This window comes from Sceloporus undulatus, chromosome 9 (genome assembly GCF_019175285.1).
Source record: "Sceloporus undulatus isolate JIND9_A2432 ecotype Alabama chromosome 9, SceUnd_v1.1, whole genome shotgun sequence".
In the NCBI taxonomy this organism is placed as follows: domain Eukaryota; kingdom Metazoa; phylum Chordata; class Lepidosauria; order Squamata; family Phrynosomatidae; genus Sceloporus; species Sceloporus undulatus.
The window spans coordinates 23,421,247-23,482,106 of NC_056530.1; the positions used below are offsets into that span (position 1 = coordinate 23,421,247).

At 45.4% G+C, this 60,860-nt stretch overlaps 2 protein-coding genes and 1 long non-coding RNA gene across 3 annotated transcripts; 1 reads left to right on the top strand and 2 right to left on the bottom strand.

Moving 5' to 3' along the window:
• Positions 1-2,183: 2,183 nt before the first annotated feature.
• On the bottom strand, positions 2,184-10,667 carry LOC121915442 (sushi domain-containing protein 4-like). Its single transcript, XM_042439738.1, has 5 exons — positions 8,493-10,667; positions 7,151-7,288; positions 6,482-6,694; positions 4,335-4,476; positions 2,184-3,443 (listed from the first exon to the last, which is right to left on the bottom strand). The coding sequence occupies exons 2-5, from the start codon at positions 7,248-7,250 to the stop codon at positions 3,083-3,085; spliced, it is 816 nt and encodes a 271-aa protein (XP_042295672.1). The 5' UTR covers positions 7,251-7,288; positions 8,493-10,667; the 3' UTR covers positions 2,184-3,082.
• A 144-nt stretch (positions 10,668-10,811) lies between these two features.
• Positions 10,812-36,223, bottom strand: PAK4 (p21 (RAC1) activated kinase 4). Its single transcript, XM_042439737.1, is given in 10 exon segments — positions 10,812-15,015; positions 15,340-15,474; positions 16,257-16,382; positions 17,113-17,239; positions 17,542-17,675; positions 18,144-18,578; positions 18,580-18,654; positions 20,278-20,964; positions 27,366-27,589; positions 36,125-36,223. Coding segments are annotated over 10 exon segments (2,127 nt in total). The 5' UTR covers positions 36,153-36,223; the 3' UTR covers positions 10,812-14,859.
• A 9,520-nt stretch (positions 36,224-45,743) lies between these two features.
• LOC121915443 lies at positions 45,744-47,500 on the top strand. Its single transcript, XR_006100716.1, has 3 exons — positions 45,744-45,960; positions 46,103-46,287; positions 47,404-47,500. It is a non-coding gene; the product is annotated as an uncharacterized LOC121915443 (long non-coding RNA).
• The last annotated feature ends 13,360 nt before the right edge of the window (positions 47,501-60,860 follow it).

The following is a 60,860-nucleotide window of genomic DNA, read 5'->3' on the forward strand; positions in this document are numbered from 1 at the left end:
TGGGCTTCAAGGTTTCCAGATTTGATTCATATGTTCTCTCTAGGAATCTCTAGGTCCTCCAGGGCAACTCTATGGTCAACTTTAACTAGAAGTTGCACTGAAAGACCTAGACATTCCTAGCGAGAATACTCTTTGTAGCTCCTCCAGGGCAGTTCTGTGGCCAGTGTCTGTTGGACGTTGGCCACAGAGTTGCCCTGGAGGACCTAGAGATTCTTAGAGAGGACACTCTACTAGGGCTTTGTAGCTCCTCCACTGCAGTTCTATGGTCAGTGTCTGGTTTTGACTGATGGTGACCCTCCTGATCAGACTGCCCTGGGCCTTTTCACATTAGCACTACTGTTGTTATGTGCCTTCAAGTCCTTTCCAACATATGGCAACCCTAAGACAGAGCTATCATGGGGTTTTCTTGGCATGATTTGTTCAGAGGGGGTTTGCCATTGCTTTCCCCTGAGGCTGAGAGAGTGTGACCTCCCCAAATTCACCCAGTGGTTTCCAGGGCTGAGCTGGGATTTGAACCCTGGTCTTCAGAGTTGTAGTTTAGATGCTCGAACCATGACACCACTAAGGTGGGTTTTCTTGGAAAGATGTGTTCAGAGGTGGTTTGCCATTGCTTTCCCCTGAGGCTGAGAGAGTGTGACTTGCCAAGGTCTCCCAGTGGGTTTCATGGCCCCCCAGCACCCCATTTCACATGCGTTAGCCTTCTTCCTATCAGTTTGCATCACTATTCAAACCCACTCTGAAGAAACTGGCCAAGAAAACCCTATGATAGGGCCGTCTTAGAGTTGCCATAAGTTGGAAATGACTTCAAAACACACAACCACCACCCAGTTTTAAGGACTGACCCAAGATACAGAAAACCTCAACAGTTTTGACATCTTCATCAGCCATGTTGAAACTATGTCGATCTTCAGCATCTCTCCGGCTTCTTCATTAGGATTCTGGTGCCTTTCAGCTGGTTCAATAGCGTAATTGGTTTACTTTGGGTTTTTAATGTGCATAATTTATTGTGTGCTTATGGAAATCTGTGAAATTATGCACGCCAGCAGTTGCATCTGAACCCTGGGAAAGAGGAGATGGGAGATAAAATAAATCAAGTCCTGCCCTCTTGAAATATCGGATCATGGATGCCGGAAAAGCATCCTTCTTTTGCATGTTGTCAAGACTCACCTTGCAAAGGGAGCATTCGTTGGAGGTTGCACTTGGCTTTGGAGGGGAAATGCTAAGGAAGAACATCCCAAAAGCTAATTATTTGGGAGGGGGGAGTTCAATATATTCAGAGGGAAGAGATACTCTACTAAATGCTTTCTACTTGTTATTTGCCATCAGGTCAACTTCGACTGAGGACAGATCTCCAAAAATCTCAGTTATTAGCTACTCAAGTCTTGCAATCTCATGGCAGCCGTGGCTTCCTCAGTTGCATTAAATCCACCTGTAATGCAATCTCATTTTCCTATTGCCTTCCGCTTTTCCGAATATCATAGCCTTTGCCAACAAGTCGCATCATCTCATGTGTCCAAAGTACAACAGCCTCCATTTAGTTATCGTAATTCATGCTCTTATAATGCTAATGCTAACTCCATTTCCTCCTCCTATTATTAGAAACCATGTATATGTGTGTGTGTGTATATATTTCTCACTTCTCCTTCTCAAAACTGGGGATCAAAGCAGCTTGTGACATTAATACAACTACAAACCTTATCTATAAATCACATTTCTCTTCCCCAAAACTGAAAATCAAGGCAGTTTGCAACATTAATACGAACGCAGGAGAGAGCAGAGCACACATAGACAATTATCACTCATAAGTTAATAAATTATCACCAACGTTTAAGCCAATTAAAGCATTTAAAAATATAAGCAGCTGAACGATAATAAATTAACACCTTAGACTGGTTTATTTTTAACAGCGCAAGTATCTTGCAACTCCTTGCAAAAATAAAAATGGTCCTTTTTCTACAAAAATACGTTGTTTTCATGGTAGTTTTAAAAAAATATTTGGGCATAAACCCCAGCATTCAAATATGCTGGAAAATCTGGTCATCGTGTTAAGAAGGACTCTAGAACCCATCAGCCTGGCTCTATACATCCCTGCCATTTGGCCGTAATGCTGGCCTACCTGGCAGGGCTGTTCGAAGGACGGGAACAATAAAGATGAATTAAAATACAGTACTCTCAATTGCTGTATAAAAACAATCCTTTTTATTATATTCATTATGACAACAGGATTTTGGGGTTGAGCTCTTAAAGAAGAATCTAAGGAACAAATAAATGGAGTCTGGGTGCATCTACATTGCAGAAATAATGCAGTTTGACACCACTTTAACTGCCCTGGCTCCATCCTACAGAAACCTAGGATTTGTAGTTTGGCGAGGCAATGTCAGTCTTTGGCAAAGAAGGCTATAAAGGGTTTGCAAAACTACAAGTCCCAGCATTCCTAAGGATGGAGCTACAGCACTTAAAAGTGCTGTCAAGCTGCATTATTTCTGCAGTGGAGACGCACCTTGTGTCACATGGTTGCAAGGATCCTGGGAAAGGTAAATCTAAATGCTTTCCTGCGCTGACATGTTCCCAACCCAGCAAAAGCAAAGGGAATCCATTCAACAGCAATTACACAAGGAAGCTGATAATAAGACAAGCAAATGACATTCTTTTAAAAAATAGAATAAAAACATGCTTTTTAAAGGGAAAAAAAGGACTAAAAAGAAATCCCACAAAATGGCTCAAGCCCTTGGGGGACATTTATTTAAATAGGGGGTTCTCACTCCTCATTGGTGGACGAACCACCCTGCCCTCCTGCCCTCCAATAGCAGCGTTCGGTCTGAAGAAGGAGAGAAGCTTCTAGCTGGACATGATGATGGATGTCCGATTAAGGAGCCTTGGATGCTTCCTTGCAGCAGTTCCAGCTGCTGCATCAGAATTGGAAAAACATCCCTTGGACTACAACTCCCAGAAACGCACCCTTATTTCAGGGGATTCTGGGGGCTGCAGTCCAAAGGTGGTCCCTTTCCCCATCTCTGTTGCACATAGTCCAGGGAACAAGTGGAAGACCAGAAAGCAACATCTTGAGTCCCACCAGAGATGCTTAGCAGATGTTCTCTATCCCTAGATCTGAGCATGAATGCTGTGTCCCAAGCCTTGCAGGTGGTTCGCCTTCTGGGACGGCTCTGCCTTCCGTAAGGGTTGTCTCCTCCAAGGCTTCTTGGTAAGAAGGGGGTGCTCTCAAACATGGGAGCCCTCCAAGGCTGGGGCCATAGGGTTCATGGCAAGACGCAATGTCCAGGGGGACTGAATGATGACCTGCAAGTAGCAAGGAGGTCTCCAGATGAGCACCAACTGCTTCTTCATATGAGGGAAGGGGCCCCTCGCCATTGTCTGGTTCCTCACCATCTATGTGCTCCATGTCCTCTGGGTCCTCCATGGCTTCATATGCCCCATTGGCAGGCCTACAAACAAGAGTCATTCATTTAATCCAATGACCATGGGACATATACAGAAAGGAAGATGTATACTAATTTGTAGGATACAATGGGCCAGGAATACTGGAAGGAATGCTGAATTTGTACAATACATTGGGCCATTGGTATCTGCCAGGGTTTGGTTCCAGGATCCCCATGTGGAACCAAATTCCAGGGATGCTCAAGTTCCATTATCCACAATTGCATAGTAGTAACATCAGCAACAATATCTTACTTGCCCCTTCCCCATGGATCAAGGCGGAGAACAACAAATCAACGCTGCACAACAATTAGTGCATGCAACACTTCAAAAGGACAAATAAGACATAGGCAATTTAATGGTCCACATTTAAAATTCAGCAACTCTATTCACAATTTAAATATAATCTCGCAAAGCCTGCCAGAAGAGACCGGTTTTCAATGCTCTTGTAAATCTGGAGTATATTCAGTTGTTGAATCTCCTCCGGCAGGTCATTCCAAAGTTTTAGGGGCGGCTCAAGAAAAAGTCCTCCGGCCGATAGTTGCCAACCTAATCCTGGCTAAATGTTCGCCAGAGGACCTGAGTACATGGGAAGAGGCGATAGTAAAATGGCATCCCTTCTAATAGTAAAACCAAGGCTTGCTTCATTTCACCTTCATCAGGGAACAGTCACTTTAGCTAAGATTCAACAAACTTAATTTCCAAATAGGAAATTATGTTTGCTCTTTCTCTCCCTTCCATGTGCTTGAATGACAAGCTGTGAGCAAATGTGGTCGGTACTTAATGTGTAGCACAATATGATGACAGAACATCCACAAGACCCCAAATTTCAGGGTCTAGGAAGGTCCCAAAACGGCAACCCCAGCCTTATTCTTGATATATAGGGTTCTCACACTTACTCGGTGCAACGACAGCTGGAACATGTTGGTGTCATCAACATCACACAAGCTGTAGCCACCACTGTCAAGGCGGCAAAGGTCAACACAACTGCAACAACGAAAGGGACGGAGGTAGCCACGATGAGGCTGGTAGGATGTGGAGCTACAGAGATGAAAAGGAGAGGCACTTCAGTTTAGTTGCTGCTCTTGTGAAGCCACTAGAAGCCAGAAACGCACACTCTTCTCCTACAAATCCATGGAGGATCACTGCTGTGCCGACTGGGGATTCTGGGTTGTGGATGTTGTTTGCCTTCAAGTCACTTCCAACTTTTGGCGACCCTAAGACGAACCTGTCATGGGGAAGGTACCTGCCATTTGAGAGAGCATTGGACTACATTCAACCTATGGGATCAGGATTCAGTTCTCCACTCAGCCATAGAAACTTCTTGGGTGACATTGGGAAAGTCACATACTCTCAGCCCCAGGAAACCCCATGATAGATTTGCCTTTGTTGCTGCTGTGCGCCTTGAAGTCCTCTCAGACATATGGCGACCCTAAGGCAAACCTATCATGGGGGTTTCTTGGCAAGTTTCTTCAGAGGGAGTTTGCCTCTAAGGTTGAGAGAGCGTGACTTGGCCAAGGTAATCCAGTGGGTTTACATGGCTGAGCCAGAATTTGAACTCCGGTCCCCAGGATCATAGCTCAATGCTCAAGCCTCAAACACCACCCTGGCTGTCATTAAAATGGACACTAGTCAGGATATCGGAAGAAGGCTATGACTTCGAAAAAATCCATGAAGGCACTAGACAAGATCCTCAAGTGGAAAGATACAGTATATATTAGTAGATATCCAAGCCAGAATCCTCTAGGTCACCCATTGGGTTTATGTGGCCAAGCTGGGAATCGAACCCTGGTCTCCAGGGTCATAGTCCAACACTCAAAGCATAACATTATGCTGCCTGTCTGGGGATTCTGGGAACTGGAGTTTAAAAAGTAACGTTTGCAGTTCTGCCCAATGTCTTTCCACTCTAAGAATTGGAAACATGACTAGAATCACATGCATTCACAAAACCAAAGGTGGAAAAGAACTAAAGACCTATCTCCTATTCTCCCTTCCTCCTCCAAAGAGGCCCAGATATGGCTTTTATACAGCAAGTGAGTTGCATTGCTCTTGCAAATGCTGTCCACCAGGCAACGCAAAATCGCAGCAGACCACGCAAAACATAATGGACTCAAAGCAGAGAGGAAAGCAGATCCGGCAGCCTAGATAGAGATAGCTGATCAGGATGTCCTAACCCCAAAACCTCTCTCTCGGCCTCAGAGGACAGCAAAGGCAAGACCCCTTTGAACAAATCTTGCTAAGGAAACCCTGTGATAGACTTGTTTTAGGGTCACCGTTGGAAATTTCTTGAAGACACGCAACAACAACCAGCTGCGCTGCACAATCCCAGCGCATCATTTGCAAGGCTAGAGATGGAGCAGACCATGTATGTAAGCTGCCTCGATCCACAGGGAGAGGCAGGGTACAAATATATTATTATCATCATCATCATCATCATTATTATTATTATTATTATTATTATTATTATTATTGAGGAGTGTAGCTCCAGGAATGCAGGGCAGCATCTCAGGTCATGCTCAGTTGGAAACATCCCAGCCTCCAGGGCTTTGCTAATGGCTCTATATCAAGCAAGTCAGACATGTAAATCAGGGCGAGGAAGGATTTTATTAGATCTGACAAAATTGACAAAACCTGGCTTTTGACACCACTAAGTATTTAGGGTGGGGGGTTGCACACAACAGCAACAACAACAACAATGCACCTAAATTCCCCAAAGGCACCAGAACCCATCTGATCTTAGAGGCTAAGCAGCATTGCCCCTAGTCAGTACTTGGATGGGAGACCATCACAAATACCAGGTACTGCGGGCAATATTTCAAAGGAAGGAACTGGCAAAACTACCTCTGAGGATTCTTTGCCTTAGCAAACTCTCAAAAGTCATGGGGTTGCCATAAATCTACAGGTGGCTTGAGAACGCATACACACACATGCACCAATGTTGTTCCTTTGGCATCCTTTACTCTGCCTTCAGCTGGCAGGAAGGAGGGCAAACAGGTGGGCACAACATTCAGTAGAAACATGGGTGGGCAAAGCACACGATACTCACTTCCATGAGCTTTGCACACCAGCTCTCTCACCGTGTGCCATTCCCCTCCTTGGCAAATGGTGAGGGAAGGCAAGCCAACCAGAGCGTAGCCAGGCTGGCAATAAAACTCCATCAAAGTGCCCGGTTTAAACACGCCGGTGTCCAGGGGCTCCTCGCACAATGGAGGCTGGCATTGGGAGAGACCGTGAAGAGGCGTCTCAGGTACGCTGCACCCTGTAAAACAGAAACACAGAGCCATTAAAAGGGGGCAACAGGTCTCCAAGAGACACAGGAAAGTTGAGCCAACGCACACACAGAATCACAACGTTTAGTGGTTTAGTGCATTGGACTATGACTCTGGTGACCAAGGTTCGAGTCTCGGCTCAGCCACGGAAACCCACTGGGTGACCTGGGCTAAGTCAGACTCTCTCGGTTTTAAAAGGCACCTAAAACATAATAAAAGAGAAATGCCTGGCAGCTGGAGACATACTGCTTTTCGCACTACAATGAAGAACCTCTTGCTCTCCGGGCAAAAGAGGAAGCGTGCTGCTTAACTCTAAAGCGCGCACATTCCTCTGTGCAAGGAAAAGGAAACCGCTCTTTCCCATTCCGATTCCAGGGAAAGAAAGTGCGCTCAGAAGATGTCACCCCCCAAATATTGGCACCTCAACCCACTGCCATCGGACCCACCTTTTCTATGGAGGAAAACCTTGGTGTCACACAAAGACGCAAGAGCCAGACCCGCAAAGAGACTGCGCAGGAACGGTTGCGATCCACAAAGAAACCTCATTATCTGGATTATCAGCTCCAGCAAAGGATCAAATAGACCTGGAGGGAAAAGGACCAAGGTTATGCTGAGAGATTGTGGCAGAGGAGACCCTTTGGATCCGCATTTGGAAACAAAAGCAAACCCCTGAAATCACAGCACATCCATCCATAGAGGATCTACTCTGTGGGAACACAACTCCCATGATCCACATGGCCACACCAGCTGTGGATTGTGGGAGCTGTAATCCTCCCAAGCGACTTTGATCATTGAAGGCCACTCTCTTGTGGCAGCTGTATCCAGATGATATCTTATTCGTACCTTCAAACTGATCTGCATTTCAACTGATGTTGTTTTGGTTTTGAAGCTTTTAAAGTTTTCCAAAATGTGTGTGTGTGTGTGTGATGAAATTTGTATAAATTATGCATATATTTGAATATATTTGAATTTGGTAAACGCTGAGCCTTTACCAGTTTGGGACCTTAAGTGTGGAAAAAGCGTGCAGTTTATCAGGACCAAAGAAGAAATGTGAATAGTAAAATATGTACGTCATGTGCCGTTTTTCTTTGTAAAAGGTGGAGACTACAAAACAATAAAAATTTGAATCTATGTTTTTAATTGTTTGTGAACTGCTTTGGGTCCCTTTCTGGGAGATAAATATGAAATTAAGAATTAAGATGGCGCTTCCAAAAGGTTTTGCAAAGAGGGTGCATTTCAAATGCAACTGCATCACTGCTTCCCTTGGAGGACTTGCAAACATCCTCTGAATTTGACTCCATGCTTATTTCTGCAGATTGAATCTAGATGTGGCTCCTTCCCAAATTAATTTAGTCCAGGCTTTTAAAACAAGGAAGGTTTTTACCCCACTCCTCATTTTAAAATTCAACCCATTGCATTAGCACAAGGATTTGAAACTCAAAAGTAGAATTTTCTGAGGTTTGCAATGAGAGGCATGGCTTCAACACTGGACTTGGGACTCCAGGAGGCAAGGGTTCAAATCCCTCCTCAGCCAGATAAATCCACTAGCCGAGCTTTGGGCAAGTCACACTCTCTCAGCCTCAGAGGAAAGCCATTGTGACCAAATCTCTCCAAGAGAAACTCATTTTAGGGTCCTCTTAAGTTGGAAACTACTTCCTGGAGGCACAGAAAGGGATGCAAACACACCAAAACAGAGCATTGCAAGGTAGAAGAGCACTTTTCCATGTTTCCCTCTCTGCTAAAAATGTGGGAACTGAAAGAAAATGGAAAGGGAGGCAGATTTCTTACCTTCAGGAGCAGAATTTTTACCTGGAGGGGCGATGCCTACCTTCCTCCACCTCAAAACCCTCTTTTCCAGCCCTGCTCAGCTTCTGGAGTCACGCCAAAATCAAGATTCTGGGGTGATGTATAAGGAAGAAACCTCCTTTTCCTCCTCCATCCCTTAGTCCAGGCCTTTCCCATATAGAATACGTTAATAAAACCATCTTTTCTCACCCACCGAAAAGCAGCTCCCCCAAAACCTGGCTAACTCCAAAGATGTGCAGAATCTTCTCCTCGTGGGCACACCTGGCAAGGCCTGTTTAAAATGTAATTGCCCCTCCCCTTTGAGGGCGGGGCTACACCCAAGCACCGCCCCTTCCAGAGGCCACGCCCACTCTCCCCTCCAATTTCCCCCAAATTAGGTTGGAAGTGTGTTGTTGTTGTTGTTGTTGTGTGCATTCAAACCATTTCTGATTTAAGGCAACTCTATCCTATGCTGGGGTTTTCTCGGCATGTTTCTTCAGAGAGGGTTTTGCCATTGGCTTCCTCTCTGAGGCTGAGAGTGTGACTTGCCCAAAAGTCACACTCTCTCAGCCTCAGATGAAGGCAAGGGCAAACCTCCTCTGTGCAAATCTCAATTTACCTTAATTCAGAAATTAATTGAATACACTTGCTCTATTGCTAAATAAATGTACTTGCTATATTGCTATTGAATGCACACATCACACACACCTCCCTCGATGTTAATATTGCAACTCCCAGCATTCCTCATTGCTGGCATACAACACACACGCACACACCTCCAGATGTTGTTGGGTTGCAACTCCCAACGTTCCTCACCACTGACTTTGCTGGATCGGGACTGCTGGGAGTTGCAGTCCCACCAGTTTATCCTGCCTTGCAAACCAGTTGGCCTTGCAGGAGGACTGGGAAAAGGCTCAACATCCCTTTCCTGCTGTCTGTGCCTTCGAGTCGTTTCCAACTTACGCCTTTGGTTTTAGGGTCTTTGCTTTGGTGACCCTAAGGCCCTAAAAGCAGAGATTTGTTCAGAGGTGGGTTTGCCCTTGTCATCCTCTGAAACTGAGAGAGTGCGCCTAACAGCAGACAGTCAAATAAATAGCATGGTATAGTGGCTTGAGTGCTGGACAAGGTCTCTGGGGACCAGGGCTCAAATCCCCACTTGGCCATGGAAAGCCACTGGGTGACCCTGGGCACATCACACTCTCTCGGCCTCAAAGGCAAACCATACTCTGAACAAATGTGTGACAGCTTTGCTTTAGGGTCACCACAAAATAACAGCGACTTGAAGGCGCAAAACAACAACATCCAGTACCTGTCAATGAATGGAAAAGCCCCGTGCTTTTAGTGCAACGGCTGTGGGTTATTAAAAGCAGCAAAGAAGGGGGACGGGATTTTCCAAGGAGAGGAAAAGTGGTTTTCTGATCGGGGGTTATTTTCTTTTTATCACATTAAATGCAAAACAGAAACGGAAACTTGTGTAGAGTAGGGAGGCCAGATAGACCAACACATTATCACAAGGTCTCTCTGTTGCATTTATACATTGGAGAAACACACGGGAGAAGTGATCTACTTGGTCATTTTGAAAGCTACTTGACTCCTCATTGTTGTAGACTTTGCTTAGTAACCTCTTCAATGTGGGGAGACAAAACGGTGATTTTAATCCACGTTAGACCCAGGCAAGAGGACTCTGTGCCATAGCTATGAATTTGCAGTATAGACAAATGGGAAGGAAACTGGTTTGAGTTTGCAAGCATGCCTTCTGTCCAGCTTTGTTTCCCTTCTGTGTACGTATTTTGTGTGCTTAGTTGAGTAACAATGCGGCAACACTCAAAATGTGGAGTCCTATTTGCAACGCAGTGATACATTACATGGACAACTATCACAGTTTAATTAGCAGATGGGATGCGGGGATTTATAGTTTGGTGAGGAATTTAGGAGTCTCTACTAGTCCGTCCTCCAGAACTAGAGCTCTTTGGTAAAGAATGTCAAGTACTTTATCTCACCAATCCTCAAATCCCAGGTTTCTGTAAGATGCAACCATCAAACTGCTGTAACTTTCTAATGTGGATGCACTCCAGGGAGAGCTGTACCATGTAATTCCGACTTGCGTAGCTCTGCTTCAGATTTGCACATCCCAAACCTGCAACGCAGACCTCGAAAGCAAAGCCCGAGTTTAGGATAAAAGAAAGGCCACACTTCTGGAATTGTAAAACTAGAACTTTTTGACTATTTCAAAACTTTGCACCCAATTTGAACACCAAAATTGGAAAGGAAGAGAGAGAAAAGGGAAAGAAAACAAAAGAAACCCACAGAGCAACCTCATGACACGAAATCCAGGCTCTTTATACAATTCATGGCTGAACCGTTATTAGGAATTAAGTCACAGCAGTCTGTCCGAAACAAAGAGTTTTAAAAATCATCCCAACGCAAAATACTGTTTGTGTTACAAAAAAAATTACAATATAAATAACTTCTCTCTTTAAAAATAAACAACGGTAACAAAAACCCCACAAAATGAATCAGTAGTAATTCTTGTAGCTGGCGAAGGGTGGAGGGAAGAGACCCTCAGCCCCAAACCTCCAGAGATATATAAAAACCTTCCAGCTACAAGGAGGCCAGAGGCGTGGGTCCGCAATGCCAGTTTCCACCAGGCATAAGAGTTAAAATTCCAGTTCGACACCTTAAAAAGAACTGGGATGGGATGGGAGAGAGTAGTGAGGTTGTGTGGCATTTGGGAAATGGAGGCTATCGCTGTGTGACACCTCTTCCCTCGAGGGATTTCGACAGCCAGACTTTTTCCTTGCTGGAAAAGTGTAGTGTTTTTGCATCCTTGAGAGGTGTTAGTGCCCTTAAGAAGTGTGTTTGTGTGTGCACAAAGGAGTGATTCCTGAAGCTGGCTGTCAGCGAGGGGGAATGGGGAGTGTCACCCAGCAATTCGGGACCTTCTTTCCAATGAAGGTTTACCTGCAAGTTTTCCAGACAATTAAAGAAAGGGAAGGGGCTGGCTCAGATTGAAAGCTGCAAGAAGAGTTAAAAACCGTTCCCAAAATGTGGTACAATACCCACTTTGTTGTAAAAGGGGGGGATTTGGTTCCTCCGTGGTTACAGTGGTTGGAAGTCAAGAGAAAAAGCCCAGACCCTGCCTGCTGGAAGAGCTCTTTTGAGTATTTGCTTTGCTGGACCTCAAAGGCTCACCTGTTTTGAGGTTTTGATGGCAGGGACCTTTGCAAAGTAGCACACACACCCCCCCCCCAAGATGTGTGCATGGGGCAGAGAAAATAGACCCACACAAAGCAGCAGGGATGCTCAGGCTCACACAGGATCGGGGAGGGTGGGACACAGGCTGGCGGGAAACAACAACATTTGTAGAGTTCAAAACTAGTGGCATGCTTTTCCAGGGATGTGACAGCAACACAAAGCCCATGGCTGTGTAGTGTGGTGTTTGCTGAGAAAAAGAATTTCCCAGCAACAAGAGAATAGTGGGGCCTTTTTGCAAATCATGCTCAACAGCCATTGCCTATTTTGGGTTTCCTAAATACAGCTTCCCTCAATGAGAAGTGGGTATGTGCAAGATTGTTGTTGATTTTTGATAAACTCAGACCGCTCCTCTGAAAAGCAAAACTGTGTGAGTCCCACAGAAGCAGGCAAACGCAGGGGAAATCCTGGTTGTGTGTGTGTGAGGGAGAGGAGGGTCAGATGCAGCAAAACAGAAGCAACACCAGTGAGAAGAAAGATGGGCAGTTTGCATCGAAAGAGGGCCCTGAGGACATGAGATGCTTCCCTCCCTCCCTCCCTCCTTCCCCATTGCCCCGACCCAACCGAAGTAGTAACACAGTGAAAGAAAGGTATGATATACCTGTTGACGGTTCCCCAAACCCTTGAGGGAAAAACAGAACCCTTTCTCATAATTCTGGCATGCAGAAAAACACCACAATAGACAGCATGCAAGGGAAAGAGATGGTAAAGAAGAGAAGGATGGAGGAGTCCTTTAGAGTCCATGAACAAACTTGCTGTCTTCATCAAAGCAGTTTTTCCTACCCGAGTGTCCTTTAGGGACACTGACAAGCAAACACCAGGCAACTCTGGCCCCCTGAAGGCCCTTCTTTCACAGAGAAAGGAGAATGCCATCCCCTTCCTATTTCCTGGCCTCCAGACTGAGGCTTTCACTGATCCAGAAGCAAGACCAACCAAGAAGGAACCACACTTGGAACAAGGTTCCTGCCCATGCTACTGGTCCAGCCCAGAGCCAATCTATCAGACCCTCAAACAATGGTTTGACCTCCCTCAGCATGCCTGCCTTTGCCCATGTTTCCAGATGGCACGAGCAGAATTTGAGGCATACAGAAGGCCCTGAGTTTTGGTTGATGCATCCCAATAAATACCTAGCCAAGATGATGTTCTGGTGGTTCTCTTCATCATGAGACCTTAGATGCTTTGAGGAGCAAGTGCCAAAAAATTTACAGGCGTTTGAAGACACATTATTTTATATGCTGAGACCAGCTCAAAACACCCAGCAAGGAGAAGCAGGAAGACCAAGAGAGATGGGAACCTTCTCCTCGCATGAATGATCTCCTCCTCCTTTGCTCAGACCAATATCAAGTGACAGAATTTCAGTATGAATGTGGGCAGGGAGCACCTCACCTACCCCTTTCCTTCCTCTTACCTCTTACCTCATCCCAAACCACAAGCCACCTTCTGAGTCAGAGCAAATCTGCAGAGCATCCAGAAATCCCGGCACCATTCAAGTTAAGCAATCCTAAAGCTACAACTCTGCAGTAACGGACAGGGAGTTAATCACAAAGCAAGCGGAAGGCAGAAGAGAGAGAGACCTCCTTGCTACAGGGCCAAGCAGAAAGCAGGAAAGGACAGAGGGAGTCGAGGGACAACCAAGGGAAGAGAGAGGGACAAGCCCTGCATTATTCTGGCCCGGTTTCCAATGGTGTGGATAAGGGATGCTGAAGGCTGTGAGAAGAAGAGATCTTGCTGACCACCCAACTCTTTCTGAAGCTCTGCAAAAACTGAGCAAGAAAGGAAAGTCTTCTGATTAAAATGGGCCTTTGGGGCTCATCAGGTGGAAGGGCAGTTCTTAGCCAAGCTGTAAGAAACCCAGCGGTGGATGGGGGTTAATGCGTGGCCTCAAGGCGAGCTGTTTATTGTGGAGGACCTTTAGAGGGGAGGGCTGGTTTGCTACCCAGAGGTCCCCCTAATGTTCCCCTGATATATATAAAAACACATCTCCCACCCTGAGGTTTGCTTCTTTCATGGCAGTAGGGAGAATGCTTCTGCAACAGTGGCACACTTGCCGGCTGAAAGACCTGCACCCTCACAGTCAAGTCCAGGAGGTATTTGGGCCCTTCCAAAATGAGCCCTTTAAAACAAAAAACAAGATGAGAAGCTCCACATGGGCCCTCTAACTTTGGACCGAGAACCCCAAACTATAACTGGCAGTTCGGAACAAGAGAAGAATTCCAGATTATCGGCACCAAGCTGCCCCTCACCCAACAAAGAAGCCTGTTCTATATATTGAGAGTCTTCCTGCCTAAGACTGGGGCACCTGAGAGAAACCATCTTGTTGCCTTTGCAGAGAAGCAATATCACTGCTAAGGACATTCCCCCAATTCATAACTGCAGGTGCTTTCGAAAAGGAAAGACTCGGGCTGTAACTCTGTCTACCATTCTCCAAGTCCCCAGAAACTGAAGTAGGTGTGTGTATGTATATGGAGTGGAACTCCCCACTTCCTCCAAGGCCCCTCTGCCTCTTCTGTCTTTACTAACTAGAAGAAAGGATGGGCTTTCTAGGACAGGAGAACAAGAATGACTCTGAAGACCCAGCCGGGAGATGGATAGTGTTTTTGACCTCTTCTCCCACCCCACAGTCCAGAACACCACTGTCCTAGACTCTTGATATAAATGATAAATGGCAATTGGAAATGTTATAGTCTTTTAAAAACTTCCCACCCCAGCAGTCAACCCCCCTCCCTTCCAACTCAGTAGTACAGAATGGAGATGCAGAGAGTGTCCCTGCCAGAGATGGGAAAGCGGAGCTGGTGGCAGGAAGGCTGAACTCCAGTTATGAGGATCCAGTGTCATCAGCAGGCAAAAAGAAGTCCTTAAGGAAGGGCAGCCTTCAGGCCCCCGCAAGTCCCTGATATGATAAGTCTCTCCCACTCCCCACCAGCCCTTTCTGCCTTCAGGGTCTGCAGGGAAACAGTCCTTCTTCCCCAGGGGAGAAGGCTAGGAAAGGCCACAAAGCCCACAGGGACACTGGAGAGTTTGGAGCTGCCTTCATGGGACCGGCCAGGGATGATAGAGGCTCCCTCTTTCTTTCTTTTGCTCGCTCTTTGGTAAGTTGCCCTCTTTCATCCGTCTCTTTTCATCTCATCCGGTTCTGTCTCATCAGGGGTACGATGCAGGAAGGGGGCCCGGCTTTTCCCAGGAAGGGGTGCTTCAAGAGTTCATTTGCGGTGGCTCTCTGGGCTGGGTCTCGGACCAGCAAGCGGTCAAGGAACCCCTTCAAAGAAGGTGAAACCTGGAAGAGCAAAAAGCAACACAATGTGAATCACAGCTGACAGAGAGAAGATTATCTTGCAGAAACAGAAAGACAACACACACACACGCACACCTGTTTATAACCTGCTCTATTTGGAGGACCAAGGGTGGGCAATTGGGGATGGCTAAGGGGTGCATTAGTTCCTCGGGGCAACTTGGTGGGCTGCGTCCTAATTTGGTGAGTTTCCGTATTATAGCTTAATTGTACCCCAAAATACCTGGACATCCAATTCTTGACACCAAACATGACATCCCTGAAAGAAGGGGTAAGTCAAGCCAGGAAAAACAGGAAGGAGTGTATTACCTTGTGCACATTTTTGAGTTTAGGTGGCAGATTGTCTCGGATCATCTTCATTGCCTTTAGAGGAGGCTCATTGAAATAAGGGGGTTCTCCATCCACCATTTCTATAACCATCACTCCAAGGGACCAGATGTCCACCTGAAACCAAAGAAAAATGGTCAAACACTATGGGGCCTGTTTATGAGACAGGTCCTTTGAAGGAGTTATACTGAAAGATTCCATAGCTCACCCTGTCTCAAAGCCTCAGGACAGATCATGAGGCAGAAACAAAAACAGCCAGCAAGGAAGAACTTCAGCCAAGTCTCTCACACCCAGTTGCAAAGATCAATCTAAACAGGGAAACTTTGCAACACAGCCCAAAGACACAGAAGTCTGGACTCTGCAGATGTGGGGTAATTTGTGGCCTCCAGATGTTGTTGGGTTGAAACTTGCCTTGGTACTGGCTGTGCTGACTTGGGCTGATGGGAGTTACAATCCAACATCATCCAGAGGACAACAAGGAGCCTATTCCTATTATAGCAGGTGGGTACTGTTTCTGTTTTAACTAGGTGGTGATGGTGAATAGGGCAAACATCCAGAATTCTGCTCTTTACACCACAATTCAAACCAGGTTTTCAGGACTTTCCAAGATCTTTATGGAAGAACCATGAACCAGAGGCGGGACGGCTTCCTTGGTAACAGACAGACAAAATTAGATGATTATAATCACACTCTCAACCTTATATCCTCCTAGATGGGACTCAAAATCCACTCTGAATGCCAGTTAAGCCCCTTTCTGCCCCACTCTGTCACTCAGTCTAAGTTCAGGAAAAGTCCTGAAGCTAGTCAAAAACAGCCTTCTACTCAGATGAAATGCTTCCTTGCAATATCAAAGCCCTGTATTTCTACCTCCCCCTATTCCACTCCTGATGCCCCCTTACTTCTGGCCCATAGGGCAATCGGGAGATGAGCTCTGGTGCCATCCAGTAAGGGGTCCCAACCAAGGACTTGCGCCGTGGCACCTCCTTGTTCACTTGAGCACAAAATCCAAAGTCAGAGAGTTTGACCTGCAAGGAAACAAAGAGAAAGAAACACTGGTGATGAAACATGTCAGAAGGTGAAGTTGTGAAGCAGGTGTGGGCAACTGTGGGAGGCTAGGGGGCCAATAGTCATCCCCCAGGAGACTTTGGTGGAAGGTGCAGCAGTGACCAGAGATTGCAGGACTCCTTACATCAACGAGGATGATAGAAAAATGAAGAACTCTGGAAACTTAAAGAGTGCATCTGTAATATACAGTTACAAAGCTTCACACTTTTAACTTTCCATCCTACAGACTCTCAGGACTTATAGTTTGGAGGGACTTAAAAGGCGCTGCTAGAGAGCTCTAGTAACCCATCCTAAATTTCAATGTTCAAGCTCCTTAGCAGGCAAATCTAAGTTTGTTGTTGTTGTGTGCCTTCAATTCGCTTCCAACTTATGGCGACCCAAAGGCAAAATTATCATGGGGTTCTCTTGGCAAGATTTGTTTAGACAAAGTTTGCCCTGGTCATCCTTTGAGGTGGAGAGAGTATGATTTGTCCAGAGTCAGCCAATGGGATTCATGGCTCAGTGGGGAATCAAATGTGGGTCTCCAGAGGTGTAGTCCACCTCTCAAACCACTATGCAATGCTGGCTCACTAATTTTAAGTACCTCACTAAAATCTCAGGATTCTACAGGATGGAACAATGGTAATTAAAATGGTAACAAATTAATCTATGGATGTGTGTGAATCCACTCTTGGGAGAGATGCAACTCACCCGGCCATCGTGGGTGAGCAGAATGGAGTCACTCTTGATATCACGGTGGATGACGCCCTGAGCATGGAGGACTGAAAGCGCCTTTAGGACAGATAGACAAACTGCTGCAATCTGCTCTTCGTTCATCCTGGAAGAGGAACACAGCACCCATTGCTTATTGCTCCCTTCTCATTTAGGATTTAAGAACAATGCCCCCACGCCCCTTGGCTGGATGAGACCAAAGTGGTCTGTCTAGTCCAACATCCTGTTTCCAACAGCGAGCAGCAATCACATACCTCTGAGAACTTATGACAAGGCAGGAGAGGCAAGAACTCACAAATCTGGTTGCTCCCCGGCAACCAGGATTAAGAGGTAGTGCTCCAGCACTTGAAAGGCCATGTGCAGCAGGACAGCCACAAAAGAGAACTTGGGTTTTCCCACACAACCCACCTTGTGTGTGTGACAATGTCAGTCAGTGCGCCACCCTCAAGGAACTCCATGACTACCCACAGTTCATCGCCCACCAGGTAGCTGTTGTACATCTCGACCACGTTCTCATGCTGGTAGTCCCTCATGATAACCACCTAGAAAGGAGGGTGGGGGAAAGAATGTTGAGACTAAAATCATAAGCATTACAGCTTACACAGGAACACTCAGCTGCAACGAAGAAGCTTTAATTCCTTCTGGCACCACCCCACAATGCAGTCAGCATAAATACTGCTGCATTGAATGCTCTACTCCAGTGGTTTGTTTTCGACTCCAGCTTCCAGAAGCCCCAACAATCTTTGCCAACAATCAGGAATTATGGGAGCTGAAGATCCAATGCTTTACTTTTTCTAGCCATGGCTCTTGGGGCAAAGCACAGTCCCTCACACACCACTAAGAACAGCTTTCCCTCTATTAAAGAGGGGACAGGGTTCTGTTTTAACTCCATCCTGATAATCCACTTGCAGAACTATTACACCACAATGTGAAATATACAGGATCTCAGCCACTGACATGTACACAATCATGTGCAACGTCCCAGAATCAGGGAAAGGTCTCCCTCCCACCTCATTGAAGAGCAGCTCCCGCCTCTGCTGCTTCCGCAGGTCCATCTTCTTGACAGCCACCAGCTTCCCCGTGCTCTTGACAGTAGCGATGCACACGATGCCAGTGGACCCTTCCCCGATCTTGATGAAATTGTCCAGGTAGGTTCGGGGGTCACCTGGGTCAACCACCATCTGTAAGGCAGCTCGGAACTGTTCGTGGGAGACACGCTGGGGCTCACGCTGGGGGGAGCGTGGCTGCTGAGGGGCTGGGGGAGGCGGGCCTGGAGGCTGTTGCGGGGGCTGAGGTGGTGGAGCCGATGGGGGCTGCTGTGGGGAGTACGAAGGCTGATGGGCCGGGGGTGGGATGTGTGTTAAGTGGGGGTCTGAGGCATGCTGGGAGAGTCCCGAATGGGGTGGCTCTGGGTTCCTGGATCTTGCTGGGCCTGACGTGGGGGGGCCTGGATGAGCTGCTGTTTCCACTGATAGGACCGTTGGATGCTGTTTCCTGGGGTTTCCCAGCTCTATGCTCTGCCTAGAAACAGGAAGGGGGGAAACCAGTTACATTAAGAACAGATACCTGGGGCTGGATCCCACTGTGTTTTTATGCCAGTCCCTTAGCTTCCTACACACTCCTTGAAAAGGGAAAATGCAGGGATGGAAACAGCCCAGGTACACACACTCCAGAGTACTCTACCAGTATTATAACAATAGCAGATTGAAACAGGAGACCATTTTAAAAATTTTAATCGGGAGTCACCTGTGGTTGTGCCCATATCAAATCTAATCACACATTTGATAACAGGTAGTACCTGAGCATGTCAATCTGCATGTTCCTTTTTCGTAGACACTCTAGAAATTGGAGTAATTCTTGGATAAGGAGCTGGTGAATCCCAGGTAAGAGACCATCAGCATATTCAATCTAGTACTGTCTATTTTCACTGGCATTAATTCCCCAAACACCTGGGTTACAGCTGAACTATAATGTTGAACATATACCATAAATTAAGGGAGACTGATAATTCAGATTAAAGGCCATCTGAGGGCAGCATCCTTTGTCTCTCCACAGATGCCCTCTGGAAAACCCATCCATACAGTGTCCCTTTAACTGGAAGCCAGGGATTCAATTGGGGCTTTCCACATGTAAACCATGTGCTTTAACATTGAGTTTTGGTCCCACCTATTCCCACTCATGAGAAAACAGTCCCACAATGGTAAGGTTTGAATGAGAACTTAATATCTCATCTCTCTCCAACTTCTTACAGGAGAATCCTACCTAGAACAGATACAGATACTCCATGCTGCTGACAGAAAGCGGAAAAGGAAAGCAGCCTAATTTCCTACTGGATTTTAGCAGGAACAACAGGGCCCAAGGTGGAGGTGTTAGTGGTGAGTTGGAGGCAGAAAGAATTTGCAGCGGATGGTGCCATTCTTGAAAGAGAAAGGAGGGTGGCAGAAGAACACAGGAGCACGACAGGGAGCCAGAAAAAGCCTTCAGGTATCCAACAACCATTTAGTAGATTCTCTCGTAATACAGGCTTACAGCAAAATAAGCTGGTTGCATTGCTGCAGGATTTTCTACTAGGAGAGACAGAAAGAGGAGGCACTCTACAGGAGAAAAGGAGATAACACGGTTGCATAGGATTGTTAGAAGAGTGGACACACACACAGAGAAGCAGAGAGATGATGTCTTTCCTTCAGAGAGTGGACACCACTGGAGTAGCTCAGGTTAGAGGAAGCAAGGACTGAGATAGCAAAGGCAAGGCAGGATATGCCCTCACACAGCAGGAAAGTGGTGGGAAGAGCTGCTGGAAGGAGAAATGTGGCACAGCCAGCATGGAACAGAGAGAATGGAGCAGGGAATGGAGAACTGTAAATAGGCAGCCCTTGTAGTTGCTGCCGTTGACTACTTGCAGCCGCAGAGGGCAATACAGGCTTCGTGGCTCCAACAGAGCTCAGAGCCCATCACACAAACCATCACCCAAGACTATGCCGACAAAGATGTGCCAGTCCTTTGGTTTTTTTAAAAAAAGACTTGGTCCTTCACTTGTTGGAGGAGCTCACACAGCAAGGGAACCAAGAGCATCTCTTGTGAATAGATCCTGGCTGGCTAAGCCTGGGTGTCCCCCAAGCTACAGGGAGAAGGAGGCATCTTTACCTGAACACCTCGGACAGGGTCTGTGTCCGCTCGTGGATACGTGTTAAACGGCCGTCCGGTCTGCTGTGCCGTTTTCATGACCCCCTCTGAGACAGGAATGTTGGGGGTCCGGATATTTGGGCCCGACAGGGGCCGCTTTTCCCGGGGGGACTGTGGGCTGGTCTCCCCTGTGAAGGCAGACTTGGGCCTTTTGTCAGGGCCATCAGTGCGTTCCCTCCTAACCACACGATCGGGGGGCTCCTTCCTCCCATCTCGCTCATGGGGTCTGTGCCTGTGGTCCAAGGCAGGCTTGTGGTACTCAGGAGGAGGCGGTCGATGGTGGCCAGAGAGCTGGTGAGATTTGCTGGCGGGCTCTTGCCCCCGGTGGTGTGGCACAGCAGTCCATTCCCTGCTCTGCTCCGGTTCGTTCTTGGCTCCGTGTCGGTTCCGCTGCTCCTTGGGCTCTTTGCTCCTGCCTCCCCCAGCATCTTCCTCAGCATGCTGGTGGTGGTGTTGGTGGTGATAATGCCGGGGTCTGGCGAGTGCTTCGCTCAGGCCGTTCTCCTGGTACAGTTGGTCATGCCGGGGAGGGAAGGGAGGGCTGTCCCTTCGCAGAGAATTGGAACGGGACACCGACATGTTCTCAAACTCATCTAGCAACCAGGCCAGGGAACCATCCTTGGCTGCTTTGTTCCCCCGCACGATGGTCTTGGGGCACAAGGGGAAATGGAAGGCGGAGGGTAGTGGTGGGAAAAAACAAAAAAGACACACAGAACACAAAAAGAAAAAAAAATAAGGTAAGCAGCACAAAACAAAGAAATAAAAGGGGGGAATTAAGGTGCCCAATGGATGCTTGACAGTGGCCTGAGAAAGGCTTGGCTTTTGCACAGACAATGAAGCGTATAGAAGCAGGGCATGCGGGGGTGGGAACGCTCACATACTGGCAACGTCAGAGGAGCCGTCTAGAATTGCTTCCCCATCTAGGCTAGAAACATTCTTTAAAACCCACAACAAAATGGATTTGGCTGGATTTGAAAAACAAAAGCTGGAAGGAAGCTATGTAGCTTCTTCAGCCATGATCTATCTAGGTTGTGCCTCATTCCCTGCATCTAAACCACAGTTGGTGTTAAGATGTTATTGACCTGAAATCCATGTTGTGATTTAAAACCTGTCTATAAAACTCTGGTTTTGGATCTTTCCGGTTCACAGCACAGTGTGTACTCTTGCGGGAAGGCAGCGCTACATCCTGGGTCCTTCAGTACATCCCAGGGAAGTGAATTCCAGGGTGGTGTAGTAAGATGAACATTGGACTATGACTCTCAAGACCAGGGTTCAAATTCCCATGCAGCCATGGAAACCTATTGGATGGCCTTGGGCAAGTCACACTCTCTCAGCCTCAGAGAGAGATGAAAGCAAGCCACCTCTGAACAAATCTTGCCAAGAAAACCCTGTCGTAGGGTCACCTTATGGTGTTGCCATGAGTTAGACATAACCTAAAGGCACACAGCAACAACAACACCTTGCAGGGCTGTTGTAAAGATTACTGAGATAAAGCTGAGGCCAAGTATGTTCTTCAAAAAGAGCTATATAAATAATATTATTTCTGTCGATGACATTTTTGTTGCAGTTTAGAGGGAATATAGTTCAAATACAACTATCTGGACAACATTATTTCCAATTATTACCTTTTGTAGCAGTGCGGAGAGGCCACAGAGAAGCTGCCGCCCCAAAAGAGCGATATAAATAATAATATTATTTGCAATTATTACCTTTTCTTGCAGTTTGGAGGGAATATAGTAAAAAAGAACAATTGTAAATAATATTATTATTTGTAACGTTTACATTTTCTCTCAGAGAAGCTATTGCTCAGAAGGAGCTGCATAAATAACAATATTATTTCTAAGTATTCTCTTTCGTTGCACTTTGGAGGACGTCAGAAATGACCTGAAGGCACACAGCCATCGCTGCGACTGTATCTCCCACTACTTTGCTCAAATTGATAATGCCAGGTTCCAATTTCTCCTCCAAGTATAGTTTCATAAACCTCTACTCTCTCCCCAACTTACTCCAAATAGTCCAAGCTGTCCTTGTAAGTGGAGTTGTTCCATTCCCTTCATCATTTTGGTCACCCTTTTCTGGCTCTACAATTATCTTTATTTGAGGTCTGTTGACAGAACCATACATGAGATTCCGGATGTGGCTACACTACAGGGCTTTGTGTAGAGGCAGAATAATACAGGTAGTTTATTTTTGATTCCTTCCCTAAATATGCCCAACATGGAATCTGCCTTTTCCGTCTTCTTTTTTTAACAACAACTGCAGGCTTGGTTGACCCTTTCATCACACTGTCTTCTATAACTCCCATGTTTCTTGGCCATTTGCTGAAAGCTTAGATCTCATTAACGTGGAGCTGTGGAACTGGGTTATTTATGGCCCCAATGTGCACCGGCATACACTGAATGTCATTCAACGTTTTGAGGTCCTTTCTCCCAGTTTGGAGAGGTCTTTACAGTTTATCTAAAGTGCCTTGATGCCTAGGTTTGCTTAGAGACCTTTGTCAACGGTCTTTCATGGGTCTGCTCCTCCAACCCAGACCCAAAGCAAGCCAGCGGCTGTCATCTCCAACCCACCCTGGGAGACATAGTGTGCCAGCGTCTCTAATGAGTAGGATGAAAGATCTTTCCAGAAACCCAAGCAGGAGGACCAAAGGCAGGGGCAGGCAAAGGATGGCCCTGGAGACTTGGGCGAATTTCTGCTCCTGGAAGTCTCCAGGGGCAAAACGTTACTTTTTAAACAGGTCACGAGGCTTTCAATATTGTTTAATATGTTTTAAAAATATAAATGCATGAGAGCCAGAAGTGGACTTCAACCCACTTTGTGGGCTTTTTTGTTGCTGTTGATTATTTTTAAGCCGTCTATCTGGCCCGCCAAGAGGTTTCTGAGATATAAAAGTGACCCTTGGACGTGCTGCCAGGGTCCCCTGAATGAAGGAATCCAGTTGCTACACATAAAGATAAATGCAGGTTTCAAACAAATGTCTCAGCCATTATCATCTAGTCTATCTAGTTGCAAAATATGTCAGTCCAAGCTCTCTACTGGCTACCAGAAAAGGATATTTTGAACCCAGGGAGTAAGCAGGATGGACATACTTATATCTATATCTCCTCCTGGCAGTGGGCAGGGTGGGGTGGCCTACCAATGTCTCTCCGTGAAAGTAACTGCCCATGCACAGGCAGCTAGCAAGTCAGGGAGAAGCCTTCAGCTTTACCTCCTTTCTTGTGTATTCTTCTTCTACATGAGAAGATGCTGCCTTTCATCCCAGAACCAGAGAATTCAAGCATGCAAACCCTTCACAGGCTGGAATGGTACAAATCCAGAAGAGGGCTCACCTGATCTTGCTGATTCTATGAACAGACTCTGATAGCACTTCCAGGAGTAGAGGACTGATGAGAAACAGAGATGGGGATCCTCTGCTCTATGGCACTGTTGGCACACAACCTAATGTATGCCCCCACCCCACTCTGCTTTTTGTGTTAGCTGTTGGATGATTAATATGCACAAGTTGATCTCCATTCCCAGCCCACACAATGCATATCTGAGCACTGTGGAAGTTCTTTCATACAACTGCCACATGACAGCATAAAGGTTTTCTTATCACACAGCTCAGACCTCACTGAAGCAGCTGGAAACACCAACGGTTAAAGGCTCCTTAAAGGCAGTCTGTGTGTGGTGTGCATTCTGGGTCTGGAAGCAGAAGCTAGAGTTCTGCTCAGAAGAAGAATGGGCCGAGGAGGCCGGAGAAAGTGGCCGCTCAAGCTTGCTGCTAAACAGCTTTCTGGGTTTTGAGCACAGTGCAAACTCTGAGCCAAAATCCTAGTTAGGGATGAAAACAGAGGAGGCAAGTCAACACTGTTGCTGCTATTGTTGTGTGCCTTCAAGTCATTTCCAAAGCTCCACTGAAAGTCACCTAGAGCAGTGCAAAAACTGGATTGTGTGCAACAGAATTACCACCGCTCACACATACAGATGTAATTCTGCACAAACACATGGCGGTTTTGAAAAGTTTTTAAAAGAGGAGATTCACAAGGATGCACCTTTCTGACTAGGTTCTGTGCCTAAAAACAAGACAAAGCCGGACTTCAGAGAGCAACAGCTGCTAATGCAATCCCTCCACTTTGCTTGGGTGCCCCAGCAAGCCGTCCACAAGAAGCAGCAAATGGCCCCGCTGCCCTGAACCAGTTCCTGAAGCGTCCTCCTTGGTAAACAAGAGGTATTTTGCAAAGGCCTGCAGAAACTTAAGCTCCCACCCTGCCAAGGAGGGCAACAGAGGCCTCTCTCTTTCGGTCATTGCTTCCAAGCAAAGAATGAGGGACACAGAGATAATCCATGTGCCTCACCCTCCCCAGCAATGCATTGCGCCTGCATGGGAAACAGGCAAACCCAGCAGATCTACCACATTTACTGGGATGCAGGGCTGTGGAGTCAGTACACCAAACCTTTGACTCCAACCCATCTGCTCTCCAACTACATCCCCTTCATAAATGGCAAATGTACATTAATTAGGAATAATACATTTATTGCAGTACAATGGTAGCACAAGGCATTTCATTGCCACCACAGGAATCATCAGGCTACTTAGAGAGAGATCATAAAATATATTTATCTGATTAACATTTCTAAGTAGGAAGACCTTCCTAAATTCCCATGAAAGTAAATAGGCAATAAATTAGGCATTTAATATTACAGTGAGCCCTCATTATCTGCAGGAGTTTGGATCCAAGACCTCCTGGATGGATACCAAAATCCATACAAACTTAAATCTCATTATATACAATGGCGTTGTAAAACAGTGTCCCTTATATAAAAAGGCAAAATCAAATTTTGCTTTTTAGAGGGAAATGGGTGAATATTTTTGAACCCTGATAGGTTGAATTCATGAATGTGGAATCTGTGGATACTGAGAATGGACCATATAAGTATTTTATTCAGAAGCCAGAGTCGGTATTTTTCTACCAACTCTGACTCTGCTCAAAATGGCTTCTGACCGACTCCATGACTCTGACTCCAAGCCCTGCTGGGAAAACAGGTAAAATTAGTGATCTCCCACACAGAAACCACCCCCCTCATGATGGGGCTCAGTTTTTATTCAGACAGTACGTTTTTCCTTATTTCTTCCCAAAAATGGAAGGACACGGAGCCATCTCCTGCTAAAATTATAAAGTGCAGCCTCCAATCTGACCATCAGAAGCCTCTTCCCTGTTCAGTCAGGGATGGGTCAAGTATTTATTGCCTTGCCTGGTTCTTGGGGAGAACGACCTCTAGAACAGTGGTTCCCAAACTTGGTCCTCCAGGTATTTTGGACTTCAATTCCTATATGCCCTAATCAGCTTGGCCAACAGTCAGGAATGCTGGGGAGCTGAAGTCCAAAACATCTGGAAGGCCAAAGCTTGGGAACCATTGTTCTAGAAGATGATGGTCAACTGCTCCAGCCAAAATACTTGAGGAGACCAACACTTATTTTTGGTTCACCATCTCTAGTTGCTCTATTAAAATATGAACACAATACAACATACAAAGGGGAGAAATACTAAATTCTTTGCACAATGGACAAGTGATCACCCAAACTTGGGCATGCAAGTACACATCCATTTGATTTTCAAACACTTGGGCCTAGCTCAAGAACGGACCAATATTTTAGTCTAGCACAGTGTGCCATTTTTGCCACTCTCCTACAATAATTATGAACTATTTTCCTGAAATCCTGCCACTGCTGAACCAAAGTCCACGAAGACACCTTCTCTGTGAGGTAACCCTATCAGTGATACCCATTCTCACCTGCTTCTGGTACAAAGTACGAACTGAAGCAGAACACCCCTTGCTTCCTTCACGAGGAAGTGGAGCCAGCAAAGACGACCCTTCTCCATGCCACTGTGGACATTCATACAGTTAAGCTTAGTCATCATCAGACTGTGAATCTGATATGGAGGCTCACGCAGTCCAACTCAGGAAAAACAGATCAGCAAAACAAGGAAGCAAAACCCTTCCCAGACACAGACAACACACCTCTAGACCTGGCAGTTTCCTCTTCTGGTTAGCTGGCACAGCAAAGACCACCTTCTTTCCAGAATCTGGCTTGCTAGCACCCAATCCCATGCCGACTCCCCTTGAACAGGAGAAATCCCATCTCCTTCACTTCAAGCTGAACCTCGTGACACTTCTGAATGCCAGCTGTTTCTGTCCCCAGAGGCCAACTCAAGAGCTGGCACACATGGTACATTTCATCCCTGGAGTGCTATACCAGATCCCACCTCCGTCTTAATATCGGGGTCCAAACATTTCTGACATATGCCAGATTTGCCGCTGATAATCCCCCCTCCTTACCCAAATGTCGCTGGAGGTGTACTGTAAACCTACCATGTACCAAGCACAAACACTGTATTTGACTCCTGAACAAAATATCTATTCCTGAACCAACACTTGGTTACACTTGATAAAGGCAGCATATCTCACATTACATCCCAAGAACATGAGGCTAAGAATCCTCTAGTCAAGTTTAGCAGAAAGGGCAGACAGTATCCCATGAAGTTTCAAGACAACAAACATCTGACTTTGACAGCTCTACTATTCAAGTCCACAGAATCCTTTCCACAGTTTTATCAGAATCAAATTCTAGTAGTTAATTTTAAGGCAACGGTCCTGTGAATGGATCCCTCTGCCTTTAGGATGTATTGTGATGGAGATTCATCACCTGGTTACCTTTCTAAGAAATTACCCAGGAAACAACAAGCCACATTCTGGGGAGATGTGCTGAGAAATTCTTACAACTGGCCACCACGCCACAACAACTTTTTAGCACAAAATGGTTGTATGAAATTAGCCGACGGCTCTTTGAAAGTCTTACTTCTCAGCCAGTTGTAGCTCTGGTTTTGGAAGGCTGTGACCCACAATGAATATTGCCTATACAGACCATAAGGGTCTGCAACCAAACTGCATCTGCCCTCTTCAGAACAGGAGTGGGATACAGCCTTAGAAGTTTTCTGCTTAGCAGTAGACATCCATTCAACCAAACAGTTCAGGATCCCTATGAGAACAAAGCTAGAGCTGTCTACCTTCTGGGAACCAGACTGGACCGCCGTAATGCAGACTGGATCGATCAACGGCTTTGGCCGTTTGGCCGACTCCTCGATGATGCCCTGCCATTGCCGCGGCAGCCCCGTGAACTTCTGCTCCTGCTGGTCGTATCCTGTGTGGACCCGGTGCTCAAAGTTGGAGGGAGCAGATATCTCAATGCGTTTTTTCTTCTTGCTGAACATGGTGATGTTGGCTAGCAGACCTAAAAGAAAATAGAGAAAAGGTTGTTTCTTTTTCAGTGGCAGACATCTACAAATAGATGAACTCAGCAGCCTGCAAGGTCAGACAACCTGCAATGCAAAAGCTGAACATGCCAGCCAATTCAGTGTTGCAGGAACACTGTTTACTCATTTTAAAAATTCATATCCCACTTTCTCCAAGTATGAGAACACAAGATGACAAGTGTATGCACACATGTCCTTAAGTGTCATCTTTCAACCAACTTCTGAAGTTTGTTGAAAGACAACACTAAGACAGTATTCTTAAAGATTCTAAAAACAGGATGAAAGAAATATTCTCTTCTAGTAAGCAAAGTTGTCCAAAGTAAAAAGCTCTACAACTAGGTGTATTAAACTCTCCCACCCCCAAAAATAAAAATAAAGGCGAAGCAAAAACTAAAACAACCACTGCATCAGAGGATGGGGTCCATCCACGCCTCCATTTCTGACAGGAGACAGAAATGGCGACACACCCTTGGAATGAAACACATGTGCTTTAGAGATTCAGTCACAATAAGCATCCCAATATCAAAACAACGCAACTTGGCTCGTCTAAAACACAACTAAAAAGATATGAAACCAATAATTAGACAGCCATTAAATAGGAGTATATTCAGGGATAAGATTTTTAATTACAAGGACTCACTAGACACAAGAGAAGTTGACATATTTCTTTTTGCATGAGTTGGAAGAGACCCGGTGGATACGTAGAGCTTTAAACACAGCGTTGAGGTATATTTAGGCCATCAGATGCTGGGAATACGAAAGGGATGTGGATCATTACCCTGATTTCAGTCTCATTTTCCTCAAGTACTCTGGTTGCCCAAGACTCACACACCAGTTCTTCTTGAGGTGTGTCCTTCTTCTCTACCTGCTTTTGCTTACACATCCCTGTCCCCTGCTTCCTCTGGGAGAACCTCCTCCTCCTCCTCCTCCTCTGAGAAATCCTTCTGGTTTGCATAATCTGTATCCCAGCCAGGACAAGGAAGACTTCAGGTAAAGGCAAGCTGCTGTTGGCCTCCTCCACAGGAGGAAAGGAATGGCTGAGTCAGTCCTGCCAATGCCTGAGCCTTGACGATGCCCAAAGGCGTTCCCCAAGTCAACTGCAATTGGGAGAGCTCAGCATTCAGTAGGATCGTTCCCTAGTCAATCCTGTCCGGCTGGTAGAGTCATCACCAATACAGCCCCCATTGTTTTGTTTTTGTTGACTGGGACACCAGCCCTCACATAACCTTCAGAGGAAACGCTTCCAAGAGACAATGATCAAGCCAGAAGACGAAATAAGGTCACTGTTTGGGTTTTCCCCCCTCCTCTACATTTTGGGGGGGGGGGGGAGGGAGAAGACAACTTTGGAAAGAGCTGAGCTTTGGAAAGCAATTGCGACACTAAAATGGAGCTGAGCTGCTGAAAACAAAGGGCAAGTCGGCTGACACCAGTAGAGCAGTGCATCCTTTAAAGACAAAGAATCAGCAAGTGTTTTGCTCCAGGTGGGCTAAAAATCAATAGGAATCAATGCACAGAAGACAGATGAAGGAGTCCAGATCATTACTTATACTTGCTATGACCTCAGTTGCCAACTTGTTTTGTTTCAACCAGACAAACTGGACTTAGGAGAAGGAAGACCAACCACAAGACAGTTTTAGACTTATTTGTCTAAGAAGAAGAAACTGGGAATGACTGCTTGGATTTCATTTTCCAAACCACACTTCTTTTAATATAAGCCAAGCTGTCTTGCAGGTTACCAAACCAGAAGGTATGGCTTTTAAGAAACAAAATAAATACAGAATGTTTATATACACACAGCAATACTGTAGCACCAAACGTAACAGATAAAATTATGTTAGCGACATTTGAATATTATTGAGTGCATATGTCCCATTTTGAACAGGGCACAAAGGAATATTTGCCAGCTTCTTGCAAACTGCTCAAAGGCACTATGACCCCAGCAGCTGCCAGACGTCACAGGGCTATTGCTACAGAAAAGGCGGGGAGCAAACTAGGCCGGAGAACATCATTCCTATGCCTCACTTCCATGCAGGAGAATGAGAGGTAGCCTCTGTCTCCCTTTCCTCTTCCCTTCCATGGTTATCTAATGGGCAAAGCAATTGCCCCATTGGGCTTGACAGCTGCTGGGGAAGGAGATGGAGCTACATACGGAGTGGTTAAAGCAAAGCTTTTTAGTCCATATGTGAGTGAAAGATATGTGTGTTCAGATGGCTGAAGAGGTTAAAACATGCTTGCAACCCTGAGGATGTTCCCATGGACAGAGTGATGTGTTGGGGCAAGGGTACAGAGTTTTCTTAAAAGGTAAATGATGGCATAACCCCTGCAGAAAGTGAATGCTGTATTAACACCTGAGGCATGGTGCCTTGTCTCCTTCCCTTTCCAGACTGCCTATCTGGCCCAAGAAGTGGAGATGAGGGGATTCTAGCAAGTATCCCCTTGTTAATCCCCTTGCATTTGGGGTGCTTACCTTCCCAGAAACATGGAGCAATGTGAGTCAGGTGTCTTAAAACATACATGAATAGGAGAGAGACCAATCAAAATGATTGGAAGGAACACTAGCTATTTATGTTCAGCTACAGACAGTTAGCAACATTTTTGTCTCAATGAATTTCAGTTTCATTCATTCATTCATTCATTCATTCATTCATTCTCCTGCCAAGGCACCTTTATGGAAAATTAAAACTCTAACAGGCCCCTTATAGATCTGTAACAGGAATCTTTTTCCTCAGCAGTCTCTCTACCACATATTGATCCTTTCTTTCAGACACAGTCTAAAGGAGTGACATGAACAGGTTCTCTCCCCATAAACATCCACCCATCCACTTTCTGGTAGTATTTTGATTTCTGGCACAAAGCAGCATTGGGCATCTCCTTACCAAATTGCTTAGATATATACCTGGACAGAAGAAAGTTTTAACTCCTTTCCTAACAAGGAGATTGAGAATGTGTTTTCCGTTATGGCACCACTTGAGAAAACTAGGTAAAGTGTCAACCAAAGCCTGAATGATAGGTCTAGGTTGACATTTTCCATCTTTAAACACACAGAAGTAGGTCAGATTTGTATATCACAGAAGGTGGGGACACAAGAGGAAGGATGCAACCCTGCTGACAGGCATATCTATGCTGACACAGACAGTGGCACAAGCAAGTGCCGCAGTGCCAGTGGGAGAAAGAAGGACAGCTTTCAGTGGCAATGGAAACAGGGTTCTCTTCCATTCTCCAGTCCAAAATGCGACATACGCAGGTATAGCAGAATGTTATCCCAGCATAAAACACTAAGAAAAAAACCCTCTAACCAGAGTCTGCTCCTTAAGCAAAAGTGAAAAAGAAAAGCAAAAAGGAAGCCGAAGTTATAATCAAGTGTTCTGACAGAGTTTTGATGAAGTACCAGAGACTCATGGCAAAGAGGTTCAGGAAAGAAAAAGGCCGCAATTCCCTAGTCCTCAGCACACAATTGGGAGCTCATCTCTTGCAGGTACAAAGCGCCTTCATCTCACCTCAATCAGGTTAGAAGGACCAGAACTTTTTAAGCAACTGGGTCTGCAGGGAGGTTTGCACCGCTCAGTGGAAATCCCTTTGAGGCAAGAGGCACTCTTCCGATAGTGGCAGAAATAGCTTTTAAAAACCTCTAAAGCTGCAGCTGCAGGCAGAAAATGGTGCCGTCTGAAATGAACGCAGCACAACCTGCCAATTTCAGAAACCTCAGGAAGAAGATAATCCTAGACTGTCCCAGCAAAACTGATGACAACTTTTGTTAACTGTGAGGCTGCCTTGTTTTTGTGAGTTTTAGACAGTTTGGCTGCAGGTTCCCTTGTAGGCCTTGCATACGAGGCCAGAAGACAGAACAACCATTTTATTCAAGAAGGACTCACCTTTTGAATATTTTCACCATTTCATGGTGAGCAGTTCATACGAGAATTTGACCGTTTGGTTTTTAAGGTAACAATGACCAAGCGCATGAGGATTTATTCTTCAAATTAAGAAAGAACTATGGAAAGTGGCCTAGTCTCATGGAACAATAAAGCAGGATTGCTGGGAACTGTGGCCTGTCATTTAGAAGCAGCATGCTGCCCAGTCACTTCTCCTTGGCTCCTTCCAATGGCTAAAGCTGAAGCCTTAACTGCTTTTCATTATTTTTAATTGAATGTTTTAAACCGTTTTTAAATGCTGTTGTGCCATTTTAACACTACCCCTTTGCCAGTTTTAACTATATTGGATTTTAATTTGGAAACTGCCTTGGGTCCCAGTTTCAACTATTAAATATAGTTAGCACCCGCTAACTAACAAAAAAACCGAAGTGCTGAACTGGGGTTCTTGAGCTGTAGCTCACAATCTAATGCTGGGCTTATTTTATGATTTCCAGCTTCTCATGGAGCTTATAAATTGGGAATCCTAGGTCAGACACAGCATTATTAACCGTTTTGGTCTTGACTACTGCACTCCAGTCAGTGTGATCAGTGATTCGCTGTAATTCTGATTTATTGCTCCATGCGATCAGGGACAAAGAGGGGGGTGGGAAAGCTCCTGTGGAGACAGAAATGCTTCATTCAATTGTAGGTCATGGTTTTACACACCCAACAGGTCAACACAGCATCCCAAATGGGTGGATGATTAAGAGATGTGACTGACACAGTCACAGCAAGCTTAGTGTGGCAAAACCCAATGCCAGGAAAAATCTGTGACCTCAACACCTAGGTTGCGGGTGGCAACCCTGGTACCTAGCCACCCAAGGGAGTTCCAGGCCAGCCGGACAATTCATGCCGGAGCCATCTGGTGGACTGGCCTGCCAGAGACCCTGTTTCGGGATGTGAACCGGTGACCTACAAAAGTTTGCCCAAGCCGTTGATCCCCTTAGCGAAGCATCCTTGGCAGGGCTGGAGGCTCTTGTGACCTTGGATGCACTGCTGGATCCAAGCAGCATCTCAGGGCGCTGCGCCTCAAAGCCAATCAAGTGGGATCTGAGCGGCTGCATCTGTACCTGCAATGCAATTCCATGGCTGTGTTCTCAGATGATCATGCTGGATCCACATGCAAGTTGTACTATTCATATTCTACAGCTAAACCACCTTAGCATCTTACAGTCATCCTCTTTAAAATGATCTTGCAGTTATCTGTGTTTTAAAATTGGGGAGCAGGCAGGGGTTAATGCTAGACAGAACAAGAAAGCACTTCCTTGAATCCAGACAGACTCAGTTCAGATGCAAAGACAATAATTCGTTTTCGTTTTATTTATATACCGCTATTCCAAAGATCATAGCGGTGAACAGCAAGTAAGCTAATTTGCCCCCAACAGTCTGGGTACTCATTTTAGCTCCCTCCTCGGAAGGATGCAAGCCTGAGTCGAGCTTGGGCCCTTTTGCTGGTCTTGAACTCGCAACCTTGTGGTTTTGAGTGAATGGCTGCAGTACAGGCATTTAACCACTGCGCCACCAGGGCTCCATTTTGTCATTCAGAGAGCTGGGGAAAGCCTCTGGCTTTCACACTTCCTTTTTCTTATTTCACCTTCAATTGTACGGTAGGGGAGATCAGAAGGTTATCTTTCTAGATTTGCAGCAAAAACAAAGCTTGCTGTTTCATCCAAATGTGCTCACACTGTGCACTGCTACGTTCAGAGAGAACAGCCCACTTTGCATCACTGAAAGCTTGGGAGCAAAACCTCATATGCCTTCCCTACTTTGCACATGAAGTCTGCAAAATTTCAAAGCCAAGCAGCAATCTCCTCCTACTTCCTTCACAGCTGAAGAACCACTTCTTGGAATCAAAAGCTTGCCGTACATTTTGTTGTGCCTCTTGTTCTGTAGGACCAACACCTTCACAGGCCAGACACAGGCACACTTAATGACTGATATCCTGTTGCAGGCAATCAGAGCAAAAACAATGAGCTTACAACCCACATCAAACAAGTTCCAGGAGGAAACGTGTCTGCATGTTTGTTTGTGATTTGCCCATAAGTCATCTGGGTTGTAACAGGCATCCATATCTTTCTACCTCAGCAGGTCAATTTTAGGAGGAATCTGGGAGACTCTCGGAGACCATGAGTCCCAGACAATTAGCTGTACAGTGGCACCCCGGGATACGAATGCGCCGCCTTACGAAATTTCCGGGTTACGAAAAAAATCAATTGAAAATAATTGTTCCGGGTTACGAAGGTTATTTCGGGTTACGAAAAAAATTCTGGTGCTTTTCGGCGCTTTTTCGCACGAAATCGCGGCTTTTCCCCATTAGCGCCTATGGCTTTTTCGGCTTGCGAAGTATTCCGGGTTACGAAAGCAGCGGCGGAACGAATTAATTTCGTAACCCGGGGTACCTCTGTATTAGGATTGTGAGACTCATGCAAGTACCTGTGGATGTCAGAAGAGATGAATGGTAGACATTTGGTGCTGTCTCCTACACAGTGAATCTGGACACCTGACAAGACAACTGGAGATCCAAGAACCAAATCCAACCTTCACTATCAGGAGCTGTTTCCCCACTCTCCTGCTTCCAAAATGTGATTGCAGGAAATGGTGGACAATGGCTCACTTGGAAACATCCCAGGCAAGGGGCTCTAAAGTTGTATTTTCCAGACTAGAAGCCCTGCTTTAAATCCTTCTTTGGCTCCTGACATCTTCCTAGGGACCCTGGGTGGGAACAAGGGAAAGGGCCTTCTCAGTGGCTGCTCCCAGGCCTTGGGACTTCCTTCCCAAAGGAAGCCAGAATGGCTACCTCCTTGTGTGCTTCCACTGACAATGTAAAGCATTCATGGTCTGACTGCTGTTGTTGTTGTTGTTACTGACCAGCAAAAATGTCTCACCCTGACCCCAATCTGCTATCTAGGGCTGTTAATGCTGAAATCGACCCCTTGTTCTCCCTGCCAGTGATTCCTCCTCTCTGCTTGATTCTCAACATCAGGATTGAACCCTCACCCACTAGAATATCCAGCTGAATGGAAACCACAGTTTCCCTTCAGAGAAATCTTCTCTTCCCTGTAAAAGGCAGGCAGAGAAGCATTTTTAGAAATCCTCAGTTTCCATGCCAGAACCACTTTGCTTCCTGGCTTGCTAAATTTAAGGCAAGCATATAGGAGAAAAGTCTTCCAGAGGTGTAACCACATCCTCCCTTGGTCTTCCACTGTCCTGTCTGCAAAGACACGTCGGATCAGGCACTGCCCAGAAAGAGAAGGGAAGCAAGCCTTGCAAAAGCTATTCCCAAAACAGGAGTGGCCTGACCACCAAAGCATGAGCTTGCATTTCCCAGGGCCTCCCTTCACTTCTGTGGTATTCAGCTTTTTTCCACACCCTTAAAACCACCATTACCACCACCACCACCACCATACACACCCAGGGAGCTGGACACAACTCAAAAGCCACCTCTCTCCAATTCTTGTCCAGCCCAACCCAAGAGCCAAGAATGTGGATTTCAGATAAAGGCAATGCTGAGCCACCTTTCTTCCCTCTTCATCTAGACCAGCGATTCCCAAACTTTGGTCCTCCAGATGTTTTGGACTTTAGCTGCCAGAATTCCTGACTGTTGGCCAAGCTGACTGGAGCTTCTGGGAAATGAAGTCCAAAACATTTGGAGGACCAAAGTTTGGGAAGCACTGATCTATACTATAGTAAAAAGAACTGTTGGTGCCTTCATTGTTGACTCTCTGAGAAGAAAGCTCTGTTTTTTATACTGTACTGAACTATTTTTAAATGCAAAGATATAGCCATGTTAGTCTATGGAATCAGTATGTAGAGATCTTGTAGCACCTTTGAGACCAAATGAAAGAAATTGGCAGCATGAGCTTTCATAGACTTCAGTCTACTTCCTCAGATGCATTTGGAGGAAGTCTAGGAAAGCTCATGCTGCCAATTTTTCTTTCTTTCAGTTAGTCTCAAAGGTGCTACAAGATCTCTCTATGTACTATTTTTAAATGCTTTATAAACCCATTTAAACTATAAATCTTTAATCATTTCATTATTCTGAATAGTCTGATTCCATTTTAATGTTGACTTTTGTATGTTTATTGCTCTACTGCACCTGCTTTGAGTTAAAATTTGGGGGAAAGGCAGAGTATATGTAAAGCTAATAGTAATAACAACCACAACACAATGACAATAACACAGGAACAGGACTAGCATCTCTGAACTGGAACGCATAAACACCTCCTCCTCAACAAAGGTTACTGAAATTGCCAAACTACTGCACAACAACAGGCCCAAACAGAGACTGCAAAGAACACAAACTTTTGGCTCTGCAATCTTCACCAGACAGAAAAGAACTGACAAATTCCAGATTATCCTGGCTATACCTTGGAAATTACCTTCCTGAGTCAAAACTGCACACAAATTCCTCAAAGGAAAATCCATTCCCCCTTCAAGAGAAGGCTTTTCTTTCCTCTAAGGTGTAATGAGTAAGACCAGAGTTAAGGAGAACTTGCAAAGTGGTTTAGAAGAAATTTCACAAAGAGAGAGATGAACAAGCCCAGCAAAAAGGCACCATGTATATCAGGAGTGAAAGAAGTAATGAACAGATCTGCTCAGACTTACAAGCTGGTTCTTCCGCGTGAGACTTCATCTTAGCCTGGTCTGTCTCCCCTCCACAAGTTTCAGCAGCCAAAGCAGAGGCTCTGAACACATAAGCTCTTATTATTTATGTCTTTTCGGTTCGCCCTCCCTTCAATTAAGTGCGTGGCGATCCCTCCCTTGGCCTCTGCCCATTGGCTGGGTGGAAAGTTTCTTCATCTGTGCCACTGTGAAGCATTGACTCCAGCAGGCTCCTCCCAAACCACAAAGAAGTCAAAATCCAGATGTTCACACTTAGCAAATGCATTTGCCTTAATGGCCCTCTAATGGCCGTCCATGTTCCACGTCAAGGAGTCCTCACCTTCAACCCCAACATACACAAAAGGCTTTGCATCAAACACCAAGTGCTAGGAAACGAGCCCTGCTTTTAAAGTCATGCGCTCTTTAGTGAGTTACTAGGCAATGCCATAATTCATACTGTCATAATAAGACAACATGATTCTTATAATAATTCCTAAAAGAGGGGAGTGTTATTCCCATAGTGCAGAATGGACACTGAGAGGCAGTGGCCAGAGTGGGAGCTCACCCATGCCTTCCCCATTTGTAGCTAGGTCTGTTAGCAACTGACCCAAACCAGCAATTTTCTACTGGCCATCCCAACAAAACACACATACGACAAGTCAGGAAGGAGCAAGGATGATGGTCTCTGGCTCCTTGGTGTAAACGTGTCCTCTGCACAGCCTGCGTGGCCCCATACTTGTGGAAGCACCACTCTCACCATGAAATGCAAGAAGGAAATACAGGGAAACATGAGTAGTAATTATAGGAGGTGGGTTAATTGGCAGTAGCTGCCATGGTAGCCATTGTCAGTTACAACGGAGCAGGGCTGGGCAAGATACAGCTACTCGGGATGAAAGACAGATAAATGTGGACACCCTTCCAAGAGCAAAATTGTCTTCTACAGGAAGGACGACTGGGCCACCTAGTTCTGTCTGTCCTGAATGCCCAAAGGCCCCCAGGATCTAAAGACCCAAGTCTCTTTTAGATGGGGGTTGCAGCTGCAGTGGACTGAATGTGCAACCTGCTGTGTGGCCCCAGGACCTCACACACACAGCCTTGCAAGTCAAGAGTGGGAATCCTGTCAGTGACATATGTCCATGCCACCCAGAGTTATGCACGTGGTTGTGTCTTCTTTGGAATGAGGTAAAGGGGTTATTTTATTAGCCCCTTGCACCCTCCAGCTCTGGGCCAGGGGCAATGGCTCTTTGCTACTTGCCCAACAGCAGCTGGATAGTAATGCCCCCAAAGTCACTAAGTGGGTCTTGGCCACTGCATTATTCTATGGTAAAAACATTACATCGAGTGGAACAATTTTCTGGGTGTGTGCAATAAAGAAACACTGCCCAAAAACGCCACGTTGTAAAAGAGTATTCCTACACAGCGGAGTCAAGGCTTTGTTGACTTGTCCAACAAGAAAGCTCAGTTTCAGGAAAGGTGGTGGTGGGTTTTAAACCCCCTCTGAAGCAGCCCTAGATCACTTACAGCAGAAAGCTCTGCCCCCAGTTCCATCTAAAACCATTAAAACAGCAGGGAACAAAAGCAATTTAATCTCTACCGACTGAAGAGGCCCCACAAGCCATAGAGAAGTACATTTACCAGCACAGTAACTTTAGCGCAATCAACTACTGTTACTTCACGGCTGAACGATTTTTAATGGGATACAAAGCGCCAGTCCCAAGAGATCTAATGCATCTAAAAACTGCCATCCACGTTTGAATACTTGCTTTAAGCCGGAGCCAATAGATTTTCCTGGCCCTCATAGCAAAGGTCCCTACATATTTGCTGAAGGGGAGGAGAAGGTTAAACTGCCCCTGGGCCGGCTCCCTCTCCCCGGGGTCTCACTGGCCATTGCCAGCAACCTTAACCCCGGTCAACTTCCCTTTATCTCCCTGCCTTGTTTAATCAGTCAGCCATAAAGCAACACTTTTTAACAGCCATGGATAAACAGAGGAACGGAGCACGCCCACACGGTCCACCAGCATACACCCGGCTGCTAAGATCTTGCCAATGGCTGGAAGCATAATCACCACCTTAAAAAAAGAAAGAAAAGGGGGGGGGGGGGGGGGGGGGGGGGGGGAGAGAAAGAAAGAGAACACAAACAGCAGACTGACAAAACTTGTTTCTTTGGGATCAGATATAAACTGGTTTGGTTGTAAGGCTTTAAATGAACTTGGAATACCAGCCAATGCTACAGGAAAAATTAAACAAAATCAACCAAAATAACATTGGAACTATCACACTGCAATGTTACTTCTACAAACATCCTTAAGACATTTGTGTGTAGTGTTTCAATTATTTGTTATAGGTATAAAACGTTGAATATAGTTTCAATTATTTGTTATAAGTATTTCCAACAGCTTTTCACTCCTTCATTGATGCTGTTTTAAAAGGCAACTAACCCTTCTTTTTTCCCTCTGGCTGGTCAAGGGAACTTGGCTGTGTTGCTTGTGCCAGAAAAGGGGAGCACAAAGAAAGCTCCCCAAACTTGGAAATGCAGATAAAATACAGAAACCCTGTACCCTGCCCCCAAACCTCCAATTTCCTGTGCAGTCCTTCTCAAAATGGGTTCAGGAAGTGACATCTCATCACCTCCTTTTGCCATTTTGAGAGGGTCTGCAGAAGAAAATGCAAGTATTTAGGGTTGTTGTGCATGGGATTCTGCAGGGGACCCTGGTCCCCATGAAGTTGCTCACCTTTGTACTGGATGGATGCACTCTTTGCCAAACAATTCCTCAGGGCTGGAGGATCATCTGGTATTTGATCTCCCTGCCAATTTAGGAGATTATTTGCTGCTCAGGTTCCTATGTCAGGTGCTGCCACTGTTATTCAATGCAGCATTGGCTGGTCAGAAAATGACCCTCAAGGAAGGAATGCAATCCAGACTGGTGGCCAATTCAACATTGACAGGATACACCTCCACTTATATGTGCAGTTCTGCTCCCTCAATTCCTGCAACTCCACAACTCTCCTCTCAGACATGATTTGAAGACACCAGCTGCAAGTCTATCACTGCAAGAGCAGAACCCATTGCCACTTTCAGATGAGCAGAGGCAAAAATTCCAGCTTGTTCAGCTGTAGAATAAGCTTACAGAGGCTCTGGACTCATTAACGTGATTAATCCTCCGCAATACTGCACCTGCCCCCATTTACCCTCCCCACCAACTCCATCCACAGAAACCCAACACCTGGATCATGTGTGTGTGGACTCTGCCAGCACCTACAAGAACTCATTCCACGACAAGCCAGTCCATGACCAGCTCTGACTTTGACATTACCCCAAAGGGCTTTCTGGCAAAGGCTGCACTGAGCCATTAAGACCACTCACTACTCGCTTCTTTGGGTTTGATGCTCAGAATGGAAATTCCAGCCGAGGCCAATTTGAGTGCAATGGCATTTACACGTCCATTACACTTCTGCTCCTGCGGGCAAAGCGTGGGTGGTGGGGGTGGCAGGGAAGAGAGATAAGAGAGGCCACGGAAGGCACACCCTTCGATAGACTGGGAACCTAAATGGCAGAATAAACAGAAATAGCTTAGCACAAGGATGGTCTTGGGGTCTGGAAATCAGAACAGTCATTGTTGAGCAGCAGAGGACTCTGCTAGCATGGAATTCAGTGGCTTGGAAATGGAAATCCCACACTTGGGTTGGCCTAGTCTTCACTGGCTTTTCAGTCCTCCATCATGTTTTCTATGAGCTCTTGCTTTGCGTCTGTGTGTGATGTTGTTTTATTCTCAAGTCCCTGCTAACTTATGGCAACCCTAAAGGAAACTTATCACAAGGTTCAAAGGGGGTTTGCCATTGCCATCTTCTGAGGCTGAGAGACTGTGACTTGCCCAAGTTCACCTAGTGGATTTTCATGGCTGAGTGGGATTCGAACCTTGCTCTCCAGGGTCATAGTACAAAGCTCAAACCACTACACTACACTGTACATTCACACATTTGTCAAAGACAGTCTACCGTACTATAACCTCATCTCCAGTGCTTTACATTTACCTTCTCTCATCTGCTCTCTCAACTCAGGGAGCAGAATGTATATGGAAGGATCTACTTTACTTTTAGCCAACCCAAAGGTTTATTGCTTCCTTTCGGTCCTTTAGGCTGGGAACTCATTCTCTGAATACTTGAAGCCTCTTCCTTCCTTCTTTTCAATCCCTCCTCAGACTGCATCAGAAATCACACGAGGCACTTAGTAATATAACCGTCTAAGCCCTCACATATCATGGAAAAGAGAGGAAAAAAGCTCTATTCGTCCCTGTTTTATTTCCTATTTCTCTTCTGTTAGTTCACTGAATTTTAGAATATTGCCTTGGGGCATAGGCTTGCCTTGCGATGTTTTGTAAAGCACCATGTGTACTAACACCATTCTGTGGAGAACCATGTTTACTGCAGCTGATAACACTATTCTCTCTTCACCAAGCTAAGTCTTCTGCTATTAATTTTGAGGAAGAAACAGAGCCTAAGGGGAGATACTTTTTAGGAAGGAAGGAAGGAAGGAAGGAAGGAAGGAAGGAAGGACCATGTCCAAACTGTAATCTGAGAACAGAGAGTATATATAATACATGTACAAAATTAAAATGAAAGTTGCAGTGAGTCTCTAGGCTTTCAAAGCAAAGCAGTTAAATAGGCTTAAGGGCACTGAGTTTCTAAGTCTGCAGCCATAAACCACCTTGATTCAAGTTATCTTATTTTCAATGGGTTATTAAATGCAGGTTCTTCTTTCAGTTCTTTTCTACCATCTTTCAGTTACTTTTGGGTGATTTTTCAAAGAAAAAACCAAAGGTTCCTTACCTAGAAAACTACTCACATATTTATTCTCCGCTCCTCAGATAAGGCCTCTACTTAAGGGATTCTAACACGGGCAGAATCCTGTGATCTAAAAATATCAGCGTTCACTAAGATTACCCAAGAAAAATAATTCACCTCTGGAGACAACCCAGCTTTTTACAGCAGGAGCTTTTCTATTACTGAGGGATTTATCTGTAATTATTGCGTAGGCTGCATGAACATATAGGCAGAGACAGGGTCCAAGGGTTTTAAATGCAATTAAGAACAAGTGAACCCTGTAGAAGACTGTGCCAGATTCAATCAGTTACGGCTCTCAAGGGGCCATCATAACATTTTCTACATCTCCGAATACCTGGCTGTAGCCTATGAATGTAGGAACAGAATGCAGGTCTAGGAAAGACCCTCCTGAACCTGGTGCCTCACCCCCAGATGGAAGATGAGAGTTGTAGTCCAATACTGTATATTTGGAGGGTGTCATGTTGAGGAATGGCTGTCTTAGGAGCTAGGGCAGTCGTATGTGTCTCTTGAGAAATGCTGCACTGTGTATTGTGCATTGGGGGTATGACCTTCTCATTCTTGTCTCGATCCAGTCTCTATCCACTATCTCCTCCTGCATCAAACCCATTTTTCTATCTTTTCCTTCCTTCCTAGAACTTTTCAGTCACTCAGTTTTGCAACACCAACACAAGTATATGGGGGACACAGACACCCACAGGAACCTAGAAGCTGTATCATTTAAGGTCCAAAACAGACTACAGAACTCATCCAGTTTGAGACTGCTTTAACTGCCCCGGCTCAATGCTAGGGACTTCTGAGAACTGTAGTTTTGTGAGACATTTAGCCTTCTCTGTGAGAGAGCTCTGGTGCCACAATAAACTACAATCCCCAGGATTCCCTAGCACTGAACCAGGGCAGTTAAAGCAGTCTCAAACTGGATTGGTTCTGCAGAGTATTTTGGGGCTAAGAGGGAGAGGAGGTTTAATTGGAAAAAGCCTTTCATATTCATGCAGACTCAGACATACAGGGACGCCTAGTTTTTACAGCTGAGATATCCTTGCCCCATTGCCAAACCTTCCCCTAACCACCATTCAAGCCACAATGAACTGGGCGGTGCAGACGCCCACGGAGGACAATCTGAGGCACAAAACTGTAATTACAGCCCCACTGCATGTTGACATTGCAGCCTCCCCGTTTTTAAAAGTGGTGGCAAGGCTGGTTTTAATCTGTGATAAAAATGTTAAGGTTAGAAAAGCTAACAGGGCTTCTTTGCCTTCTAGAAAGCCTTTTCTTTGAAGAGCCCTTTCTCCCCCAGATAAGAGATTTCTATACAAAATGCCATTAAGTGGAAACTAAATATAGACCGAAAGCATTCAAACTCCCTCCCGCCCTGTTCCTGCAAGAAATGTCTTCTGTCTTCACAACTTCATAAAAGATCTGTCTTTCCAAACTCTAAACACTTTTGGTAAAAATCAAAGGACAAGTTTGTGCCGGAGTGCCTTTCATAAACACAAGATATTGGGAATGTGGGGAGACAAAGCCCCTTGGCCTCCACAGACGGAGAATCCGCCCTTCCTGAAACTCTATAGGGAAGGGAACAGAAGAGCAAGCCACCAGGAAGGAATCAATGTACTTACCTCTGCCATTGCTGTACTTCCTGTATAGTCAGTCGCAGGGTGCAAGAGAGGAAGAAATCCCAAGGCAAAGGAGGGTGGGGTGGAAGAGAGAAAAGTATTCCAAAGGTGGAAAGAGTCCCCTTCTACCCAGAAAAGGAGGTTAGATTTTCAGCTCTGCTCAGGGAGAGCAGAGGAGGAGAAAGTCGGTTGCTCTGTCCCTGTAAGAGACACTGTCAGGGATACAGACACACACACTTCTCAGATCACATTCCCTCGGCTACTACAAGTTTCCTGACGTTGCAAGTCCAGAAGCACCGCCCTGCTCCTGCTAGCTAGCAGTCAGTCCCTGCATTGGGTGGCAGGAGAGAAGGCGTAGCTGCACTGCTGCCCAGCTCAAAGTAACTCAGGCACACATGGAGAACAGTCGATCTCCGTTCTTCAATGAGTCCTGCTGGGGAGTAACTTTGAGCGCGTGTGAGTGGATGGCTACAAATGCTAAGGCCAAAGAAATTATGGGCACATTCCTACCGCCTGCTCCAAAGAGAGATGCCAACAGGCATCCATTGCTTCTTGTGAGCTTTGTGGCCATGTTCTAGATGAGTTTATTCCTGATGTTTCGCCAGCATCTGTGGCTGGCATCTTCAGCCACAGATGCTGGCAAAATGTCAAGAATAAATTCTTCTAGACCATGGCCACATAGCCTGAAAAACCCACAAAAAACTATGGATGCCTGCCATGAAAGCCTTTGGGCATCCTTGGACATGAGGGCAGGGAACTAGGTTTTTTTAGTCGGTCTTTGACTTGCAAAGGGCTATGTAGAGTGATGGCACTATACAAATAAATGATAACAACTGTGTTGGTTTCAGAGTCACCCTGAACATGTGACCCATTAAAAAAAGAGCTAGGAGCTATACGCAAGGAGTAAGAAGGAAGATGGGGGAAGAGGAGGGGGGAAAGGGGTGCAGTTTTTTACCTCCCATTAATCTTGTTGGTGGGATCATGAACAAAAACCTTATATGTTCCCACATTCTGTGACTGGGAAAGAGGGAGCTTCAACCTGTTAAGATGTAAAAGCTTCCCTACCTCACCTCTTGCTATGGACCGTGACATGGCAATTCTTCACACACAATGTCCAGCATCAAACAATATAAGGTACCAGGCATCTATGATCTACTGCCTAGTCCTCTGTAATAATCTCTGGATTACAGGAACAGAATCCTGCCAATGAGACAGAGAGAGAGAGAGAGAGATGACATGCACAAGGTTATCTTTGGTCACGTTTCCACATTAACAGGAGCCCAGAATTTCCACCAAGAGATACAGTCTTCCCCTTCCAGCCATTATCTGCAGGAAAACACTGATGCCTCTACCCAGGACACAAACCTTCCCTCTCTCAGACTTTGCCTCTTCTGCCGTATTTGGCGATTTTAAACTGGAATGGCTATCTACTTCCTCTCCTCCACATCATCAACCTTATGCTGGTTAAAATGAACATGAAGACAAAACCAACAAAACTGAGACTTTGGACCCTTCTGTCAACTTGCTCCTAGTTTCACTTGGCTATGTTTCCAACATTAGAAAATGGATTTAAATAAACCAGAGACAAGGCAGGGAGCGGCCTGCAGCTCTTAAGAGCCAGAGAAAGCAAGGGGAAAGGAACCTAGTATTTCTTTTTAAAACAAAGGGGCAACCCAGTCCCTTCAAGCTGGTTAGCCATATTGAATTTACCAGCTCACAGATTTTCAATAGGTTAATAGGTTTTCAACAGACAGAAACTCAGACAGAAAGTATGCATGCTATGTCACTAACAGGATGTCAGCCCTGTCTGTCAAAATGTAAGCTCTGGAACAGCTCCAAGTATCTGCTCCATAGCCCAAGGTGGGATGATGATGAAGATGATGATGATGATATAATAATAATAATAATAATAATAATAATAATAATAATATCTGAAGCATAAAAGCCAGAGAGAGTTCCTGCACCATGAACATGAATAATGTTCAGGAGAATGTATGCAGAAAAATTATCTTTGGAAAAGTATATTTTCAGGAATATCTTGCAAGTGCTTAGGAACGGAATGATGTACGATATGGAGGATAGTAAAATGGTATCTAGGCTTAAAACAGGGGTAGGCAACCTGTGGCCCGCGGGCCGGATGCGGCCCGGCGAGGCCTTGGGACCGGCCCCAGCCTGGTCCTGCTGCCGATTGCCACCGGGGCCTTTGGGGGGCAATTGTCTATAGAAGCCTCAGAAACATGCATTTATATTAACATTTTTTTAAAAATCAGCAAATTTTTTTGCGTGTCCTCCATTTTTTTTTTTAAAAAAAGTGTCTTCCATTTGCAAATTTTGTCCTACATTTGGCCTGGTTTATTTATATATTTAATTTTTTTTAAAAAAATACTTAATTATTTATTTTTGGCTTCGGCCTCCCAGTTGTCTGAGGGACAGCAACCCGGCCCCTGGCTCAAAAAGGTTGCCTACCCCTGGCTTAAAAGAACGTAAGTGAATGTGTGTTGCCACCTGTTACTGATCCTGATCCAGGCTGATTTAATTCTGTCTGCTTTCTCAGTCTTCTCTTTTGGCAGAGGAAGCGCTGAGCTCTCAGCCTTGTTGTTGTTGTTGTTGTTGTGTGCCTTCAAGTCATTTCCAACTTAAGGAGAAACCATCATGGACTTTTCTTAGCAAGATTTGTTCAGAGGGAGTTTGCCATTGCCTTCCCCTGAAGCTGAGAGAGTGTGACTTGCCCAAGGGCACCCAGTGGATTTCATGGCTAAACTGGTCTCCTGAGTCAAAATTCAACACTCAACCCACTCTGCCACGCTGGCTCTCAGTATGATATTGCCAGTAGCACTGAGCTCCCAGTCTATTCAGGACTAAGCCCCCAATTTTTCTGTATGAGTTTTGTACACATTTATTAACTCTACGGAACGAATGTGGTTTTGGATGGTGCACACTATTTATCCCAAGTCAAAAGAGGCACAAATTCCTCTAAGCCTCCAGCCTGTGCCTTGAAAAGTGTCAGGATTTTAAAGGATTTGCACACAGACACACACACACACTCTATAATGACTTGAGGCTCTTAAGATTTCCTTGCTATTGTTTCCACCAAAGGCAGCAATTCCATTTCCCAGACTGAGCTTGTGTTCTTGCCTGTCGGTGTGTCCTTCTGTGTACAGATCCTGCAGAAAAGAAAGGGGTTAAGGAAAACAGAAGAATGAAAGCCAGAGAGAGAGAACCTGAGCCAAGACAGACCCAGGATTACAGCTGCCAGCCAATGGAGCAGCAGGATTTGAAACAAAAACAACCAATCCACGCAGTCATTCAACATCAAAAGGCAAAAGGGGGAGGAGGAGAGAGGAAAAAGGACAAAGTAATGGTGGATCCCAAAACACAGAAGAGGTAAGGAACTGATGGAGAAATAGCCCCTGGGTCCAGAGAGGATGGCTTGTCATGAACACTCAGTATCCAGCGGGTTGCAGTTCCCCAAACCTACTTGTGTTGAAAACACTGAGTGGGGAAAATGCTTCTGTTTTAACTGCAGAGCCAAGATCTCTTCCTCTGACTGAGCTATTAGGACAGCAATTGATGCCCAGTGACACACTGGTTTGGATCTCCACTGCCAGAGGTTGATCACAGAATCATGATGGACCTACAAATGCCCAGAGAAGCATTTTGTCTAGGAACTCCTTTGCATGTGCACAAACCATAAAGGAGATCTCATCAAAGGTAATCCAGTGGCTCTTCTAGACTGCCCTTTAACTCCTAACCAGGTTGCTCAACCGAGAACCAATGTGCAAAAAAGACTGACAGAAGTGGCTCTTTTATTACCTGCCCTTTTGCCACTGAACAGCCAGCAAAAAGGTCCACTAAGCTTTCATTCTGTAGTCATTCTAAAACAAAACCAGAGTTAGTCATTCGAAACTTTCTGGGAATCCAGCAGTCGCTCTGATCTGCCAGACTCACAATTGTCACACAATGATTCAACTTCCAAATATCACAGCAGGGCTCCGAAACTGGCATAAGCCTCTGTCCTCTTCCTGACAAGGCTGACTCCCAGCGCCAGCTAACCGGGACTGAGTCATAGTAAGTTCTTCAGAGCACTTTCTGCTTACTTTTCTTGGCATGGGAACCTTTCCCTCTTTATTTACAGCATGATCCAATTTGCCCAAAGTCCAACCCTTCCCAGAACAGGCAGACACCAAGACAGAGAGATGCAACACAAAGACAGATTACACACAACACGCCAAAAAGAAACAAGGGTTTCTGTAATGCCATCTGTGCCCCACACAATGGGCAGAGACCCCAGAAGGCTCAGTTTACTACACCACTGTTTATAATGGGACTTGAGCATCCACAGATTTTGGTATCCATAGAGAGTCCTGGAAACAAACCCCACAATCAAAATTAGCTTATCAGTTACTGAGAAATCAGCCTTTCCAGTCACTTGTAGACTACTGAGGAGACAGCTGATCGAAAAGGGCTTCAAACCCAAAGCCCTCTACGGTCAAGGAGCCAAGTGGTTTTATTTCCATCGGCCTCTGTTCACGGACAAATCAACGTCAGTCTGTTAAAATAAAATATCAAGACATCTAACCTCAACATCACAGCAACCTGGACAAGAGCCCTAACAAAGGGAGATTTAAGTAATGAAGGCATTGCAACGAAATCAAAATAATCCCTTTTCATTTATGTATAATCAGTCATAGTCTCCCAATGGCCTCCATGAGGAATTTGCTTTAATGATGATTTTAATGCAATCTGGCAGCAGACCTTACTGCTAGAACTAATTGTGCCTTGCTTTTCTCTTTTAACCCTACCCTTTCGCTGGACAATGCACTCTAGGCTATGGACTACTTCAGGGAGCAGGAAGAAGAAAAGATACAAGACAAGTACTGTACTCCAGAAGTTTATTTATTTATTGCAAATAATTAATACTGTTAACTGACTCCACTTATGGTGATCCTATAACTATCGACTGCCCTGCTAAGTCTAGCAAACCCAGGGCAGTGGCTTCATCCATGGAGTCTTTCCACTTGTAATGCAATCTCCCTTCTTTTCCTACTACCCTTCTCCCTTGCCAAGCATCGTCGGCTTTTTAAAAGAGTCGTGTCTTCTTATAATATGACTAAACTACAACAGTCTTGGCTTAGCAACTTGGCTTCTAAGGTGAGTTCAGGCTTGATTTGCTGTTGGGCCCATTTATTTATAAGCCCCTCGTCATTTTTAAAGTGGCGTACATCAATGCAATGGGGAAAAAACACAATATGAAAACTCAGAGAACACAAACAGGGAAGGTTTTCACTCAAATAATATTTTTAACCATCTCTAAAAACTGGCAGCATCTGCTCTTCCCCACTACTCTTCTTTTCTCCCTTTGTGGCATGTCTTTTTGAGATTGTAAGCCCAAGGGCAGGGCACTGTCAAAATAACAATCAGTAAACCAAGATATAAATGCTCTAAATAAATAATAAATTAAATTAAATTTAAAAAAGGCAAGGATGTACCTTCTCTCCGCAAGGCTGATTTGGCAGAAGTGCCACCTCAGAAATTAAACCATAACAGAGGCTTACCTTCCATTCAGGATTATGGGGAAATAGTGACCATGCCATTCTCAGCAGCTACTTTCCAGCCACATTGCTCACAGAGAAGGACTTATGAACAAGAGAAACCGCTGCCACAGAAAACCCTGGTGCTGTTGACCTAATCATGCAATGAAAGCCTTTCAGGACATAGAAAAGAGAGGAGGGGGAAAGTAGGGGAGAAGAGTGCAGAAAATGGCTCTTTTCCCCTCCAGGTTGTTTGCAGGCATCCGAAGCTTACTCTCCCCAGCTGTTTCCCTGCTTGCTTTGCCATATGATGGCTCTCTGAATTTACTGAGCAGATAGAAATTCAGCAAAACAAGTGGCCAAGGTGGGCTTCCCAATGAGACTGCTTGATCCCGAACCTGAGAACATTTTGCAGGAAAGGAAAGGTATGTCCAACACAAGTGTGTTATGCACCAACCAGGTTGAACATATAGAGGTCCATCACAATGCATATCCATCAACTCCCATTCGGCCAGCTGTTCCCTATAGCTTTGGGCAAAGCTGTATCTGGCACCATATCACACAAGAGGAAAGAAAGCAGGGTATTTCAGATAAGAACGGATTTGAAATTAAGCATTCAAAAGCACCATCCAATTGCCGTGTCCTGCCTTTGGAAAATCTCAGTATTCTCTACAAGGAAAAAAAGCCATTATAAAATGCTCATATTTTTTATAGCAACCCTGAATAATTGTAAAAGGACAAAATTAGGAAGGGGCTCAAGTCCCAGTCCCACTGTGGCATGGAATTAATATGCTCCCAAATATCATCCTGGTTCATGAAAATCTGGTGTGACATGAATAAAAAGGGTCATTTATGTCATCTCTATGATGTTGTTTTGTACTCCCTCGACCACAGCTCATTACAGAGTCAACTGTGGCTAATGAACCTGCCAATGAACTGTGAGGATTATAAATAAACGCAAGGCAGCACATGCAAGAGCATGTTTTAAACAGCTCCAACTTGCCATTCAAGACATATGGCTGCTTTCTCCACAGGACCTTTCATCTAAAAGATATCTGGGGGACTGCATCCAAAGTTGCCTCCCCCAAGCTGGTTTTCTGCACCATTAGCATCATCATCATCATCATCATCATCACCACCACCACCATCATATAACTGTGATTATTATTTCTTACCCACTTTTCCCTGTGTATCAAGGGAGACAACAGATTAAAATACAACAACAGATGGACACAGAACACCAGTTAAAAACACACAACACTAGTTAATAAATACATAATACCACTTAAAGTAACATACATATTAAAAGCAATCCATTCAAACTTTAAGACTCATAATTTAAAAATTGTTGTACTACAACTCACAGCACCCCAGACTGCAAGACCAAAAAAAGCCAAAATAGATATTACCATATAACCTCCTAAACCAAGAGTAGACAACTTCAGCAAGTTTGAGAAGGAGGTGAGCATTTAGTAGTCCATGTTTCTCCCTTTCAGTACCAAAAAATGGAAAATGAGAAAGCAGAAATCACCAGATTTGAAAAAACAGCTTAAAAATATTAAGCAGCATGATGGAATGAATCAGCCTGGTGTAGTGGTTTGAGCATTGGACTATGACTCTGGAGGCCAGGGTTTGAATCCCGCTTGGCCATGAAAACCCACGGGGCGACCCTGGGTGAGTCACACACTCTCAGCCATAGAAAACACCATGGTGGGGTTGCCTTAGGGTTGCCAGAAGTCAGAAACTATTTGAAGGCACACAAGGCCACAGTGGAGGGTGCTCTTGCAAACCTATTTAAAATATTCTGGAGGGATCCTTTGTCCAACCTTGCTCTAAAACTTTGTGTTTCTTAAAGACTTTGACAAAAATCCATTCATTCATGAGCATGATTTCACTTGACCATTCCAGGCTCCTGCATGCCTCCACCACTTCATGCTGCCCACCCACCACTGCGCTGCTTCGCTGTTTTCAATCAGCCAAACTGAAATATCTGTGATGGGAATGAAGCCACATGGAGAGGGAGGGGGGAGATAAGGACTTTCTTCGGACATTAATGACCAGATGGTGAGGTTTCACAGACCTGCCCCTTCCTCACATTCCTCCAGCAGCTTCCCACTCAGTGCCACAGAGATATACTTGACACCAAAGGATCCGAACTCAGTTAATGAAGAATCACAGCTGTCACGGCTGCCCTTTGACAGGAAAAACAGAACAAAATGGAAGACCACTTGCAGGGGTCATCTTGGCTCTCGCTGCCCACAAAACTCACTCCACATTCTAGTTTTTAAAGGGAAGACAAAGAATGGTGAAAATGGTATCCAGAACTCCCAAGAACTCCCTGTGGATATATCTTTATTAGGCCAAGCAGAAGACACAAAATTAACCGCATTGGCTTTCAAAGCCCACTGGCTTCTTCATCAGACAAAGCTGGAGTGGAAGTGATATTTAATAATATCACAGGTCTGCGTTTTGCTTGGGTTTATGTGGGCTGCATGTGGCCCCCAGTAATTTTACAAGGCCTTTAGCCTTCTCTGCCAAAGAGTGCTGGTGCTTCACAAAACCACAAACCCCAGGATTCTGTGGATTGCAGTCATAGCAGTTAAAGTGGTGTCAAACTGCATTATTTCTACAGTGTAACTGTGCCCTCATAAACACACATTTCCTTGTTGAAACAGCTCTCTGGCTACCAGTCCATTTCCAGGCAGAATTCAAAATGCTGGGTTATAATCTATAAAACCCTAAATGCCCCCCCCCCCCCCGTCAGAGGTCAGAAAATTCTTTTTTGGTCTGAAAATGCCCAAAATTTCCACCATGACCCCAAGAAGGCATCAAGGATCATCTGGGTGGAAATAAATGTTTTTTTGTTTGGGGTTTGATTTTGGCAGGATCAGGTGTGGGAAGCCCTCCAAAGTCTCCAGGTTGGTTAATGCGGTCCCCTAGTCTTTCACAGTTGTCCACCTCTGGTCTATGCAGACAGAGAGTTCAAACCAAACCATCACCACTAAAATGGCCCTGAGGTGATGGAATAAAAGCAAAGAAAGAAAGAAATCTAATGTCCTTTGTCCTTTGAGATCTGGGTCTGTCTCTGTCCTGCAAGAGGCCTATAGGTAAAAGATGTCAAGAGATGCCAAATTAGATTGTGTTGCCTTGAGTTGGAAACGATACCACTGGAAAATCAGTGGTCTTATCCCAGATATGAACTTGGGATGATATACCAATAGGAAGCAGGATTTAAAGGCTGGCTTTCTTGAAAGCCACTCACTTCCTACTGTTACCAATTCTTTTTATTCTTACCCAGTGTACAAAGTCAGCTCTGGAAACGGTGCTGCAGGATCACAAAAGCCAAAAAGATGCTCTTGTCACTTAGACATAACAGGCATCCAGAAGGAAAAAATAAAACAAGGAGCAAACAGGACAGCGGGCACAGGAGCCGTGAGCTCATCCTAGCATAGGTTTCCTACTCAGGATGCACCAAGAATAAACTTGTTTCCTTACATAAATAACATTTTTGGAACACTTATCTGTCATCTTACAGTGCTTTCCATGGTATTCTTATTGATATTTACTTATGCAGCACTTCAGACATTCCCTAGCATTTCCTGTTTATTCTGAGGCATCCTTCCTGAGCCAAGACAATATTAGCAATCCCATGGGCTTGTTTTTCGCAGGGCCAGAGGGGGAAAGATAGCTGAGAAAGCACCTGAACCTACCTGGTGAACTTACAACCAAGAGCGGGGAGACCCATGACTCCCACCATCCTTGGTCACTCTACAGCACAACCACCTCCCAATACAGCCTCTGCCAAGATGCCCCCCTCCAGATGCTTTGGACTACAACTCCCAGAGTCCAAGGTGGGCAAAGTACAGTCCTTGCAAGGCTGTTTTTGCTGGCTTTGCTTTCTCAACAACTGTAATCTTCCGATAACTTTCATTGGGGAAAATCAGTCTCTGGTCAGAGACACACTGCCAGTGTCACACAAAGGCTGCTGAAATATTCTGCCATGCAAATATGTGCTGTGTGGATGCCAAATAGCTAAGCTAGAACACAGAGCAGCTCTGTTTCAAGAGGAACTTTTTTTCTGCCGTTGATTATCCGTTTGTGAACACACAAACAAGGAATGAGAGTGGACAGGAGGTAAAGGGGTACAGACAAGCATCCCCAAATGAGGGAAGATGGGTGATCTCTCAACTCTCTCTCCCTTGTACAGACACACATACAGACATTCCCCCACCTGCAAGCCTCTCAAGTGGGCTATGAGAAGCTCTGGGAGCTGCAAACAGGCCTGGCTGATTTAGTCAGCGCCTGAGCGATCTTCAAAGGGCAAGAGGAAAACAGGAGGGAGAGTACAGAAGGCAGGCATGCCAGGAATGCAAAGAGAACTGACACAGCCATTGCCAACATGGCACTGAAAGAGCAAGTACAGATAGGGGGGTCAGCTCTTAAAACAGGTGTGTGAGTGTACTGGGACCAAATGAAAGGATGTCCAGCAACAGAGAGCAGCGACTATTGTTTAAAATTCAAAGATATAGTCGGGTTAGTACGTAGAAGCAATATGCAGAGAGATCTTGTAGCACCTTTGAGACTAACTGAAAGGGAGAAGTTGGCAGCATGAGCTTTTGTAGACTTAAGTCTGCTTCCTCAGATGCATTTGGGGAAGTAGAGTGAAGTCTACCAAAGCATTTTTGCACAAACCTGTCTGGTGAACTGAAGAAGTCGCAGAGCTTTAATGCTATAGCAAGCGATTGCTACTTGGTGTAGCTGAACTGCAAGCCAACTGCACAAGGCCCTTAATTAGCCTTTTACGCCGTCACCAAAATTACAGCGTATATTCTCTCCGCTAAACACACATGTGGGAGGGCAGAGAGGGCAGGGAAAGTTTGGTAGGCATCACAGCATTGCTAGCAATTTTCATTAGCAGTTAACATACCCAGTACTTAAAAATGTTTAAGCAAGGTTCAGTCTCTCACAACAGAAGCACATGTTAAATTGCACCAGTCTTGATCCCACCTAAGACTATTTGAGCACCAGAACTAATAACATTTATCCACTAGAGATCTGGGAACTCTCCTTTTATTTCTCCAAAAAACCAGGGGGGAAAACATGCTCAAAAGAACTTTTCCCAACCTGGTACCCCTCCGGATGTGTCTCACCACAGCGCTCATCAAACCTATCCAGCATGGCCAAGACAAATCATTGGAAGATGAATTAAAATGTCCACCCTAACATTTGTACAGTATATCTTCATGGTCTTCCCCACCCAATGGCAAATCTAAACTCTCCAAACCATGAATGCATCTAATGCATCTAATAAGCATAAATTTCCTTCTGGAAACAGCTCCACTGAGAATTCAAAGTGCTGGTTATGACCCACAAAGCCCTATATGATTTGGATTCAAACTATCTGATGATCATCTCTCTTTCTATAAGCCTGTGCAAATTTTAAGATACTTGGAGGAGGCCTTTTTCCTGGCCCTACCTCCATCACAAGTGCATCTGGTGAGGGCAGAGGAGGGGGCCTTTTCAATGACTTGTTCTTTCAACCGCAATTAAATAAATAATAAAGTGCTTATTCCCCAAATGTGTGGATATTATTGACTTACTAACCCTTTTCTGTAGGTGTAAGCTGTATGCATGTTTCACTAAGATTGGTTATTATTAATGACTGCTTTCCTTTCCCACGCCATGCCCTTCCATCTCCCTTGCTTTGAAAGCCTGAATTACAATACTAGCCATTTATAGCTGTAATCATTTAAGCTGAGTTCTTGCCATTAAACTTGCTCCTGCCAACTGCCTTGTCATTTTCGGTCTCTGCGGTCTTAAATTCTCTCCTGCCTTCGCTCAACCTTGCAGGCATCCATCTGCCCTGTTAGCAACTGCTCACCAGTTCAAAGGCATCTCCCACATTCCAAACCCTAATTGCCTTTTGGGGTCACAATAGAAAGCAAGGAGCGTCAAGCACAGAAGAGGAGGTCAATGAACCACCCAAAGTATTGAAAATGCCCAGGAACCTGCAGAAAACAGTGGTTTTGCTGAACATGAGGGGGAAAACAGCTTCTTGAATGCTTACAACTTCTCTAGGTATCATCAGTTCATACCTGGATCTAGGAATTCTTATTGGACAGGCCGGACTACAATTCCTGTCCTCCACAGCTAACCGTGCATGTTGGGGGGAGAATGTGGACTGAGGTCTGGAAGGACACCGCCAATGCTTAGAAAGGAAGAAAAATTGGGCATCAGTGTCTCAAATTTGGAGCCCTGAGAAATAGCAATTTCTCCCCTTAGATCTTATTTATATGGCAGGCCAAGTACTGATGGCATCCAAGAAGTAGCATGTTTTTCCCTTCCTTGGAGGAAAGCAAGAAAAATCAAATGCAACCCCCCCTTTTTTTGGGGGGGGAATGCCTAAACAGCACCGTTGAGCTGTGTTTGTGGTTTATGCAGCAACCTGCCTCACTGGACCCATACAAGAGAATTAGCTATCTGGGATTAGCCAAATCAGCAAAGCGTCTCGCTCTCTTGAATGAATGCGTCCCCATTAAGCCCGGGGAGAAAGGGAGGATGGATGGATGGATGGATGGATGGATGGATGGATGGATGGATGGGGGTGGAGCAGATATAAGGAGAAATGGGGGAGGTTTGGTTAACAGAGCGCGGCTTCCATCTTAACAAGGGCCTTGGAAAAAAGTGAAGTGAGAATCCCTAAGGAAGGCTCACAGCGGCTGTGAGAAATGCTTTAAGGCAGTGGTTCCCAAACTGTGACCTTTAAGAGATTTTGGACTTCAGCTCCCAGAAGCCTCAGCCATCTTGGCCAATAGTCTGGGATTCTGGGAGCTGAAGTCCAAAATCCCTTAAAGAGCACAGTTTGGGGACCAGTGCTTTAAGGCAAAGGCAAACTCCCTCTGAACACATCTCCCACAAGTCAGAAACAACTTGTATGTACACAACAATGTTTGCAAGACATTTGGGACAGAGCTGCAGCCCCTAGAAGTACACTTCCTCAGGAGACCCTTCCTTACTGTCACCTGAATGACTGATCAGCTTCACTGTTTCCAAAATATTCGGCTCTGGCTGACTCTGCAACATTCTGAATGGCTCCTGCTTCATTTTCTCAGGCTTTGGCTTTTAAGACTGTTTAAGGTTTAATGTTTTACCCTGTTTTATTGCCTTTCGTATGCAACTCTGAACACCATTCTGACAAGAAAATTCAGCTTTAAAATACTGGAAATACAGCATTAGTCAGCCTAATGGATTTTTAGAGTATTTCTGTTCTAAATCACTTCTGAGTTTGCTGCCTTAAACCTGTAATCATGCTCCATTTTCTCCTCCAGTGACAGGCAACAAGGTCCCCATATGCAGCATGGTTTCTAAACCCCGCCTGCAAGGACCTTATTTGCAAACGGCAGCATACTGTATGGTGCTAAATTTTGGGACATCCAATTCTTTGCTAGCCATACAAAAGAATTGGAGCAAAAAGCTTTCTCTCTGCTCAACCAGCATTTCCATGAAATACAAACACAGAGGACTGTATGCTGAACAGATGGGGTCTTTTCTTTTGCTTCAGCATTGATGTTCAAAGCGACTCTCTTCCATATGTTCTGTGGGAAATCAAAATTAGAACACAAAGCTCCGCAGGAAAAAAGCAAAGCTTCCAACTCAGATATAAAAATACCTTCTGTCCCTCCTCCCCATCTCTCTTCCTCCCACTCAAATCATTAAACTTTTCATCTGAAAGAGAAAAATCGAACAGCCAGGCATCTATGGGAAAGAGTGAAAAAGATGTCTTCGACATACATGCTGCATCCCACTGCCCCCTCAACTTCCATCTTTGGAAAACCCAATGGACCTCAATGAAGTCCTCCCCTCCCTCCTGATACCTGCAACATCCCTACCATCACATCTAGACACCTGCATCCCTACCATCAGTTTTAAACAAGGAAATATCACTCATGGACTATGCCTGCAGGTTGCAATGGAGTCAGAGGACTGAAGAACAGATGGCGGGGAAGGGTCTTACCTACCAATTTGGATAGTAGCTGCCATACAGAGTAGAAAGTACTGGGCAATGCAACAGGTAGGAGTCAGCGTAGTGTAGTGGTTTGTGCTGGACCTGGGTTTGAATCCCTGCTCCACCATGGAAACCCACTGGGTGACCTTGGGCAAGTCATGCTCTCAGCCCGAGAGGAAGGCAATGGCAAACCTCCTCTGATCAAATCTTGCCAAGAAAACCCCATGACAGGATCATAAAGGGTCAACAGAAATCAGAAATGACCTGAAGGCACACAAGAAAACATTATAGGCCTCACACCTCCACACTCAAGTTTCAAGCAGAACGTTTTTATCCATTAGACCAGGGGTAGGCAACCTGCAGCCTGTAAACCGTAAGGTTGCAAGTTCAATAGCAGCCAAGGTATCAATCAAGAGAACAGGTCGACCAAAGGGCAATGGTCCATCTACTCATTTTTTAAATGTTGCTTTTTTAAAAAATAAAATAAAATCCCTAATGCAAAACTGAATAGCACCCATTTCATTCCCAGCCACAAAAAGTCCACTTCCTCAACCGAAAACACAACGCTTGCGGAGACTTATTCATATATTTTTGGAAAGCCTTTTTATCCTCAGCCAGAACTGCAAAATGTGAAGAACAATAAATGTATTCATCCAGCAGGTTTGTTCCGTTACCAGAAGTTGAGCATTTTTCTTAAAACGCTGCTGGGATTAGTTAATGTTTTCGCTGGCAAGAGAAAACTCCTTCTTGGCCAGTTTTCAGACCTTGTTTGGTTCCTTGTATACTGGAAGCATTCTTTCCCATTGCCAGGGTCATTCATTTCTCTCCTCCTCATCCCCAAATATACACCCATCAGCCCCTCCAACCCTGCATCTGGAGGTTTTCAGTAAGAAGCTGAAATTTGCAGCCATCTATTGCCTTGTGGAACGGCTAGATTGCTCCAAGGCAACTTCTACCTGATGCTTTTTTGTCCCACTGCCCATCAAATGCCAGGTATTGCCCCCCCTCCAAAAAGCAATAAGTATTAGCTTCATAGTTTGATAAAGAAGCCATTACATTCTCTGATGAGAAGTATTTCAGTGCTGAATAATGTTACCTTCTCTTACAAGCAATGCAGCAAGTACAAGTTTGTAAGGACGTATCTCTTACTAACTCTTGGTAAGTGTTTAATCTTCTACTTCCTTGGGTTTTCCTTTGGATGCTTCCTTGCATAGAGATCCTCTTCTCCTTTGAAGTCATTCCAAGTTGGTGATGATACACAGAAGCACCATCTTGCCAAAAAGAGCAACAAGCAAGAGATTTGTATTTAAACATCAGATGGTCTGTCCTTTTTTCAGAAGTATCTGGAGAGTGCTTTTAAACCACGTTATACAATTGGTCAACCTGGGATGCAAACCCCTGGATTCAACCTCTGTCCTCTTGACACGTTTGAAGGGTAAATGGGAGGTTGAAAAGAGTGGGGAGAATTAACTTCTGGCAAGAGCAGACACATTTTTAGAATGGAACTGTATAAACTAGATGTTTGACTCATCTCTCTTGAAAACACATCATGGGATAAGCAGTACCAGTTTCTACAATGGACAGAATTCAGTTTTACAGAAAAGCTAAGCAAATCTGAACAACCTATTCTTATTAATAAAGGTCAAGTCTTACAGTTCACCCCATAAGACAATATCTGGCCAATGACTGCGTAAACAAGTCTAAAGAAAACGCATTTGATATGAGAAAGTGCTGACATTCCTTCTCACTGAGTGTCCCACAAATGTGAAGCGCCCCAAGACCTAGAGATGCAGCAAAGACAAGTCTGCCTTGCCGCTCAGCTGGCCACCAGCCTCTTGGCCCACCAGCCAGCGGTGTAACCATTACAACACACCTACTTGATGTGTTGTAGCATGGCCTGGATTGCCACACCAGATGTATTAATCACTCTTCCTAAGTGAATTACAAGCCAGAGCTCTGTCCACTTCCAAGAGACGCATCAATCAGCCAAAGCAACTCTGCCAAGAAAAAAGCATTCACTAATCAATAGTCTTTTAGAGAAAGGCAACACTTTTCCAACAGGTTGCCAGAGGCGACTGGTCTGGTGGGTCTCTCTCTCTCTCTGGGGTAAGTAGAACTGTCCCTGGGAAGGCAGAGGGCAGGCCTCACTTTGCTGTTCATTTACACTTCCATTCCACTTCCCACCAATTAGAAGCATGTCTACTTTAGCTAATGGAGGGATGGAGGGCGGCTGAGACATCTGTTCCAAGGGATGCAGTTACCAAACACAGCCAATAAAGGGGACCCATTTGCCCAAATATACTCTGAGTCTCCATCTGGGGCTAGGAAAGCCCTGTGCCTCAGAGAAAGCTGTGGCAGAAACGCCATCCAACTCTGCTCTATTAAAAGAAAAAAAGAGGAAACGTTTAGGATGAGGGCATCTCAGCATCACAGTTGAAAATGCTCTTTATACAGCAGCATTTCTTCCTGCTCTGTTTTTGACAGTTTCCAAGTTATTTATTCTTTAAGCCACATCTGCCTAGTCACGGCTTGACAGAGTTTGCAAAGGGAGGTAATAATCATAACCTGATTTACAGACAGTTGTAGTCATTTTGTGTTGTTTGACAAGAGATTCAGGGGTTTTGCTGTTGGGCATCCTTTGAAAGGCCAGATTATCTTCCCGCACTCTCAAAATCAATGTACATCTGTGCGCACAACACAAACTTACAGCTACACTCACACAAAACTGGAAGAGTAAAAAATGAAAAAGCCACTCGACTGTAAAAACCAGGAAAGGTTTGCCCCACTCCTCCCAATGCGGAAACCTCTGCTGTAACTCATCCCTGCTCAGTTTGCCAAGAGAAAGATTTACGGTTGCCCTTGTCTACCCCAATTACTGCGCAATGTGAGGGTTCTCCTCTGAGCTTGGAGCCAAACTCTGAGGCCCCTTTACCATTTATTTTATTCATCTGAAACACGTATACGCTGCCTTCTTACTAGATGGCTGCCATGATAGGCAAAGCTGAAAAGGACAAGCTACTGATGTCTCCACCAGAAAGAAGTTGGTGTTTCTTGCCCAAGGTAGGAAGGCCAGAAGCCCACAAGGCGAAGGCAGGAAAACACCTGGTTCATCAACATTGCTTGCATTCAAGTTGCATGAAGAGAACCCTGCCTCACAGAAAAGCACAATGACAAAACAGCGTACGTTATTTTAGGCTCAACAGACACAGACCGATCATTTCTGTGGGTAAGACTCATACGCTGTTGCTGGAACCAAGCAGAAGGAAGGACCTGGAACATGCCAAAGTATCACACACGGAACTAGACGTGGTCCCTCACCCTACAAAACACAACGCTCCAAGCCGTCACAACTGCGCAACGTTGCAGTCTTGGTGCTCCCAGCTGCTCAAAGGTTTGAGGGGGGTGCTGCCAAGAAATCACCTCCTTTTACCATTGTGAGAGTTTCCCCAGGACCCTGACTTGAGAAGTCTTCACACAAGACTTAAAGACAGATCACCAGTGGCCAAAAAAGAAAAGGAAGTAAGGACCTCCTGGATATGGAAAGCCCCTAACTCCAATGAACCCCGATCTAAGCCAATTTCCCAGCTCACCCATTAAACTGGCTTCTTAAAAGGCCTGGAGGGAAGTAACGCTTCCAAAGAAAGTACAGTACTGGAAAAGTCAAGAGAAATAGCCACCTGACTAGAATGGCAGCTCTCTTGTTGTGCCCAGGAACCCTTCACCAGAAGCCCCCTTCTTTTCTAAACCACCCCTTACTATGAACGCCTGACATGCCAGTCTCCCTTCACACTTTCCCCACCAGCCCCTTAGGCCTGCCTTCCATCTGGGCACATTTCCCCTTCTCCTGCATTGACTCAGAGCCCAGGCAAGTTAGTTTTTAGGACTATAACTCCCAGAATCCCCTATACAGCATGAACAGGGGCTTGTTGGCTGTAGGTTTCTGGGAACCGTAGCCCATAAAGCAACTTCCCCAAGCTCCGATTCAATCTGAGCCTCAGCAGATAGACTCCTTTCCGTTGCTCTTCTTTTTAATCCTACAGCAAGCCACCCTTCTTCTCACCTTTCTCCTTTCCTTCAAGCTCCATGCTACCAGCTGACATAAGGCTCAAACAAGGCTGCAAAGAGCAAGCCCAACGCAGGCGCTGCGCTCTTTCTGGAAGGACTCTGACATGGCGGCGGCGGCGGCTCTCTTCCTGAGCGTAAAGTGAGCGATCTCAAGGTAACCCACGCTCAGGCTCCAGTCTCTTTTGGGAACTGGCTCCACCAGTCTGGTGTCAGCCTCTCCTTCGCTGGAACCGGGCCAAACGCCCCACAAGGAACCGCCTTCTAGCCCCTCGGAGCTAACCTTCGCAAAACGTCTGCACTGAGGGAAAGGACTTCTCCCCTGAAAAGAATCATCATCATCATCATCATCATCATCACCGTCGTCATCATCAAAAGTACCATGCAGATATGCTAAGGGCCAAAGTGCCCTAAAGGCACCAGATCCTGCCTCATCAGGTAGCTAAGCAAAGCCGGCTCTGGCTAGTATGCGTATGGGAGACCATGAATGAACCCCAGCCTGCCTTTCAGAGGAAAGAGCGGGGGAAACTGAGTATTCCTTACATAAGGAAATCCCATGAAACTCATAGGGCCGCCAGAACATGACAGGCAACTGGAAGGCGCATTCAGACAAATGCACATAAGTGCTTAGAGACCCCGTGGAGGGTATTGTGGGTCCCATAGCAGACAATGGACCAGGGCTATGG

Coding starts and splice junctions, on each gene's coding strand:
- LOC121915442 (XM_042439738.1), bottom strand. CDS start 7,250: ATGAGGTTTCTTTGTGGATCGCAACCGTTCCTGCGCAGTCTCTTTGCG. Junction 4,477..6,481: donor GGTGTGCAAAGCTCATGGAA/GTGAGTATCGTG, acceptor TCATCTCTGTAG/CTCCACATCCTACCAGCCTC. Junction 3,444..4,334: donor TCCAGCTGTCGTTGCACCGA/GTAAGTGTGAGA, acceptor TCTTGTTTGTAG/GCCTGCCAATGGGGCATATG.